We start from the raw sequence: 72,089 nt of genomic DNA, 5'->3' as shown, positions 1-72,089 counted from the left end.
ATATTATCCTCTTATTATAATAATATACAGAATCCAATTATACTTCAGCATGTTCTTGATTTGTGCTATTAGCCAGGGCCCGCTCCCTATGCATATCTTTTATGAATAGATTCACTAATCTGTCCCCCTTTGAATTATCAGCTGTTTACGTGAAGATGGCATCCCGGTTACTATGACAACCGGAATATGAACAACAGGAAGGAGACCTGCGAGCGCCAAAGTGCCAGGCGGGGAACAGATCTGGTGTTACGGCCGGAAGAGGATGGGAGCTGGAGATAGCCTGAAGTACCTGCCGAGATGAGCCGAATTGTACTAAGACTACAGCCGCGTATAGACTTCTACAAAATGGCGGACGCTACATCACGAATGAAGACATACCTATAGAAAGGATGTGACATCAGCAACTGGGCGGAAGTAGGAACGGAGACTGGCAGACCTCTTTGCACGATCGGGGGCATTGAGTCACGTAACAATATACAAGATCATCTATTAGATTTATGGACAGTCCACCAAGGTTGTTTCACGATATATCCATGGGTTATTAAATGTTTTAATCGCCTCATGCTAAGAGCGCATTTCCGGAAGTAACCAACCGGAAGTGATGCAAAAATCTGGCCCTAATGAGACAATTAGAATCCTGTCTCAAAGAGTATAAAAAGTGGCAAACCCTGTTCACTAGCACCCCTTGATGAAGTCCCCAAGTGGATGAAACGTGTTGGATTAAGCCACCATTGCCTGAAATGAACCTTTACAGATAAGCTTTGCACTTTTACTCTGAACTTCCTTTTTTAAGAAACGAGTCTGAAACTTTTTAACTTGTTTTTTATAATTGTTTTTACTCTTTATTAATTCCTCTGTGATACTGGTTTAAAATGTTTTAAATATTCAAGTATATATATTCTGCTCGCTTTTTATATTGAATTGTACTTTTAGAATATTTATTAGCACTTTTTGCACATTGTGGATACGTTAATAGTACACTTTGTGCTTATCTAAGCAGTATCTCTATATATGTCTATTTTTGTGTGTATATTTTAGTATTATTAAATTGTGATATATATTTTTTTCATACATATATACTGTGTGTATCATGTTTTGTTGGTTGAATTGCACATTTTATTAATTATTGCACAGATATACGTCAGTCGCTCATCACCTATACACTTATAACATATATATATATATATATATATATATGTTATTATATATATATATATATATATATATATATATACACACACATATACATACACACATACAACTGTCATATTTATCAATATAGGGGACAAACTAAAAGCAAAAGGGAGCAATAAAGGGTAACTAAAAGGTGGGACTATCATTCCACAAGGATATACAGTATATTACATGGCTATACAGTTAAAGGTAAATGTACAAACATTGTAGGGCTAAGGAAAAAATAGATAGTGGGATAAATAGTCCACAAAGACCTATAGTTTAAAGTTATAAAGAAAAGTAAAATAGAGGGGTGGGATGAGCAAACAAACAAGAAACACCGTAACACTAGAATAATAGGCTAATGGGAATAAGCAAACAACCCAATAGAGAATGTGGAATAGGGTGTAGATACACAACACATCAAATAAAGAATAGTATTAGGCTTCATATTCATAACCAAAATGGCATATACATAAAGAAATAACACAATATTCAAGCAACGGAGCCTCGAAGGCCGTGACACAGAAATAAAACATACAGAGTGGGGGGTAAACTGAGTCGCTAGGCGTGCAATGGCAGCATTTCAAAGTCATAGGAAACGAAAGGACAGGCACTTTTTTTTTTTTTTAACCTTATACACACCCACATTTGCATAAACATGGTTTGATGGCAGATAAGAACCACTTGGCCAGTCTAGTCTGTACTTTTTTTTTAAACTTATGGTAACCTCAAACACTATTTGATCTTTAATTCTTTGTAAGGCTATCCTTTATCTATCCCAAGCATGTTTAAATTGGTCTACTATTTTAGCCTCTACCACTGCTAAGCGCAGATTCCTGATAATCGTGATTGTACGCAGTGGCGCAGCACTGTCAGTGATTGCAGTCTGCTGCCGTTTGGGGGCGGTGACTGCCTGAGGTTCCCAAAAAGGAGGCGTGTGCTACAAATCAGTAGCAGGAGTCTATTGACAAGTGGAGTAAGTATACAGTAGCCCTCAACCTTCCATTAACTATGTGCTTTTAATCATGTAACTGGAAATATCAAACAAACCAAGTGATACGCTTTATAGTATGTGAATCAGCTAAATTACCTTATACTGGTAGTTGGGTGGAGCAGTTCATGCACCAACAGACAATATAAGAAATCTGTTGTCATCCCTGGTGTAGTAAGTAACTGTACAAGTCTGGTAATGCAAGTTCTAGGATAAAATTCCTGTTTCCAGAAAAAGTGCCGGGACTCAGTATTATTATACAGAAAGCAGTCATTTGTATTCAGCAACTTCTGTAATCTGCCATAGTCACAATGCAAGACTCAAGTAGGAGTGACTTTATGATACTGGCCAGTGGCAAGTGTGAGAAGAGGTGGAAAGGGCTCTGTGTAGTACAGATCACCAAGGTCCTAATTGTAGGATAGAATAGAACTTTATACAGTCTTTTGCCATGAGTGTAGAAGGACATTGGGTAAACGGGTTATATATAAAATGGGGACAGACAGGGTAGATAAAATAAATGCATACATGGGAAGCATAGTAGGAAGCTAACAGCTTCAGGTGGCTACACATATAATATAATTCCAGCAATAATAGGAAATAGACAAAAAGTACATTTCAAATCAACTTTAATTTTTATTATTACAATTAGTGTTTGTATAAAAGAATAACTCAATAAATTATTTTCACCATCATCCTTTTTTTCAGATGTTTTTTATTGCAAAACATTGAAATTATCACACACACACACACAAGAGTTAATGACTATACATATTAATCCCTCATAGCACTGGGGTCACTCATGGTTTAACTTCCAACCAGGGCCCTATCTGTGTGGAGCTTCTATGCTGTACCTGTGTGTGGGTTTCCTCCCACATACCAAAGACAAGCTGATTGTGTGTGTTAGGGAATATAGATCGTAAGCTCACTGAGGCAGGGAATGATTTAAATTTAGACATTCTCTGTAAAGTGCTTTGGAATATGTAGGCACTATATAAATAAATGGACATAACAAATGCTATTTTAAAAATGCAACCTCACATGGACTCGTGGTGGCGGTTGCCATGGTAATTGCATGACACTTATTAAACTAAATCATCAATATAAGATGGAACGAAAATTTTGCAAAAAAAAAAAAAGATCAACTTCACGGGCACAATTAGCCATGAACCTCCGTAGTGCCCGTGTGCAGTGCGTTTCTGCGGAAATCACTCATTTGTTGTGTGAAAGAGCAATCATTAGCGTCTAAAAATTATGCCAAACCAAAGCCATGTGATGCCACATCCAGGACCTCGCACCATCTGAATCGGCCACCATATGCCTTCTTACACGTAACCAATTATTGAATTTGGAAAAAATATCACACCTCTCATTTCAGGGGATTACAGCTTGAATATAAAGAGAAGAGAAAAAACCTTCTCCATATGGTAATGTCATGCAAATAAACCACGCATTCAGTGAAACTGCTGATCTCCCACATATATATGTCTATGTGATGAATCATTATTGCTGCTTATGACAAATCACTCAGCTAGATGAAGATTTATTGGAAGCTGTATTATTTTGTCTGAGGCGGCAGTTCTCATTTTCAGATAAAAGTCTGGATGACATGAGAAATATAGAGCATAATGTCTGTAAACACAATTTACTGTAAACACTACATTTTTCAAAAATATGACTGATTTACTTGTTTGGAAATGTATCCCAAAGATCTGATTACATTGACATCAATAAGGTAGAAAATTATAGGCAAGGAGGTTATACACAACTAATAAAAGGAAGAAACCAGGTGGATCTACACATTGAAAACAATGGCACCAGGAGGCTTAAACAATGACCTGGGATTACAAGGACTCCTCTAATGACATATTAGCATCGCCTTGCATAGTTTGATTTTAGTATTAGGTCGTCTCTGGATTAATCATTAAGGTTTATTTATGCACTTATCTCCCTAACCCCCTCCCCGATCTATGCTTACCATTACCGGTTTAAGGTAGATTCAATTATAGTACACAAAGGAATAGGTTCGGACGATTAAGAAGTGGACTAAAGCTTACTCAGAAAGCGGGGAACAGATTGGATTGTCTGAACACTCCTAAATTGATTCATGAAGTAGCATTAAAGCGCAGCACTGTGATGTTACACAGTTACTACATGGAGTGTCATAGAAATGTATCTAATTCCTGCACAATGGGACCGAGATTGTCAGTGTGTGGGCAACAGCTATGGACCACGGTTCTGGGACATTCAGGCGATGGATGGACTGGTGAGATCTTTGCTTTACTCATTTACTTGAGATTATGTTTTCCTAACAGAATCCTGAATCTAACCATTTAGGCTACAATTATGTTCTATGCCCAGTACTGAACTCAATACTGAAGTTACTGTATTAATAAAATAATTGTAAATTGATTAATATGTTGGAGTTTATTAGACTTAGTACTGAGGTGTATCTTTTTTTGTTTCTTTTTATTACAGAACTAGCATTGCTACTCACTATAATCAATACTTAAATGGATTTATAAGCTTTCTGGTGGTTGGGAGTGGCAATCAAAAGACAGCCATATTTTTTAAAATGTATAAAACTAGTTTATCATATAGAAAGCTACTTCTTAAATGACATCATTCAATTACCAAACAGGTGGTTTAGGACACTCAGGGGAGTCAGTCTGTAAAATAACACAAATGATGCAAATAACACTGGGTACATCTGCATAATCAACTAGTGGATTTAGAAAACCTGTACCTTCTTGTACTGAACATACTGTTTGTCCATTTAAGTCACCAAGTATATGTTTAATGTCCCAAATATGCTTAGTGGCCATTGTAGTACTGAGAAGGAACCCCCAATGCCCCCAGAACAACCGGAATTATTAATGGCACGGATTCAATAGGGTGCTGGATACATTCCTTATAGATTCAGGAAGCACATGATTAGAAACAATACTCAGGTAGGCTGTAAGCATTTAAACAATTCTCAATTGGTATTAACCATCCTTACGGGTGCCAAGAATTATTCCCCACACCATTATACACCACCTGCAGCATGATGTTGTTTTTTATGCCAAATTCTGTCCATTTTGCAGCAGAAATCGAGATCCATCAGCCTATACAAAAATGTTCCAACCTCTAACTGTCCAGTGCTGTGCATGCAGAGGTGCCCTTAGGCATACCTGTTGCATGGTCATTTAAATGGGATGCAGTTAATATCCCGACCGCGGGGATTCTGAAGGTAAGTAGCGGTGTTGAGGGAAGGGTTAGTAACTAGGGGGAGGGTTACGTTTAGGGTGTGGGGAGGGAAAGGTTAGGTTTAGGCACTAGGGGGGGTTAGGGTCAGGTGCCTGGGAGGGAGGGTTAGTGTAGAAAGAGGCGGAGGGTTAGAATACTGACCGACACATCAGTATTCTAACCCTGTTGCCAGCTCAGGATTCTGACCGCCGGGATCCCGAGAGCCAGCATCCCGTACCCATCCCCATTTAAATTACTGTTGCCTTTCTGTTATCTTGAACCATCCTGGCCATTCTCTACTATCCACTAACATTAACAAACTGCTGATTTTCTGTATTTTTTCACAAAGTCTACTGAGATGCACAATTTTCTAATAATAAACAATTATTCCACCATTAAAACAAGAGATATGGTAAGAACTTACCTTTGTTATCTCTGTTTCTACGAAGTCCATAGGGTCCACAGGGTGACCTTGGGGTATAGCTGGATCCTGGATCCTCGGGCACCACAGAGTTAAAGCTTTCAGCTGCTCCCAGGATGCACTTGGGTCCAACCTCCCCTATACCCCGCCCCCGAGCCACAGGCACCTCAGTTGGTAAGCAGCCCAGGCCGGAGGAGGAGACGAAACAGAGAGAAGGAAGACTGGAACACACAAGAACCATACTCACAGAAATGGGAGACGGAAAACCGGTGACCAGTCACAGAGCCCATATGAAGCCAGGTGCGTCAGGGCGGGTGCCCTGTGGACCCTATGGACTTCGTAGAAACAGAGATAACAAAGGTAAGTTCTTACCATATCTCTTGTTTTCTACTTCAGGGTCCATAGGGGTCCACAGGGTGACCTTGGGGATGTCCCAAAGCAGTCCAACTAAGGGCGGGGACGCTCCTGTGCTGATAGGAGAACCCGGCGCCCAAAGGATGCATCCTGAGAGGCAAAGGTGTCAAACGCATAGAACCTCAAAAAGGTCTGAATGCAAGACCAGGTGGCCACCTTACAGAGCTGAACAGCAGAGGCGCCACGGCTAGCAGCCCAAGAAGGGCCCACAGACCGAGTGGAATGAGCCTTAACAGAGGCTTGAACAGGTAAACCCTCCTGCATATAAGCCTCAATAATAACAGAATGAAGCCAACGGGCTAGAGTCTGTTTGTTGGCAGGCCAACCCCTCTTGTGAAAACCAAAGAGGATAAACAAAGAATCCGACTTCCTCACAGAACTAGTCCGGTCCACATAAACCTGGAGTGCACGGACAACGTCTAAGGAAGCCTCCCCAGCCGAAAGATCAGGCGACTGAAAGGCTGGTACAACAATTTCCTGATTAATGTGGAACCTGGAAACCACCTTAGGCAGGAACTCAGGACGAGTGCGAAGCACCGCTCTGTCCTGATGAAAAATCAGAAAAGGGGGACGACAAGAAAGCGCCCCCAAATCTGAAACCCTCCTGGCAGAAGCAATTGCCAAGAGGAAAACAGTTTTAAAAGTTAGCCACTTGAGCTCCACTGACTCCAAGGGCTCAAAAGGCGGACCCTGTAAGGCCCGAAGAACCACCGCCAAATCCCACGGGGCCACAGGTGGCACAAAGGGAGGCTGGATTCTCAAAACTCCCTGGAAAAAGGTGTGTACGTCCGGCATAGCAGCGATCCTGCGCTGGAACCACACCGACAAGACACGTGCACCTTCAGCGAAGAAAGACGTAATCCTAAATCCAAACCCGACTGAAGGAAAGCCAGAATACGCGAAACCCGGAACACCTGGGGATCATAGTTTCTGGCCTCGCACCACTGAAAGAAAGTGTGCCACACTCTGTGATAGATCCTCGCGGAAGCAGGCTTGCGCGCCCTCAACATGGTGGTAATACGGAGCTAGAAAAGCCCCGAGACCTCAGGACGGCTGTCTCAAGAGCCACGCCGTCAAAGATAGTCGACCCAGATCCGGGTGAAGACAGGGCCCCTGAGACAACAGGTCCCGCCGTTGAGGTAGGAGGTACGGAGCGCCGATGGACAGGCTCCGCAGATCGGAGTACCATGGCATTCTGGGCCACCAGGATCAGTGTGCCTCCGTCCTGTTTGAACTTGCGCAGGACCCGAGGCAGCAGAGACATCGGAGGGAACAAGTAAGCCAGTTGAAACAGCCATTTCACCGACAGCGCGTCTATCAGACTTGCGCCTGCGTCCCTTGTCCTTGACCCGTACACAGGCAGCTTGTGATTGTGACGGGACGCCATCAGGTCCAGCTCTGGCAGCCCCCACTTGTCCACGAGTAGTTGGAATACCTCTGGATGAAGCGACCATTCCCCGGGATGCACGTCATAACGGCTGAGGAAGTCTGCCTCCCAATTGAGGACTCCTGGGATGAAAACTGCCGAGAGAGCTGGAAGATAGCGCTCCGCCCAAGCCAGGACGCGGGACACCTCCGACATCGCAGCTCGACTGCGAGTCCCTCCCTGGTGATTGATGTACGCCACCGTGGTGGCGTTGTCTGACTGCACCTGAACGGCCCTTCCGTGAAGAGCGGTGCCGGACAACTGCAGGGCTCTGTGTACTGCCCGCAGTTCCAGGATGTTGATGGGAAGAAGAGCTTCCTCCGCCGACCAACGACCCTGAAGTGACAAGGAGCCTGTCACCACCCCCCAACCCCGGAGACTGGCATCTGTCGTGAGCAGAACCCATTCCGGGATCCAAAAGGGGCGCCCCTCTAGGAGATGAGCCGTCTGCAGCCACCAGGCTAGGGACAGACGCACCTCCGAGGACAACACCAGCATCTGAGAGCGGATCCTGTGTGGCAATCCATTCCATTCCGAAAGAATCAGCCCCTGCAGGGGCCTGGAATGGAACTGGGCAAACTCCACCATGTCGAATGCCGACACCATGGACCCCAAAACTCTCATCGCTGAGTGCACCGACACTCTGCCACTGCTCAGACAACTGTGAATCCGCAGCTGTAAGGAGGAGACCTTCTCTGGAGTCAGAAAAATCCGTTGCTGACGAGAGTCCAGCAGGGCCCCCAAATGAACCATCCGCTGTGATGGGATGAGGGAGGACTTCTTCCAGTTGATCAACCAGCCGTGCGCCTGTAGACAAGCGACCGTCAGGTGGAGATGCTGGATCAGTACCTCCGGGGAGCTTGCCAGCAAGAGGAGGTCGTCTAGATACGGTAGCAACCGTATTCCCTGGCTCCGAAGATGAGCCGCCATGACCGCCATCACCTTGGTAAATACCCTTGGTGCCGTGGAGAGACCAAAGGGTAGAGCCCTGAATTTGTAGTGGTTGTGGAGAATAGCAAACCGCAGAAACCGTTGGTGCGATGTTGCTATAGGCACATGGAGGTAGGCGTCCTGGATATCCAGGGAGACCATATAGTCCCCCGGTTCCATCACCAGAATGATGGAACGCAAAGTTTCCATCCTGAATTTGGGAACCCTGAGAAACCTGTTCAGGGACTTCAAATTGAGGATGGGGCGATGAGAGCCATTGGGTTTCTGCACCAGAAACAGCGTAGAGTAATACCCCATCCCACGTTGAGACTGTGGCACGGGTATAATGACCCCCGCCGTCAGCAAGGCCTCTATGGCTTCCTGAACCTGCAAGGCCTTGGTTTTGTCCTGAGAAGGACTTGTGCAAAAAAACTGGCCAGGCGGCCTGTGCCGAAAAGACAGGGCGTACCCCTGGGAGACCACTTCTCGCACCCAGGCATCCGTGGTGGTATTGTGCCAGCACTGGGCAAATTGAAGAAGTCGGCCTCCCACTCTGGGGTCCCCCAGAGGGAGGCCCGTCCCATCACGCAGAAGGCTTATCTTCTTGCTTGGAAGAAGGGCGCCTAGCACTCCAGGCTTGCTTCTTTGGCTTTGAGGCGGTCTTGGGTGCGGACTGCCTCGGGAAGGACTGACCCTTTGCCTTGCCCTGAACCCGAAAGGAACGAAAACCCGAGCTCCGGACCTTAGCAGGTGTAGTAGCTGAAGGGAGGAAGGCTGACTTGGATTTTGCCAGGGTATCTACTATTTTGTCCAGGTCCGGACCAAATAGTAATTCTCCATTAAAAGGTAAGGCCTCCAAGCCTTTCTTTGAATCCGCGTCTGCTCTCCAAGACCGCAATCACAAGGATCTACGAGCAGACACTGCTGCCGCCGAAACCCTAGAGGTCAACAGGCTAGCATCCAACGATGCTTCTCCGATGTAGGAGGCGGCATCTCTCATCTGTCCTAACAACGCCCTCTGGACGGCCGGAGCTTCATCCGTAAACGTGTCCTCCAAGGCGTTGGCCCACCCCTCAATGGCCTTGGCCACCCAGGAGATGGCCATGGACGGCCGGGCTACAGCCCCTGAGAGAGAATAAATAGACTTTAGACAAGTCTCCACCTTCCTGTCCGTAGGATCCTTCAGCGAGGATATAGACGGCAATGGCAAAGTAGCACTCCTGATGAGGCGTGTTACATGGGAATCGACTGCAGGCGGAGTTTCCCATTTCTTACAATGCGCTTCCGGGAATGGATAATTGGACGCCAAGCGTTTCTGTGGCAGGAAACGCTTACTGGGTGTCTGCCAGGCCACCGCCATGTGATCAGTCAACTGATCAGACAAGGGGAACGCTGCAGAAGTAACCTTAGCTTTTTTAAAACTAGGATACCTCGACTTGGAAGCGGGTGCCTCATCCTCAATCAGAAGAATGGCCCGCACCGCCTTAACCAGAGCCCGCACATTGATGGAAGACTTAGTGTCTACCTCCTGGACTGAGGCATCTGAGGCTGAGTCATCCTGCACCTCACCATCATCCGAGGACCCCTCAGAATCCGAAAGATGCGCAGCCTGCGCCATGACTGAGCGTTTAGACGCCATGGAGGGCACGTCACTGCGCAACATCGACTGAAAAGCCGAAGATGCTGCCGCCAAATCTTGGACAGTGTGGGAAAGCGCATCCACCCAGGGTGGAGGAGCTGCCACAGGACCCTGAAACGGCACCACAGCCTGCTGTGCCACAGGGGTGGACTGAATATACATTGGCAACCCCGCATAGGGACCAACAGGCTGAGACCCCGGGGGAGTCTGCAATAATTGTGGGACACCCGGGGAATGGGGGATGGCAGGCAGAGGCAACGCCCTAGTAGGGGCGGCAGTCGGGACCGACAGACGGTCCGCGATGGACACCAGCACCTGGGAAAACATCGCCCAAGGTGGCTCCTGCGACATGGGAGGTTTAGACATACCAGGGAGCGCCTGGCACCGTCCGCACAGGCCGTCCTGTGACAATTCTTCCCTATCCACTCCTGCAGAACGCCTGCAGGAGAACAATACCGGAGCCCCGGAGTGCTCGATCTCCTCCTCAGACATGACTTAGGAAGAAAACGTGCGCACTCACCAGTGTGCTGAACAACAGCCCACAATATGGTACTGTGTAGCACACAACTGTATGTGACGGACCTCACAAATACGTGATCTATATAGGTGAGGTCAGTAGAAACACCCTTCCCCCGCACACCTGTAGGGCTTGTAGGAGAAGGAAAGGGATAGGTATAAGCTGACAGTAAGTAGAAAAAAGACACAGACAGGCAGCACTAGCAAAAGTCACATACCATGCAGAGAAGATATACTCACTGCACCTTTCCACTACAATCAACCTCCCAGATTCAGTGTCTGGGAGGGCTATAGTGCTGTGTACACTGTCCTTTGCAGGGGAGAGGTACACAGGGGGACCGGTCCGCGTGCTCCCTGAAGATCTGCGCTGCCAGTAAGAAAATGGCCGCTGGAGACCTCAGAGGAGGAGTGGCCGAGTAACTGCAGCTCAGCGACGCCAGACTCCGTGCTGAAAGGCGCGCTGAGCTGAGGGGAGGAGCCGCTAGACAGGGAAGGCTTCCTCCCCTGGCTAGCAAATTTAACCCCCGAGTTGCCGGCATCCCGCTTGCCGCATAATTTACCCTGGTGGTCTAGTGGTCTGGCGGGGTATGCCTCCGCTGGAGGGGGGGCCCGCCGCCACCGCTAGCGCCCCCGATCTGTCCCCTAGACCGGGGGCATGGGACTGCATTTACAAGGAACCCGCGCACCGCTGATTAGCTTACCTTAATCTCCCCGGCGTCTTCCGGCAGCAGTCTTGGGGGAAACCAGAGTCCGGCTAGTACAGACTCTGGCTTCCCCTGCCGCGATCCCCAGTTCAGTGCTGGCGTCGCGGCGCCAGCAGGGAGGAGCGGCAGCGTGGGCGTCTGTACAGACAGCCCAGCGCTGCCGCTCTGGAGAAAAAAACTATAGTCAAAAAAATAAATAAATTTAACTAAGTTAAAAAAGCTTTAGGGGGCTGCTCCTGCAGCCCCCCCCCCGCAGGGTAACCCGACTCCGGCCGGGCACCATCTTAAACTGAGGTGCCTGTGGCTCGGGGGCGGGGTATAGGGGAGGTTGGACCCAAGTGCATCCTGGGAGCAGCTGAAAGCTTTAACTCCGTGGTGCCCGAGGATCCAGCTATACCCCAAGGTCACCCTGTGGACCCCTATGGACCCTGAAGTAGAAAGTCACTTAGATCATATCTTCCTCAATCTGGATCTCTTGTTTTTGTCTACATGCTTTTGTACATTGAGTGCTGCTACATGATGTATTTATAGAGGATTATGGGCCTAATTCAGACCCGCTTGCGAGCACTGAGCGCTCGCAAGCGGGTCGATGGTGCCCTAATGTGCATGCACACGACGGAGGGAGCTCCGTCGTGCGCATGCGCGAGACTCGCATAGCGACAGCCAAGTGGTCGCTATGGGTCTCGCACCAAAGGGGGCGTGCTGTTGATGGTGAGTGACAGCATGCCCCCTTTGGTGGGCGTGCTGGGGGCGTTGCTGCCCAGACGGAGGCGTTCCCATGGGAACGCCTACCATCTGGGGCCGACCCCACTGACATCACTAGTGATGTCAGTGTGAGTGCTTTTGGCTCTGATAGAGCCAAAAGCACTCCTGGGCTTGCGGCAGAGAGACCCTACCGCAGGGTCTCGTCGCAAGCCCGATGGTTACGATGGTCTTGACCAACGCGACCATCTTTTTGGCCGCTCGCATAAGCTGTGGGTGGTCACCCACAGCTATGCGAGCGGCCAGGAGGCCGCTCCATTTTTAGGTAGGAGGGCCCTGATTCAGAGCGAGCACTCTGGTTAGAGCGTCCGGCTCTGAATCAGGCCCTATATTCCTAAACATTTACTGATGTTCTCCTGACAGCCAGCAAAAAGATATTCAACAATTAAAGATTTTCTAAAATCACATGGAAAAAAGAAGCTTTGGTTGGTTAGAAAAGAACTACGCATTAACAAGTTTACAGTAATTGCTTTATTAATATGTACAATTGTGAAAAGGTACACACAAAATAGAAACCATTCATATGCTGCACATATCACTTTTGTAGAGAGACACTGTATCTAGGTAAGGCTGCTGAAACACAATAGGGCAATATACATTTATCAAATGACCAGTCTCAGAAAGCTTTTTAAAAATATTTTCTATAATAGAATAAAATTCATATTTGCATAAAAAAAAAAAAAATTACTAAACACTCATAGTTATTGACCTAAATGACAATTACATGATCGAAGCATGGTAAAAGGAGAGGCTCACTTTTATTCATTTATTTTGTGTGGGATGAGTGCAGTTTTCTTAAATTCAAATCTCCAATTAATAAACGTGTAAGCTTTGTGATGCTCTTCTTTGTGGTTTTACGCTTGAAAAACAATTAATTGATAACTTCACTTACCAGACAAAGAAACAACTATACAAGCATATACAAGTAGATTCAGTAAGCTTATACGTCTTATTTTAAATTTTTAGGCCTTGCCATCAGTGGCGTGGCAAGCTAATTTTTTATCTATTCTTATATTGAATGAATGTAAAATAATCAGATTTTACAGAAGTGAGATTGAAAAATGTAATCAACTTAATTATGGTCATTTCAATAAATATGATTTTGACATACATGACTTCACAAAAGTTGGGTGGCCTATCCACATAATTCCTACATATTTTAGGACTGTGCAAACTAGCAAAGTTAATCATAATTTGCCTTATAAAGTTGAAAGTGCTGATTTTATTAGGAAAACGTGTCTGTGTAATCCTGACTATGCCGTTTTGGATAAGCAAATTGATACCTAACCTGTAACCACAAAGTGCTGGTGGATCTCAGCAAGAAAACAAATAAGCACACACATATTTACAATTCACTTTCTGGCAGTTGTTTTGCCCATTTTGGGTAGATCTGGCTTGTTAGTATCTCAAAATATTCCAAAACAGACACAGCTCTGGAGTGATAAAGTGCCCAAAGAAGCAAGGGTTAAACATGCCAGCTTCTATATGTAACAAACTTGATTCAACACAGTAAAATATGAAAAAAGTAGTTTTTCTGCCTGCTCATATTGTAAGGAATAGGGAAAGTAGAGCAAGAGATATGTCAGAGGTCAGACTGTACAGTTTCCAAAAAGTTAAATTCAACGCAAATTGAATAGCGCCGGGAAGGGGCTCCCGGAGCTATTAAATTCAGGACTCTTATGTCGGAGAATGACCATTCTCGCGTCTTTAAACATGATGTTCAATCGCGAGAACCGGCATTCTCTGACTTAAGTGCCTGCCGCGATGCTGTTTACACCGCGCTAAGGGCAGAAAACCGCATCGTACCAGTAGTTTTGTCGGATTTCTGCTCGCATGCACCCCAGGAGGGGTGCGGGAAGAACTCCTTCAGTTGCGCGTAACAGCGCGCTAAATTGAATAGCTCTGGGAGCTCCTTCCTGGCGATATTCAATTTGCGTTGCATTGAATTGAGCCCAAAGTGTCAAATTTGGACTAAATCTCCATCAAATAAAAGGAAAAAACTAAGATATTCTGATTTTGTTTTTCTACCGAAAACCAACAGAAATTATAAGTAAATCATAATATCACTTGAGGACTTGTGAATGAAACAATGGGTGGAGTTATTTTTAAGTAAAATGTACCTCAAAAGACACTAACCTGTGCATTTTATTTAGCTTAAGTACAAGTTTATATAAAAACAAAAACATACACAACGTGCAAAGTGTAATTAGAATGGACGGCATGCCACAATGTGTGAAATCTGTTGTAGATTTTGTGGCAGATCCCTATCTATATTGATATATATGTGCCTGGCAAATATGCAAAACTTGTTTTTAGATATTATGAAGTTCAATGCATCAGAAAGAGTGGAGTAGGGCAACTATACATATTACAATCACTATTCTCACAAGGCTTTGTTTCCTGTGCAAACACGTTTCCAAAGAATATGAGAGATATTCAGGAAAAACGTGTAGGATGTTAGGACATAAAATCAGCTTGGAAAACGTTGGGTAGAAAAAATTTTTACTTGGTGGATACAAATATGTGACAAATAATAGTGTCCCCAAGCTGATACAACAAGTGCCAACACAACTCACCACCTGCCAAGAACACCACAGTACTCACAATGTCTTGGGTACCAATCACATAGATATGCTATATTATAATAAACTATGTGTGTACGTGTATGTAATTATATATATATATATATATATATATATATATATATATATATTACATTACACATACATACAAATGTTTCACAATGCAAAGGAAACGCTACATTTTGTTAACTGTTTTCTTAACAGATAAATATATAACTCGTGCTAAAATAACTGTCCCTTCACTTCTTCCAGTAATTTGAACTATAAAGTGCCTGTTAACAATATTCCAGAAGCCAAACAAACAAAGGATTCAGGATATTTGAGGACATCTCTGAGTTTTCACAGTACTGAAGAACAGCTTGCAAGAGGTCACCGATTTTCCAACCTCTTTCTCTAACTCGCCTGAAAACCTAAAAGAAGAAAAGTGGTTAAGATTCTGTAAGGATAACAACCATAGAAACGCACATTCGGCTCATTAAGCTAATCTGGGTCTCTCCGTTAACAGAAATATTTTGAAATAGGAACCCATACAGTCTAGTGGGTTGTGGGTTTTATCAAAAGCAGGGTAGAAACAGGAAATTTGGAACGAGAAGGTAATAGATTTGCCACCACACCCTAATACCACACAGAGGAACACAAGCTTAAATTATTCATGTGGATTTTCCTACTGTGGCAGAGAGTGGTTTTTATGGGTTTGGCTACACCTTAAACCAAAACAGATCTTTTATTTAGGTATCAGGCTTTCATACGATGTGCATTTTCCTAAATCTCACATAAAAAAAAATCGGTCTGTTGCATTTAGCATATTTATACAGGTTTAAATGCACCATCTCCAAATCTGGTTCATGCAGGTTAAATGGAAGGTCTCTCATACAGCCCATATCCATCTTAATTCTCGTATCCATATACAAACTGTAAAATACAATATTGCACAAGCACAAACCAAAACTAAGTGCTAACTGTACAGTGCAAACTAAATTATACTGTATTTATAAAGCATCAGCATTTATTACACTACATCCGTTTTCAAAATGATCAGACTTTTATTTTTACACTGATAATGGTTTGTTTGTTGCCATCACTAATAATTGCATTATATTTAAAACAGGATGTAGTTAGGTATCGGCGGTCGAAATCCCGGCGCCGGAATCCCGACCAGCAGCCAGACCTCCAGCCCCGGAATCCCAATATCAGTTGAGATGCTGATGCCGGAATCCCAACAGCCGGCATCCCTAACATAAGTATAACGGGGCAGCAGAATAAGACACATTTGAAGATAGTTTCTCGGAAACTATCTTCAAATTGGCGCTACAGTGTCATGGCATGGTGTGGCAAGAAGGGCTGTTTAACAAGCAAGGAAGTAAGAAGTCTGTGGACACATTTGTAAGTAGCAAGAATACGTATATTGAGGTATAAAATAGCTTACATGGTGAATAAATAAAAACAATATTATTTAGATTAGCTAATTTTGCCCCGATCTAGAACATACAGCACTTAGCTGTCATGGTAAAGACAGACACTCAAATTTTCTTCTCCTATTTATCCTTGAGTGCCCAAACACCAGTACACATTTTTCTTCTTTATTGTGTAGTTAAGAACAACTATTATTAGCATATAAATATTAGTATTCATTCTAGCACCCTGCACCTGTCACAACCAGTGCAGTTCCTCTTTCCTGCCTGGGGTGTTGCTATCTGCTCTGGTGCTTCTAGCACACTCAGCTGATGAAACAAACTACTGACATACAGACCAGAGTGTGCTAGAAGGACCAGAGCAGAGAGCAACACCCCAGGCAGGAAAGAGGAACTGCACGGATTGTGACAGGTGCATGGTGTTAGAATGAAGACTATATAAATGTATTGGGACTGATGGTTATAATTGATTTTCCTGTGCAGATTTTCCACAACCTTCCAATAATTCCAGCTATTTATAGGCTCAGTGCTAGAGCGCATACAGGCACATTATGGGCAAACAACCTGCTAAGTGTATTTTATATTGGTGTTTACATTTTATCTGTACATAAAATGAAACATGTTTTATATTGTAGAAAAATATCAGCTTACAGGCATCAGCTCTTTCTTGGCATTCTCTGGAAAGTATAGCTCGGAAACACCAGACTCTGATGCAGCGACCCACTGTAACATCATCCGCAGCTGGGACTCAACCGTACTTGGTCCCACATCAACGTTTCTGATCAGTAAAATCTTACAGTGCTGCTCTACAACTGAAAAAAATAATGTGGCTTGTGAAATTCCCTTAAGAATACAGGCCATATGGTAACAAATGGTCACAATTATAAAATTGGCTACTGAGATTTGTCATAGCTGTTCTTTATTTAGGACACTTTACTTATTCCAGTTATTTTGTAGCTTCCTCATCCTGAAATTAAGAGTTATGATAAAACATACCCTTGTTAACTCTATTTCCATAGGGTCCACAGGGATACCATGGGGTATAGTTGGTTGTAGTGAGCCGTGCACCAAACAGTTAAAGCTTAGCTGCCAGGGTGCACCGACCCTCCTCCACATATATCCCGCCCCCAGCCACAGGCAGCCAGTTTTGTAAGCAAGCCCAAGGCAAGAGAAGGAGAGAGGAGAAGAAAGAACAATATACACTCTCACAAAAGATGAGGAAATCAGTGACCAAGAGAAAAATACTCAATGAAGCCAGGTGCGTCAGGGTGGGCGTTGAAAGTTGGTGGGAGATGAAAGACATCCGGTGAAGAGCCCAGAGGATGGTACATCTGGGTGCACTTCTGGATTCTCAAGTACAAAGGATCTTTCTACATAGAAAACAGATGCACCATACAACCATTAATAATTATGCATAAATTTGGACAAAGTTATGAGCTTACCCACCATCGTCAAGGTAACCTCATCAAGTAAGTCCCTAACACTATGGCGGTTCATGTCTGGGGCGTGGGGCACCCCCAAACCACCCCAGGACACCACACAAAATAAAATAAAAAATAGCAGTGAAGTGTGACGTGTTAGGTAAGTGAAAGTGGCTGCTTAGTGTTAGAAAAAATGAAAAATAAATTTGTGAAAATGTAAAACAAAAAACAAACACAGAGTGATATAAAGTGTTAAAAATAAGTGTTAAGTGGTGATGCCCCAAAGAAGTCCAGCCAGAGCAGTTCAATCGGACCCACTCCAGAAAATTCACCCCATAAAGTCCAGACCCCCTTTCCCCAAAATAGTTTTATATTATATACTCAAGCAACACTAGGCTGGTAGGATTTGAATGCAGTATAACCTGGCTCCGTGGAGAGGTATTCAGGGAGACAGGACTGGATCTCCTGAGACCTACAGCTTCAGAAAAGCCCTGATTAAAGGCACCTGAGCATCTCATTAGGGAGGAGGGTAGGATTAGCAGCTCAGATGTGGGAAGACACCTGAGAAATCACACTCTGAGCTGGGGGAAGGGCTGTCAGGGGAGAGCTTACCCCCCCATTGCTTACCCCCCCCATTGCGGGGTCTACTGGCTTAACAAAGGCCCCAGACGGCAGATTTTACTGTCCTGGTGGTGTAGAGGGGATACAAGTGAACCAGATGCCCCACAACAGCGACCTCTGGAGGGAAGGACTGCATTCAGATGCAAGCGGGGAATCACCTTACCTGACATCCCCGTTATCTGGCTGCAGCACTGGGTCTCCCAGTGGAGAGGCAAGCCAAGCTCTGCTGGTGCCCACTATAAATCACAGGACCGCTCACCAATGTTGCGGCTCCGGCGGAGGTAGAAGGAGCAGTCGCGCAGGTGTCCATTAGGACACTCAGTGCGACCTGCTCAGAAACAAAGTAAAAACTTTAAAACATAAAATAAAAGCGGGTGCGACTGTTTCTGCCAGCACCAAACTAAAAACTGGCTGCCTGTGGCTTTGAGCGGGGTATATGTGGAGGAGGGCCAGTGAATTATGGGAGCTAAAAGCTTTAACTGTTTGGTGTATGGCTGACTCCAACCAACTATACCCCAGGGTGATCCCTATGGACCCTGAAGAAGAAATAGGTGATTTGAAAAAACATGCGAGTCAACTATGGGGACCAACTCTTAAAAGTAACAATTTAAGCACTACCTGCATAGTATGAATAGCACATAACTTGACGTTGTTGCTTTACAAACAAGAAAACAAAAAGTACAGTAAAATAAGGAGACATCATGGTCCCTAAACAATAACTGATGCCATTAATAGGACAGATCTTAGCGCATTACTAGCTAATTGCAGGCCAGCTGCAGGGACCGTGGACTAAAGGACAGCATATATAACAAGCTCACAGTGGTGGCAGAATGAGAGTATTGGGAGTGGTGGGACGTCAGAGCTTCTTACAAGATGACCTGTGTTTTTTTGCGTTGCCTAGAGATGCCAGAGATCAGTTGCTGTACTGTAGTTTAATGGGAAGCCAGAGAGGAAAGTACAATTGCAAATATCAATATAAATTAGCACATTGATACAGGAAATGTTAATTTTCTTTTTTTAAAACATAAAAGAGGGTGTTGTGTAGGAGACCAGAAATATGTAGAAACCGGCTGGAATTTATGAAGGGGTGATAGCAGACAGGACATTTAATTACAGTGTTTACATTCTCAAAAACGTACATTTCCATTTTGTAGACTTGCAGATGGTCATGTAGAGAATTTCCAGGGCGTACATTCCACACTGGGTGGTAGTCATGCCCCTGTGTATGTACACTGCAGACAATTTAGCACATTTACACAATACGAGGTGTGGTCTGTCCAAAAATAAATGACCCTTATTGTGTGTTTAATACAGAGTCCCTAATGTACTGTACAATGTCCCCCGTGTTTGTTGACAACACAATATATAGCCAGCTCCCTCCAGTGTCTTCTCCATGGATTTCATAGCATCAGTATTAATCAACAGACATAGATCAACCCAACCAGCATAGTGACCTCCCAATCCCTGTGACCATGAGTCCAAGCTATATAAGAGAATGTGTGATTTAATACATACTGTACCTTCTGCAGTTACTTTGGGGTCTTCATCTTTATCTTCTGCACAGTCACTAAATTTTAATAAGCAAAACTGGTTTAGTTGATAACAAATATGAATCTGAAATTTGATTCCTGACTTGTAAATTGGTTATTTATGCAAATTTTCATGCAGAAATAAAAGTGAACAAGAAAATAAAAGGTTAACTGGATCAGGTCACGGCACCGAAACGTGATCATGCTAAATACTGCACACAAGGAGAAGAGGGTTTGGTACTAGAGCTGCTGATCTCCCAGAATGCTCTCTGAGTCAGTAGAGCATGCCACAACAGATGGATAGCCAATGATGTCCTATGCATGCTGGAAACATTCACATATAACCTGTGACAAAGGGCTTATTGTCTATCGTACTGTAGCGATTGCAAATAACTGATTCTTTGATTAACTTATAGAAAAACATACTAGATGTAGCTGAGGATTAGTAATGCACGGGGATCCAGCAGCAACAGAAAGCCAGACAAGTGCTGGTGTTGCTGGTAGGTGAAAGTGGTGGAACGTGGATCAACAGGTGCGGGACCTGCTCCTACATTTTCCTCTCCTGAAAATAAAACCTTCCCAGTGATAAGTTTCAAGCTACAATATTAGTGATAAACAAATTCACTAATCACATGTAAGCACATGTCTGCCCACTACTAAAACACATTATATATAGCAATGTCTCTGAGCTTATGGAAACAATATGTCCGAGGTTGTACACAGGCACACACCAGCTGCTTAGGAGAGAAGGGATTCACTAGCTTCTATCACTTTGGAAAAGGTGATGTCTGGTGATGACACCTGAACCTCAATTATCCTTGAAACATGTATATTTCCAGATGTGTTCAAACTAGATCGTATGTTTAGTGGTGCTTTGTTGGGAAATGTTCTAATGAAACTATATTTCTATTCCAAAAAATGAACTAGTAATAAACAGAAGAACAGATAGCAAATAAGTTGTAGAAAGATCATCAGAAAATAAATAATGTTAGAAATTAAAAATGAATGTTCGGACAGACAGGTCCAACATGCAAGCTCATAAAAGGTGCTCAAGTATCTTAGAAGAGGTCATGCACATAATAACGGACTAACCTACTTGCATGCAATACCTATAACTAAACCAACCTGTCTGAAGGCGGGAAGGATACATTTTCTTCACACATGTCTCCCTCCAATCCCAGACTGCTCCAGCTACTGCTGTTACCATTACTACCAGAAGAAGACAATATTGAACAGCCTCAGATAGAAAGATCATGGCTAAAGAATGAATCATTTATTACACTGCAAAAGCTGGCTTCCATAAACTAATCTAGCGTTCCAAATATTCACAGGCAGAAATATTGGAGCCTCATATATATCTTGCTAATATAAAGGAGTGATTAAAAGGTCACAGGAAAAAAAACCAATTGCTTGCATAGCAAGGCGTGGTATGCCAATGGTTTAATTGGATCTTATTATGGTTTCATATACAGATAGAATAAGTTTATATGGCACATAGTGTGATCGGGCAACCAGTGAAAGTTAAGTATGTGTCCAAGTGTACCATATGCTGCATTCCAGCTGTATTAACCTCATTCGCTCCTGTTAAACAAAGGAGTGAAACAGAATTATTGGTGCGACACTCGGCCACCCCAATTGTAATAGTTATGGATGTAAGCTGTGAGTGGCCTATCTTACCTGTTTGGCTGTCTACCAATACCCATACCTGTTTTATTCCCAACTGTAAAGTGCTGCTCTGTATGCTGGCACTATATAAACGTTAATAAATATTGAAAAAATGCTCACGGTAAAACGGCTTAGCCACATATAGCCTCTCAGTGTAACTGGATTACATATATTTTATAACAGACATTCATTAACTTGCTAGTAAGGGAGGTTACTCCTAGAATGGAATTTCCCTGACTGCTCACAAATGCCTGAGACTTTATATAAACACCTATTGTACAGGAAATGGAGGACATTTGGGGAAAGCCTCTAATCTCTTACTACACTCAGCTACTGTGGCTCTAACAGCTTCTGCTGAATAAGAGCAGATAGACCTCAAATGGTACAATGGTATGAGGCAGAAACAGGGCAAAATAAGGATTAGGTGATTATATTATTTACATATATATATATATATATTCAAAGAATACCATTATCTTGCACTACAATACAAATGCTGCACCATACCAGTAGATTCCCTGTTAGTAAGAATCAAAAACAAAGCATACAAAAAAATTCTTCAAGGGGGCAATTTTAATATGAAACCCTCTAAAGGTCAATGTTGAAGGAAACCTTATCAGTCCGGGCAATTTACGCCAATGTTCAAAGCCAATAGAGCCAATAGCACAAGCATGTGACAATATGACAATAGCACAAAAATGTGAACCACCAGCATCCAAGTCTGAAGCTTCAGACTGGGATGCTGGTGGTTCACATGTTTATGCTATTGTCATAATCGATTACATTACACCTTACCTAGTTTGGATTTATTACAACATAATTCTGAATTTGTACCCCTGATGAAGTCCATAAGGACGAAACGAGTTGGGTATAAGATTTTGGTTAAAGGATCCATGTGTTAACGGGTAGGCACCTGCTGAACAACTTGTATACCCTGAAGGGTGAACAACAGGGTACAGCCATCTTGCCCCCAATGGCATGTGGTATAAAATTGCTGTAAGAAATTTTTTTTATCTTGTAAAAATTATGTGCTAATTAGCATTTATATATATTTTTTTATAAAAAATAAATTTTCTAAAGAAAATATATCTAATGATTGGCCTTTGGGCCCATTTTGGGTGTTTTCTTTGGTGAGAGGGTCTTTTTTAGTATTATTTGGAACAATCCAGTATTAACATACGAACAAAAGATCGGAGAGAAAAATATCAAGTTCGCTACAGGAGTTGTAATAAGGACTCTGGCTCTATTGGCTTTGAACATTGGCGCAAATTGCCCGGACTGAAAAGGTTTCCTTCAACAATGACCCTTATAGGGTTTCATACTAAATTGCGCCATTGAAGTATATGTGTGTGCATATATATATATATATATATATATATATATATATATATTTGTTATATCAGAAATGTAATTACCCACGCACAAAAATATAACAAGTCACATAATTGGAAAGCTCAGTAAATACCAATTTCTCTATTGTGAAACTTTAAGGGCATATTAGAATTAAAGAGGAAATGTAGACTTGAACACTATCACAACCAACATTAATATTGGGGTACATAATACATTGTCCCGTAGCTTGGAAGCTAGCAGGAAGGGTCCTCTTTCTCTGTCTGTTAATACCTAGCCTTGTTTTATCTCCATGTTTGTTCCAAACTGTAAAAGTGCTGTGGAATGTGCTGTCACTATACACATAAATATTACTAATAAGAATACTGCTCTCAGTATACCTGTCACTGAGGTGAAGAAAACTGCTGCTTTCATCTTGGTGTTCATCTTCAAAACTGAGATTGGACCAGCTGCCGGTGCTGTCATCACCCACACTGACACTGGTCTGTTGGCTGGTCACAGAGTCCACTGACTGAAAGCCATCTTTATCAATAGAACTGAAGAAAACCGAAACAATGTTGAGTCTTTTATGTGATTATAAGGGTAATTCACCCTTAAAAAGTACAATATAATTATGTAACATATACTACAATTTTAAGATTGCTCTTTTTTACAGGCTGCAATTGCAGTCCATGATAATGTTTGGTGCCTTTGTCATAGAAAACATTTACACAAGCAGCTACAAAAGTAAATTACACTGCACTATATTAAAGGTCAATCTGAAAGCAAAATAAAGGTGCCCATCCACCCTAATATTAAACACTATCCTGATCCGCTCATACAACTGCACGACAGGGATTCAATGTGCAAAGCTCCTCTCATATGGGCAACACTAACCTCCCCCCCCATTCCCACCTTCAGTACTGTATGTCTGACATTAAGGCTTAAAGTGTGTTAGGAGCACTGACTAGATAACAGCAGTTGTCCTTTCAGCCTTCACAACAAATGATGTTTAATTGGCCTGGACTGAGCCAAGAAACTACATTCCACTCCATACTGTATGTCCCTGACACTGGGCTCTGTACTTAGGAGGCCTTCCATGTCCGGGGGCAGTGGGAGCGATTCATGGGGCCATAAGACTGCATATGGTCACATGTTTTGAAAAGGCTACTCCAGAGGTTCTCAAACTCAGTCCTCAGGACCCCAAACAGTGCATGTTTTCCAGGTCTCCTCACTGAATCACAAGTCAAATAATCCCCACCTGTGGCTTTTTTTAAAAATGTGTCAGTGAGTGAGTAATGACTACACCTGTGCACCTGCTAGGTGACCTGGAAAATGTGAACTGTGTGGGGTCCTCAGGACAGAGTTTGAGAACCACTGAGCACTCCAACTGAATAGTGCTACCTCAACAGCAGGAAAATTAGGCAGCACTATCACCAAAGAAAAGGAGTGAGACACACTGATGAGCTATTGTAATACTGTAGTTAACAAATCTTAAACTTTCAGGACGTTTTCAAGTAACCGGTTTAACATACATAAGTAAATAATTACTGATAAAAATATTTATACAGATGTTGAACATCAGCATTACAACTTACCTGATGTTAAAAACATGTCCGATGTTCTTCATAGCAGACATCATGATTTCTGTGGTAAGGCTTTCTGCAAAGCTGACCCCATCGTGTCCAATGCCACTATCTGCTGCCAAACTTGTATTACTTAGCTCGCGCTCAGCTTTTTCAATAGCCGCACTCACAATTTTATCGGCAATCGCTGCTCGCTTATCAAAGTCAATGTGGATTTTAGGGATTTTAAGATGAAAAAGTCTGGATTTTTGGCAAGCATTTTGCTTGGATTTAGAACATTGCTTAGTTTTTCTGGAAACATCTTGTCCCAGCAAGAAGTGACACGAGGACACAGGGTTACCATTCGGCTCTTTCGCACTACATAGCCTGCAAGCAGTTCCATAAGAATGTATACGTTTTCCAGCATATGGGACTTTATCTGTTTTTTTTCTATTTTCCGCAGCTTGTAGCCTGGCCGCCTCCATGCTGAATTCCAAGGTGCCTTCTACGACCTTGCAGGCATACTGTTCGATAGTTTGCATAATCCCCTCACTATAACCGTGCTCATTTAAACTGCCTGTGCTGTGATATAACTTCTGCTTAGGAGTTAAAGGAAGCAATGTCTTGGGATAGGATGTTTTAACGACCTCACCGGTAAAATAATCATTTTTAGATTTTGTATAGAGACAAGAATCGGTCAGTGATTTGGGAAGAGAAGCAGTTGACATTTTTACCTTTCTCCTTACGTCACATGTTATGGTATGTGCTAGAGATTCAGCAAAAGAGAGCAGGCCACTATATTCAGATTTCTGTACAGAGTCCTCAGTAAAAGAACGAAGGGTAAAGTTACTTGGTCTGCATTTGTCTTTGTCTGAATGACGGGTTCTACTCAACAGTCTACGTAGCTCTTTGTTACCGCTTGCTTCAGACTTCACTCTATGGATAACCTTCCTATTACATTTAACCTTAATTGTTTTAGAGGCCTGTTGGAGGCCAGACTTTATAGCGCTATAAGCTAACCTGCCAGCGTATTGATCCAAAATTAGCTCACTGTTCCCTCCTTCCATCTTTAGCACCCGTATAAGGTGGTCTGCATATTCTTCAGTCACACTTTCACAGCTTGGGTATTTTGAGGTCAAACCAGAACCACCATAAAAATGAGGCAAAGAAAGAGTGACAGGATCAGTCGATTTAAAATTCATAGTTGCAAACTTATAACCGCTTTCTTTGGGCCTACAATCTTTATCATATAGTCGGGAATTGCCATAGTCTACATCACACAACGAGTTTTTCCTGCTGCCGATCACTTCCTTTGCATCGTTAATGACTTCCCCGGCAATAGAGTTTGCGTATCTACACATGGTCTCTAACAGATCTTCAGTAATATTTCTCATGTAGGCAGGGTAACCCCATTTGTCACTCAACATACTTAACTGTGACCGGTTCCTAATCCCTCCCTGGACAGATTCATCATCTAATGAACAAGCAGCCAGGTCAGTGGCCACAGATATGATGCTACTAGATAAATAGTCTGCATATCGACAGGTTTCCTTGGATACTTCAAACTCTTCAGAACTATCATCACTGCTTGAGCTTTCAACCTCTTCAGAAAGTGATCTCATGAGTTTAAGCATAAAATCATCTCTCTTTGTATTATCATGTTCAATCACAGACAGGTGGGGAGTAGAAGGTGGCGTAGCGGGATAGAAGTCTTTGGCCAGTTGTCCTTTAAGTCTCTTGCCAAGCTTTCGCATGCTTCTTTCAGGACTTCTGTCATAGGACGTTACAGGTGTTGGAGGCGGTGTACCAGGCAATGCTTTCCCATTTAAATCTTTCTGCTGAATCTTATCTTCAATAAAGAATTCATTGCCACAATTACACATTACTGAGAAGTTGTTGATGTGAGGGAGACAGCTATTAAGGCTGAACAATGAAGGATCTGAAACATCATTCTTCAGAACCGTTCTCTTTGCAGCCCAACCTTCCATATTTGCTTTACTATACACAGTATTTGTATTCATCGCACAACTGCCGGAGGAATGTTTATCTGAGGCTTCCCACTTGTAATCCTGTGCCGACTGGGTCACGATAAAGCATGGACTTAGGGAACTACGCTCACCCACTTGAGAAGACCTAAAAATCTTTTTCTGCTGCTCTGAAGATTTGGGGGAATAAGTCAACATATCAGCATCTTGTGACATAACTTTATACTGTTCAACCAAATTAATAGGCAATTCCCTATTCAGTTTCATTACTTCTAATTTATTTGAAAACATGTCTGCAGTCCTACCTATTGAATGTTTAAAACTACCCTTGCCAAAATCATCAGCACAGTGATGCTGTGATGCGTCTCCATCTAATGAAAGGCACAGAGAAGGCCTCTCTATTAACTTTTTAGACATCATCTCAGCATAATCTTCTACCGTTTTGGCAGATTGTATAACATCATATGCTTCATTGACAATCATATCCACCATAGTTACAGAGAAGGCCTTTACTCCATCTGCATCTTGTTGCCCCTGTTGGCTATTGGATGCACCATCCTTAGAAGAAGATATAATAGTTGTCTCAGATATTTCAGCAATGCTTTTTGTTGACAAGTTATACTTATTTACATTATCTACATAAACGTATGTATCTTTGGATATCGGTTGCTGGCTCAGGACTTTGGCAGCTACAGGGACGGGAACAGAGCTCATAAGCCCAGAAGTAAAGAACAGAGCATACTGAACAGTGTAATCTCTTTTAGACTTTGCAGGTGATGCTTCTTGAACTCCAGGAGAAGTGAATGTGGGTGATGGCTGTGCTGACTTCGCTTCAGCGCTTACGTATGGGAGATTGTCCATAGAAACACTTATAGCGGCTTCTGTTGTAAAAGACACATTCACTTGAGATAATTCGATAAAGGCTTCCTGAATTACAGATTCTGATAAATCTTTAGCATAGGAACTTACAGCTACATCTTCATAGACAAAAGATTGGCAATAAGATACAGTTGGAGTCGGTGGGTGGGAAAACTGACAAACCTCCATGATCCCTTCAAAAACAAGCTCTTCGGCAAGGTCAGCAGCAAAACGCGTGACGGCATTAGTAACCATCTGCTTCTTTATATGACGGAGTTCCTGCAGGGCGCTTGTAATGACTTCACTAACCATGAGGTTTGCCAAGCTACTGATGGCTCGTTTCTTAATTGAAAAAGCCTGCCTCCTCCCAATTTCATAGAAAGCCATTTGGAATACATAGGAAGTTAGTCTTGCAGCTAGGTGGCATAGTGCACTAGTGCAAGATGAAACACCCCTTTGCAAGTCTTTAAATGCACCGCCTAAACTGTTTTCTACCAGATCTGCAGCAAATTTCTGAATGCCTCCCTTAATTGATTTGTGCTTCGACTTCAATTTACGGTCTGACTCTTTGCTATGAGATTTGCGTTTATGCTTCATATTTTTCTCCTGCTCTTTCTTGACAAGACTGGAAGATGGATTTGTATTAAAAACTGAGTCAAACACATTAATGCATACATGGTTAGCGTAATCACCAAATTTACTGTAAGATTTGTCTTTACACGAAGCATTGTCCTTCTGACTAACCCTATGAGAAGAACAATCTATTGTTGTTGGAACTCCAGGAGGACTAAAGGCAGATGATCTAATTGGACTAAACAAGGTGCCATTATCCTCGGCACAGGTCTTTGCCGGACGAGGGGAGTCTGGTACATCAGAAGCACTATTAAAAGGAGATTCTGCCTTACGAGGGGTGGGTTTTTTTACACTGGCCGAGACTGTAGGGAGATCAAATTGAAACTTTTGTGGATTCATACAAACTGTGCTCACGTGTCCTTTGGCACATTTCCTCTTTTTAGGTGGGCTGGCTAGAATGCTTTTCTGAGTAGTTTGGACATGATCTTCCAATGGTGACTCCGGTTCATCAAATCGATCAAAACTATCAAAAAATTCACTTAGTTCTGAATCAGAGTCTTCAATGCCATCTTTCCCAACAGGTAGCTTTGGCAGGTTCAGTTTTGCTCTTAAGCTTTTCTGATAGCCCACTTCATCTAGGAAAATAATTGGACTTGGGCTGGAGCTCTCAGACTCTGATGAATCTACTGGAGAAGGAGACAAAACGATTTTGTCTTGGGAAGAAACCGTCCTTTGCTTCCAAGTATTACACATTGAGGTTGTGACAGTATTTTTACCAGAAGATGACGTTTCTGGAAGTTCTATGTAACTCATTAGCATTGTAGACTTGATAGATGACCTACGGCGCACAGAGCTAAATATGATTTTCGATCCACCGACATCTAGACAATGAGCAGGTTGGGTTTGGGAGGCAGCATCACGCTGATTTCTAACGTTATCCCACCTTACTCCTGGAAGAAAATAACATTTTATTTTATTCCTTGTAAATATTCTAGCAGTGTACTCAGAACCATCATAAAACATATATGCATTATAGTGAGGCTAACTTCAATTTCAAAAGAAAAAATGTATCTCTTTGATTGGAAACCCTATTCAGGCCAAATTCAATAAGCCACATGCACCACAGTTACACGGGACAAGTCTCAGAGGCTGATTTCTGCTCGCATCCAATGGAAGTGTGAGCAGGCACCAGCCTATCGTAATTTGCAGTTATTGATCATAGTACAAGAACGCTTTTCTCTTAGCTTGATAGAATTTAAAGCATAGAATTTGAAGGCTGATAAGAACCATTTGGCCCCCCTAGTTTGCTCCTATTCCATCTAGTCTGATGATAGGAGATGGGTATTTTATACCAGAAATTCCCTGCAATGCAACTGGTTTGCCATAGAGGTCATTTGTAAACTAAAGTTGAACTGATTGGGGAAGAGATAAACACCAATAGTAAGAGTATCTAAACTACTATCGTCAGATGTCACTGTTCTATATAAAAGGACCATTAATGTGCAAACATTTTGTTAAATATATAAAATGTGACTAGTTGCGCTGAGAAAAAAATAAAGCAATATGATAAAAGATGCATTACAGATGTGTCCTAGTCTTTCCTGCAGTAACGTCAAACAGCCTCTCTTGGCATGCCTGGTCCTGTGAGACTCTGCTAGTGCCGGGTGTCTTTTTTGCATTTTATTTTGCCAAAAATTGCAATGTGATGCGACAAGAATGCACCAGAAGACTGTACTGATTAATTTCATATCTGACACTTGTATATATGTGTGCGACTTAGTCAATCAGCATGCAAAGTGCAACGATGCACCGGCTGCAGCTTTTTTCCACGCCAAGTTCTGTTCACAATCTCAGTTGCACACAGATATACAAGTGTCTCATATCAAATTAATCAGCATCTATTTTCGGGCAAAAAAAATAATGGCCAAAACTAGCAGATTTGCACGAGACCTGGAGGCTCACTCACACCAGGCAAGTCACGCTGCATGAAGTATTGAGGCTAGATGAGCAAGAACACATATGTATAATATACAGTAGTGTGGTCACTGGGAAGTAAAAACCAGTATATATATATATATATATATATATATATATATTTATTTTATTTATTTATTTATTTTTTCAACATATAGCAAAGTATGCGAGCTTCAAAAACTGTTCACATTGCCGCACTACGTATTTGTACGTGCACAGCTTCCCTATTCTGCCTGAGATAGACATCTAAGAGAAGTGGCACCGTACCTTGGTTGTCATTTGCATTTATAGGCTCCTCTTCATCCAAATGCTCAAATGCAGTTACAAAGTCATCCTCGATTGAAGAGACAGACTGATTCGTGTCATCATCCTCATGGTGATCTGTCTTCCTATTCATTCTAGTTACATCTTCCTGCTCCATTGCATACTTAACACCAGCTGTGTATTTGCTCAGCAGGACAAAGAAAGAGTCACTCTTAAAGAACGGAAATGATATGGAGGTCATCATGCACACTGCTCCTGAAAATAAACGCTAAAAAGAGAAAAAATGCACATGACATCCACTAGAAAAATAATGCAGAAAGCCAAAGTATTAACAGTTTCATTTAACAAAATAAAAATAAAAATCCAGGATAAATAAACTTGACAAACATTCTGCTATATAATAAAGTGCAGGCAGGCGGCAGCCATTCTATGCGCTAAAAAAATAAACATCAGCGTGTCTGAGTGATGTCACTACTTCCTAGTAATATGACTGGCTTCACAATTATTAGCTCAACCCTCAAAATGGTTGCTTACAAAATGAGTAAGTGATGGGAATCAGCACTTCCCAATGGTTTTTTTCATCATTTCAGAGTACAATGCTTCTATACAAACGTAGCTTCAAATAATCTCCTATTGCTATTCTTTACCCAAATACAGTCCACTTCACACACTGCGACTGACGTTACGCACTTACCTGTGACGCACATGCTTGTGTAGCTTCTTTTGCATCTTTTAACAAAATGACTTCATTCACATTTAGGTTGCACAGACGGAGCGATGTAATGAGCTCAGGAATGTCCAGGTGAAAAGCTGCTACACCCTACACAGACATGGAAATGTGTCAGATTGCACAAGTTATAAATAGAAGAGTGTGTGTACATAAATATACACCTAATATACAGGGCCATTGAGAGGAAACAAAACAAAATGAAAGTTCTACTAACAGTAAGTTCCTACTGCATAGATTAAGAGGAAAAAAAAAAAATCTATTTAACCCAGTGGTCCCAAACCCTGAGATGCCACGGGGCTGCCACGGACTGGTGTTCCAGTACCAATTCAATTTATTTATGGTGGATGTGATAGGCAAACCCAGTGCTGGTGGTCGCCAATCATTAAATATGTGGATAAAGACTAGAGAAACCCTGTCCGCACCCACATAACAGACCCTAAGGATGGCAGATAACCACAGTTTACTTCATTTTATACATTTGTGCTGAATTTCTCAGTACATAACTTTTGACCTAGGGGTGCCATAGAATAAAATGCCGATAAGCTGGGTGTCACAATACAAAATAGTTTGGGAACCACCAATTTAACCTCTGCATTCATGACCCTATAAATGCCATTTGGGTTATTTATATTCATTCACTGAGGCCTATGTATTTTGAACTTGGACAGAAACCAAATAAATGCATTAAAATTATAAAAAGTCTATGAGGGTAACTGGCAGAATAAAGGAAACACTTAAATACATAAGGGCTACAATATATAGTGGTGAAAAGCAGATACTTAAAGCACAGACATGTATGATTCTCAGTAACTTAAGCAATTAGTTTACATCACATCATGCACAAGATCATGTACACATTCTATATTTGGCAGTTATCAAATCTTTTTATCTATTATGGTTCAAGATAAAGACATGAGTGACTTGTTGACACACAGGTAACTAACTGTACAGTATTACAAAAACAGTAGTTACCTTGGGGGCAGATTATCGCAAATATGAATACATAAATTAATTTATAAATTGCATTTCTTCTGCGGAAAGGGTCAGTGACAATTACATTTTTATCCAATTACTCAAATGCATCGTTTACAACTTGGAACTAGTCTTCATACAGAGATATGATGGCAGCCGGCAACATGACAGCAACTAAAGCAGTTATTAGAGCCAATCATAAATGACCGCTGAACTGAGACGGTAACAGTGCGCAAGGATGTCACTTGTGATTAAAGCTATTGCCCTGGAAGAGCTCAGGTGAAAGATGTAACATTGCATGGTCTCTGCAATACACCTGAAAAACGCGCCTGCTGGGTTCCATAAGACTATTATTCATTACAACGTATTCCTCTATGGTTATATTTCAATACAATATTATGACCATACTTCAATTTACAGGAAGGTCTGTACCTATTTACAGGAGATTTCATAATTCGCTCAGTCACAACTGACTAAGAAACAATGTTTGCTGTTGATTCATATATAATAAATAAGACTCTTTGATGTCTGTTTCCAGTGTGTTCTAGTTTGTAATATGTAAACAGAGGTTATTATTGTAGTTGTAAATGTAAATATTTTTTTAATTTTGTAAAATATGAATTTATTTGTATTTCTGCAATATTTATTTTGAATTTGTAAATAATAAAATATTGACCTAGACTGAACTATTCTGGATAGGAGCTAGATAACAGTTTGGCCTTTGTGTCATCTGCTACTGTATAGCCCACTACATACAAAAGATGCATGACCAAGTTGTACAATATTAGAGAGAGACTGACAGTAACTGTAAGAAGGCATTACTTATCACCTTGAGCTGAAGCCTATGAGGGAGAAAAAAAATAAAAAATATACAGCCTGAATCTTTAGCACCTTACTTCAGATCCAAAATGGGCTGCCGCATTACACCCGAATAAGCTGGTCAGAATCATCCTCTTGATTTCAGATACTGTACATGATTCTCTGCGGAACTCTTGCCTTGGTACGGAATCACATGTAAAATTGCTGCCTACTTTCCAGCTAGGCCAACAGACAAAACACTCGATAATGTCATTATAAGCAGCATTTACAGATGTGTCCTCTTACATCCTTGCCGATCGCGGTACAAAGGTGCGCACCTGTAGAGTCATGTGATTACCCACAGCAGCGTACGCTACAGTACGCTATGGCACGCACTACAATCGCACCATGCAATCCAATGGAGTCGGTGCAAATGCAGTGCGCGTATCGCCTCACAGGCACACTCCTCCATGGCGCAATTTGACGCGTACGCAGCAAAGATGCAAGAGGACATATCTGTACCAGTCAACAAGACTTCTGACCCATGCCGAGACTCACCAGCAGCACATTTGCCATCAGCTGCGCTCGTGCTCTGATTCCATAATTCAGAGACACAAAGCTTGCAATCTGGGACTTAGCAGCATGTGGCCCCGTCTCTGCTACACAGCAGGTGGCCTCCCACTCTTCACAGGAGTGCTCGCCTGCGAGACCAGGTCCTACCCTCTGTGATAGCAGGGAGGACACAGAAACCAGTTTCAGCAGCGAGATGCCAGCCCCAGCGTAGGTCCATAGCATAAAGGGCGCCATATGTTTGCCTAATACAGGTAAACAATAATCGGACTGTCTCTTCCTGCAATCAGATTTGCTCAGAGTACAAATAGACATACAGGCATCAAGGCGTCTTGGATCCTCCATTACACCCCACATCCTACCAATGATGAGAGCATCCTCTGTTGTAGGTCCACTCCGATTTTCTCTAGTAGGGGTGGTTTGTATAAATTTGTTTACTTCCAGTAGGGCACACTGCTAAAACTTTGAAAAAATCATTTTAATGTCTCCAAATTTAAAGAAGTCATGGAGAAGGCAAACTTCCATATTGAAGAGCTTATTTCAGATCACAGCTTTGGGGTATCACTTATTCCAACATAAATTGAGACTAAACAACCTGTTAGACTTGTGCGAGCTACTGTACAGGTTGAATTACCATCATATTGTGACTACCTTGTGGGCATCTGCCAACGCTTAGTCCAAGTATTAGCAATGCTGTTAGTGCAACATTTATGGTGTTGCCTTAATTAGTCATTTTGTAATCCCTTTAACAAGAAAACAAGTAATGCCCTGAATACCACATCATATTATTACTTATACCATTTTGCTGCTGATATACCCAGCCCAGGCCTCTGTCTGTTGATAAACAATGGAAGGAATCTTGAAGAAACTGAGGCTACTATCCTTGAAATATTCTGTACTACCTTATATCTGCTGACTGTGGCTCTCTAGCATTGGTGATATTCATTTGCTTGTATGTTTCCTCCATCTCTTCCGCAGAAAAAAAGATGGTAATACATTTGATGTTCGGAAAAAATCCCAAAGTGAGTCATAGTCCATGGACAACCCTTGAATCATGAAGATGTCATCATCTCTAAAAGTACACCATTTTATTCAAGTGTATTTCAGCCTTCTTGAATGGAACATTGAATGTTCCACGGGTAGGTCTGTGCATTTGATGCCATGATGGACCTGTAATTTCAGGTTTAACGAATTGTGCAGATAAAAATGGAGCCCTGATACATTATGTGGGAACCAGCCACTTCCATTGGTTGTTATCTGAAACTATTAATATGTTGCAATCTCCTACTGCATCAGCATTAGTCCCTTCACTTCGGTTTGGTTTACTTTCAGTGTCTTCTTCCTTACAAAGAATTTGGTTATGTTAGTTTTAGTTAAGTGGTCAGGCCGCAGGTGTTGCAGTCCTGTATATAATATTACCTGACCATGGGGTAGAGCCTAACCTCCCCTCACATGGTTCACATTGCTCTCTAATACTACACTGATTACCGTGTCCCTTTCTTTGTCTCCTTGCCCCTTCCCTCTATTCACCACCACTTCCACAGGTCTCTAGATTCTGGAAACTGTCTGGCTAACACAATGTGACTACACAATACCTTCTCATTCTAATCCTTCCTCACCATGACTCCAAGGCAAGATATATTAAGGATCTCTTCTATAAATTGCGAATGGGCCTCAACATTGCGCTCTATATTTTTTTATACAGATAGGACAGCTGTGGCTTTTTAGTCACGAACAGATAATGTCTCAATTTAAACGTACACTTTGTAATTGAGTCAGTTAGCCTTTAGATCCTATGATGAATGGTCAGGGCCGGATTGGCCATCTGGCACTTCTGGCAAATGCCAGAAGGGCCAATGGCCTCAGGGCCGGCTCGAGGAGGGCAGAAGTGCCCACTCCCTCCACCCCACGCCGCCAGATACACGATATTAGATCAGGGGGAGGGAAGGGGTGGCGGCTGTGATGGGCCGATGCACACTGCTCAGCCGGGAAGAGACGGGGCAGACCCCCGTGACTCGCGGCACGCCCCCTTCGTAAACGCCCATGCCTAAGGCGTGCGCACAGGGCGGACTGCCAGGGCTGATCTACAGCCCCAGTCCGTCCCTGTGAATGGTACATGGCACAACAGCAGTCTAGAGCAGAGAGCAGTGAAGTTGGCAGGAGAATGTTTTTATGGGATACACTCCAACTAACTGTATTATTTCCTCCTTGACCTTTAAGACTCAACTGTGGAGATACTGAGGACCCTAATACCATTCCCCTAGTACTGCCATCCTACATTTACCCATGTGTTAGGTCTCATTCCAACTATTGGATTTTATGCGGTTTTCAGGAAAGTATGAAAAATATTATAACAATACTTCTATAGTTCTTTACTACTTGCATTCATTTTTCAATAAAGAAGAGCGAGAAAAAAAAAAAGGCCCAATGAATGGTACAATACCTGAATATTTGCTGCTCCTGATTCCCCTGAAAGGCCGAGGAAAGTGATCTACAACAGAATAAAACTTGTTAGAAAAAAAGCAGAACTCTCCCAGGTAAGCAGTAGTCTTGTCACAGCAGCTGGATTATGTGTTTTAGGAAGATTAATGTCACTTTTAGATTTATAAAGTGAGCAGCAGCTTTACATGATCTCTGGAGGCCACATAATAAAGCATTTCAATGCCTAACTGAACAACCCAAGCGAGCATTCACGGGCTTGCTTCTCATAATAAATACTTCATGTCATTTATGTGCTGCTTTTCAGCTTTACATATTGGAAGTAGTAGGCAGACTGACAGCCAAGCCCAGTGCCAAAGGCCAGAACCAATAAGCAAACATTATGGGTGATAAATAAGGAGGAAAAGAAAATACTTGTTTTCAATTAAATGTTTTGTTTCTGCACATTAAACATGCCAAGCATCTTACCGGTTGCATATAATTCATCCTACACTTTAGTCTGATCACTATCTTAGCAAATTTGAAGTAACCCATAAACATTTTTTCAGCATTTTCATTATAAAATCAACACATTTGGAAATAGATCGAGAGCACCACCAAGAGGTACATATACAGCGCTGTAGGAAAGTGTATTCAGCAGTTTGAATGTCACTTGAAAGGCTCATACAAGCTACAGAAGATACACATGGTCTGCCAGCAGTATAGAGCATGCTCCGCATAAAACAAAGAGATTCAAGTTGTGTGGGAGCCAGTTTGTTTTCAACTGTGACTTAACCAGGGTCAGAGAACATTTTCTTTATTCCACATTTCCTGCATATCTGTACAGCCCCGATGATTTGTTCCCTGAGTGGGGATAGAAGAACCGTAGCAACAAAACGCTCACATAAGCAAAGAGTATTTCTGGAAGAGTGCTGCTCATATCGGAGTCAGTGACCTGTCGTTTGCTGTGTAACAAAGGACAGGGCTGCATTTGACAGGGGTAGTATCATGCCGAGAGAGGAAGCATGGAGGCCAGAGAGAGCTGAATATGAGAGTAACAAGTACATGAATTGTGGTATGAATGCTTTGTGCAACAGTTGGAAACAGACATTAACCCTACTATCGCTATATATACACTATGCAATATGGCACTTACCCTGCATCAGCCACAAAATGTCCAACAATAAATATATGTATTTCTCGATAACACATGAGAATGTAAACCGGAGCATTATAGTGCTGGGTAGTTTGCTATCCCCAGTGATCGGGCATTGGAGTTAGTTTAAGCAGAATATATACATTTCTCTTGGAGACCAGGTGTATAGACAGCTCCTGCAGTAGATGGCCAGCACGAGAACATTCCTCCCCTGGTCATGGAGTAAAATGTTAAAGAACATTTTACTCTGTGATAGAGTTCCAGTTTATTCCCTTGATAGATGTTATAAGGGATCAGGCCTGGTAAAAAGGCATAAAGGCCTGGATTATCTCTATTCTTAGAGCAAACAGAGGTGGTAGCTATAGATTGCTGTCACATCATGATGCACAAAACAAAAGCAATAAATGGTGAGTACATCTGCACGACATATAGTAAGTGTTCATTGTAGCCATTCATTTCCTCCAAAACAAAGATACAGTATTTTTTGTTGCAGTTTATTAGCTATTAACATTTGTTATCAATCCTCATTATAGGGAGGGGACAGTCAGATCGCTTTGATCACCGGTCATTTAATAACGTGAGAAAGGTATCCAAACTTATCTTGTAGTTTTGTACCTGATATGGACCCAAAGTACACAGTCCATTAATATACAGGAGGTGGTATTGTGTTAAACATTCAAATAATCTTTTATTTTGTTGGTGACGATAAAACCTACATATACACTGTGTTATAGAAAATGGGAATACATTTCTGTTGCAGATAGCTAACTTGAAGTGTCAATAGGGCATATAATAACAAAAGTGTGCAAAGTTTCTATTTAGTATAGTGCATTACCTAATTCCAAGTCAGATACTGTGGCTCTCAAGTTAGCAGTTTGCATAGTTAATTACATTGTGACAAGCTTGCTAATGACATACAGTACTGCTGTGTTGAATGAGGTGAGGCAGTCCTTTCATCACAGGGGATTACAAAGTGCCAAGCTGAATAGTCTCACTGCGATTGTATGATATCAATTGTGATAATAAAAGATGAACACCATACCACCTCCTGAATATTAATGAACTGTGTACTTAGGGTCAAACTCCAGCATAAAAATTACAACATAAAAGTTTGGATACCCCTTTACACTTTATTAAATGACTGGAAATTATCTGTGAGTACCTATTCCTATGATGAGGATTGATAACAATTACTAATATACTGCATCTTTGGTTTGGAGGAAGTGAATGGTTACAAGAACGCTTAAATTGGGTACACACTATTGATGTTGGGCCAATTTGCCGTTTTGGAGCAACAAATCGCCAACATCGCTTAGTATGCGGGGGTGCCCGTGGTTGCTAGCGACGTTGTCAGGTTTGACGTTCTGTACATCAAACCTGATAACGCCAGCCTAGGGTGTATGACCAAACGACCAAGCGATATGGCTTTCCGATTTGGCCTCTGAAGATGGCACCTCTTGCCACTCCTAGCCAGTGATCTAAAGATAGTTGTTCTAGCGTGTAGAGGAGTAACAATAAATCACATATGAAGAAACAATGCTATATATCGATCAGTCGTTGGGGTGTACGCTCAATATCGCTTGTTCTGAGCACAAGGGAAATCATTGCCAGTTGCTCCACTGTATACCCAGCTTTACTATAGTACAGATGCACTCACTATTTGGAGAATATAAGACTACTTAAGGAGTGTTGACCTATATCTGAACTTTGAAGCGCTCATATTGTGACAAACGCCATAAAAAAGTGCTTAAATTAATTAACCTAAGCTCTAGCAAGATAAGCAACCATTTGAGTTGTGGCTATTTATACCTCCACTGAATATTTATAAAGGGAATACACAGGTATATTTATTTTCTGCTTACCACAACTAATTGAATATAATATAGATAGAGGTACAACCAGTGTTATAGTCTTATTTTAACAACCACATTTTTTTTCAACTTTTTCATTCAAATATTTTTGTTTTATATTTAATGTATATATCGATCTTGAATATTTTACCTGTGTTGTTTCAACGAAAATTTTAATATTCTTTAATAAAAGTAAAATTTTATGTATTGCTTATGTTTTGTGCATCATGATATAAAGGAATTTTTTGTATCCTACCACTGTTTGCTCTATGACTAACAAAGCTGTTAATGATAGTACCCCGGTGACATTTACACCAATTCCAGATATGGGCTCATATTATAACGGGGCCAATTTATTTTCACAATAAAGCTCATTTCCTGGCCGGTGCAGCCAATACCATTCCATGTTTTCTCCATTATCTCTAGTTTGTAAGCGCTTACAAGCAGGGCTCTTTCCTATGGTCCCATTCCGAGATGGAACGTAGTAGCGCGGTAGCACAGTAGTTACGTCTTTAGAAAAACACGGTAATGCTGCAGGCGGCATCTTGTGTTACTCAGGATAGTCAGTGTTTTCACTCAGCTGAAGCTGCGTACAGGGACGCAGCTATGGCTTCAGCCTGCCAAAGAACGGGGCTGACACATCCATATTTTCTGGGATGCTGCCTGCCTCCGCCCTTGCTCTACTCCCAAACGACCGCAGCCTGTCAATCAGGCTGCAGTGTCCGGGCACTATGAGCAGACTTGGAGGAGGAGATCTGTATGTGCGCAGTACAGATCCTGCGGATGTCTTCAAACATCAGAGCTGTACGCAAACCATCGGGTTTGCGCAGAACACTGAACCAGGTCCTATGTTTCATGACTGCAAATATGTCAAATTCTGCAACCTTTAAGTGGTTGTTACGTGTAACATCTCTTTTAGGGCAGTTTCTGAGCAAATTAACATCACTACTAGTAATGATCCTGCATTGATCCTGTGAGAGACCAACAGGTATGTAGTCTTGTTACCTACAGACAAGAGCTAATACACCATCCTTTCTATGGTGAGGTGATACTGTACTTTACTGAACTCAGCTTCCTGATCTAACACTCCTTCCACCACCAAGCAGTACTGACCACAGTAATGAAGGCATACATTATACAATCTGCCCGATATGCCACATAATTGAACAGTGTATTTGCGTGACCGATCATTAATTATCTGTTTATCATCCAGCTAGTCCTAACGATACAATAATTGGTCGGCTGCATCAGGCAGTGTATGTACTTCCGCGGGTCACTGACCGCTATTTTCCCTGTTCCTTCACAGAGGAGGAATGTGCACATCTCCTCCCCAGGGGAGGAACTAAAACATCGATATCTGGCTGTCTGACATGCATTTTATCTGACTGTGTATGCCCAGCATTATATTTCAGGAGGATCCAGCAAGTGTAGCCAGCAGAAAACCACCTCAGCAGTTACACACCACCCTGAAGCACGCGTTCCAGGTGCAAGTGAAGGAGCCAGCTGGTGAAAGAGACTATTCTCCCACAATTGGGAGCCCAGTATTCATCAACAGTAGATACTGACCGTTGTTTCTGATGATAAATTAAACCTAAAACTATATGTAAAAAGCACTTCCCCTCATGGATGTCATAGTAAGCCCACACCATCCCATTAACATATCAAAGAAGAATGAATACATCTGTCTTTAAAAAACAGTGACAGTCAGACTCCACAAGCGGGTCTGTCCCTTCCGTCAGCACTTTTGGCTACAACTTAGGAAATTTGCTTTTGATAATCTAATCAACTACTTACTACTAACCAGTGAATGGGCTATCTTTGGCAATCTACCTATTGGTCAAAGAGGGACTGGAGGTTGTAAAAAACTACTTTTATTTATTAGTGCTGCAGCATGGAAAGCCATATTGCATACTTGAATCAGCACTGTGCCTCCTACACTAAAAACTTATTTAAAGAGAAACTGTTCCATATATTCAGTATGGCTTGAAACCAATTTGGATAATGAGAACTGGGCCTCTAGGTCCTTTGATATGTGGGAGAGTTACGTGAGTAGGCTCCAACTAGACTTTAAACGGAGAATACGTGACTCACTTAAACAAAACCAGCGGTACGGTCACCGCCAACTATCTCACATTCTACTCCTTATCTACTCAGTTACTTTTTTCTCCTCTTGGGCATATGGTCCCACCACTCAACTCTCAATTGTCTATGCTCTTCTCTTTGTTTCTATTAATGTGTGTTTACAGCCGATTTACAGTATCTCCGTCCGTTCTTTCATATCCTATACATTCATATATTGGTTGTGTTAGTCCTTTTTTGCTAGTTTTTATGCTCAAGGTTTCATTATTGGGTGTACTACTGTGATTCAAACCAACTCTTATTTCAATTGCTGTTTCATCTGACACTACTGTATCACTTGTAATGCGGTAATGGTGTTTCAATAAAAATATTTAAAAAAAAACCAAAAAACCAGTAAGCGATTCTAAACGGGCAAAGGAAAACATTTAAATGAAAAGAGGTTTTCCAAATCAAAATAAAGCTCTCTCCCCCTAAAGGAGGACTATAAGAAGAATAAAGAAAAAATAAAATACGTTGTTAAATCCTGTAAAAATAATACATCATAAAATCGGCCTTGGATTTAATGGTGTTATACAATGGTATACATATTGCTAATGTGTTAAAAGGATAAAAAGGATATCCTTTTCTGGTCTTTCAGGGAAGGAGGCTAAATACCAGTTATTGTACAGAATGCAGTCCTGTGTCTATTCCAGCCCCTAGTGGTGCACATTCAGGTTTTCACCTATTAGCACAAGTAGCTTTTAGATCTAATCAATTCACACCACTGATGTCAGTCTGATACCTTGGTGATGGAAACTGGCGCAGCAGAGGATGGCATCACCCGGCTCCTGAAGATTGAGAGTCAGCTCAATCAGGTATTAAATACACAGCTACCATTAGGAAGCTGACTGGGCGCTGACCCCTGGAGGGCGCCACTGAATTCACCAAACAAAAAAGATGAAGAGACATCCTGCTTTTATACTGCGCTGTCCGTGGCTGCGGATCTAATTAGCTGCAGCCACCGCTATCTGGCCCAACCGCTGTTACCCATCAACACATACTGTAGCTGTACAAGTAAGCATTTATGTACATCTCTCAATGCAATGAGGTCTGGGCTGTTAACACCTTTTATTCTGATTTGTCCTGGACAGTATTTAACTTCTTTTCCATGAATTATAGCCCAGTATGTATGTAGACCAACAGCAAACTGTTAGCAACTATTAACTTGATCATGAGCAACCACTATTTTGTATTGCCGTTAGTAAATTAATCATACATATAGATAGCCACTGCAGTCAAGACATTTTACCCATAAATACAGTAATGGAATAATTATCCAGCCAAACTAATGAACATCTAATAACCTAATATGTTGGTTGATAACGTGTCATGTTACCAATTTGCAAAATACTGCAAAACAAAAATGTAAAAAAGTTAATTTACATGTGGTCACAGACATCTCTGATCCCTATCCTAAGTGGATATAGTATACCAAACCCCAGAGTGACCATGACCACTACTTACTGTACTGTCCTGTGTTCAAAGTATTTTAAAGCATTCGCTGATTCAATTACAAGCGCGGTGCCGTCAGAATGGTTGTATCACGTCTGTGCGACATGAGTCTGTCATTCACTTCTGTTCATGGCCCAATAAGATGTGTTCAGAAATAAAGGTACATTTTCTTACCATAATTGCTGCTGTGTGCGCTGGGGCATGTCACTAAGCTTCAGCGGCACCTTGCATATAAATGATTCAGCCTCATACGTACTGTGGTTGCATTCTGCATACCGATGAATAATCTCTTTTCTAAATGACATATTTACTGCATTCACCATGCAGATGAATGCAGCTTAGACTTCACATGCCATGGGAACTCTGTCCAAAGCCGCTAAAGAAATGCAAGAGAATAATTCCTTCTCATGGCCAGACATTGCTACCCTCAGGGGCATATTACGTGACGAGGGGTCCCCTGTGCAGTCTCTGTCCAGGCTCCCTCCTCTCTAGCCAGCGGTACCAATGAGTAGGGGCCAGTACTTCACATACACAGATCGCCAGCAAAATGGCGGCAACTCTGCAGCTGCAGGACTATGGAGCGGTACTTATTTAAGAACCTGGGTTCAGGATGTGCAGTGTGGGCCACCCCGCACCCATTATACACCACTGCCTACTTTGCTCAAAGAAGGCTCTCAAAACTATTTTCTAATCAAAAGCAAGGGAATTATCTCTTGCGCTGGAAAGAAGACCCATAATGATTTATTCTGATCATTTCCTTGCTTATATACTATTATTAAAACTATTTGGGTGGTTCAATGTCTCCTAGGCGGCAGGTTATAAGCCCCCATTCTTTTTCCAGTGGTTATTATTCTAGTGGTGTCATTCAGAATCTCTCCTCTGACTTTTATTTTATCAAGACCTAGCGGCGGTCCTCCTAACCCACCCCTCTTGTTCCCGCACACTGACTCACCACTCTGTGTCACCCATGCCTGTTCTCATGAGCATGGCCCTATCCCCTCACCTATCCCCTCACCTGCACACTTTATTCCTGTTTACAGTCAGTGGCATTGAACCTTACATTCCTACTCTTTGGGAACATACGGGAAATTTCCCAATTTTTGGAAGTCTCCATGGCTCCAGGGTGAAATGGGCAGGACTGGGTGGTGCGAGGGAAATAGTGTCATAGAGGCTCTGCCTCAATCAATTCACCCCAGCACACATAGCTGCCACCTGCATCTCCCCTCCGGTGGGGAATGGAGGGGGGCGCGGTGCTAGGCTGTAGCTCTGTGTAGGGCGCAGAGAGACCTTGCACCGGCCCTGCACAGCAGACTGTTTGGATCTATTGAAAACCCCATTGTACTGCTAATTGTGGGTTGATAAAGAAATGATCTAGTGATGTAGAGCAGCTGGGCTGTTTTTAATACATACTGTAGGTATAAGAAGGTACAGAACAACCAGAGCATCAAAACTTTTAGTTCTTATTAAACATGTTCAGGCATTTACTAACTTGGGGTATATTCCGCCCAGATGTAATACACATGGATTCTATATCAATGCTATAAAGATACATACAGAAATGTCAATGCTTAAAAACATTCAAATCATCCTCAATAGGAGTTTTGTACACAGACTCAGTAAGCATGGATAAGACAATAAGTTCATGGCTTACATCCAAGGCGGACACCTCTGGATACATTGTGCTGTCATTTTCAGTGCAGAAAACGAATATGTGAAACAGACAACTGTAAGCAATACACAGGTACATTATCTAAATAAAACTAAACACAAAGGCAGGAAATCAATGTTTCTTTCATTTCTAAAGGTTTTCTACTTTTTTGGAGCAGTGCAATAACATGATGACGTACACAGTGGTAGAGAGTGTACTGACCTCAATAAAATCCCCTTTCCTGCCGGTCTTTGGGCTGTCTGTGATAGTGCACAGCTCCTTCCTGCTTTGTAGCAATGACTTCACAGCGCTCAGCAGCCCCTCGCTGATATTCTGTAGACAAAAAGCTGAAGTGAAAGGAGCTGCAACATGTCTAGTAATACAATACATGTATGTCAGCAACTGAAGAACTTATGGTTAGTAATATACCACATACATACACACACATACATACTTACGTGGTTGTATGTGCTCTTCCCTTTTCTATACATTTTCTTTTACTTACACGGAATGTTAAAGGTTTATTTTGTGTATTATTTGTAAATATAGCAATAAAATGGAATATTGGAAAGGAAGAAGAATAAGGAAAAGACAGCAGGTATAATGACAACTTGTCTTTACAGAATGCGTGAAACTATGATCCCATTTATTAGACATGAGAACAGAACTTACCCTCCCTGCAGTTCATACCAGTAAGTGTCACCATGTAGACATGAGCACGCTTTATATTCTGGGGCATATGTAATAGGGTGCGATCTGGTGCTGCTGCGGGAACGCCTGCGAGCCTTCCCGTATTTATAAAGCAGCAATCATTTTAAAAGGCAAAACCAGCGGGAGAATCCCCAGAGGTGCATCTTTTCACACAATGTACAGTACAATGTAGGAAAGCACAATGCTATTTAGTGTATCCAACAATCAGACAGCTGTAACTTACTTCTTTTTTCAGTGACAATTTAGGCTTCATTTGGCAACCCTGGTTTCTTGTACAAGCGTCCATGACTGAAGGATTAAAGATATTCAGACGATCTGCATATCTGTAGGGAAAGGGAACATTTTCAGGAATATGCTCAACTCAGAATAATCAATTACTGTCTAATAAACTGGATAAATAATAAATAGCATAGGGTTTATTCAGCAATAAAAGTAAAAACTTTAAAATGTTGCATCACAATTTCTAGCAACATGTAATTGCACCCCAATGATTAATCATATTAGACACTACGCCCACTGAAGTCCTAGTGAATATTATCATAGTGTCACAATACTGCAAAGTTGCAGAAAAACAATGGAGCTCTCAGGAAACCACTTACATATAGAAATATTCCTCCTATTTCACACTAGTTAGCAAGTTACATTCTCATCTATAAATATAATCTGACGCAGCTTTTAACATTACCACACCCGTTGGCATTGTTGTGATCGGCTTTTCGCTGGCTGCTCTCGTGGTTTTGCCTGTTAAAGATTTTAGGATATTTTTTTGGATAATGAGCCTACTAGAGTCATTGTTCAATTAATGGACAATATTTCTATGCTACAACAACTTTTGATAAGCTTATTAGTATGTTAGCAATATGTACTGGGTCTCCTATAATGTCCGTAACAATATGTTTGTAGCCACACCACACCTGAATATATATATATATATATATATATATATATATACATACATACATACATATATACATATATACACACACATATATATATATATATTTTATCTCAAAAGAATCCCGGCACTCACCAGTCCTTTAGTTTGTAATTGCCCGTGCCTTCCAATTGCTCCCCACAAATAGTCCACAACTGCAAAAGGCGGCACTCAGAGACTCCAATAAATGGTGCAGAAAGACACTCTCCGGGGTAACTTTATTGTGTCATACAAAGGCAACGTTTCGGGGAACATGTCCCCTTTCTCAAGGCAACATAAACAAAAGCATTACAAACATAACAAATAAATAGATGAAGCACTCACCCCATACCCCTAGTCAGGTGTGTCAGGCTCCGACCGCCGTCAGACCCGCTTGTCACAACCCAGAAGTGCTGACTGCATATGCATATATATATATATATATATATATATATATATATATATATATATATATATATATATATATATATATATACACATACATATACACACACACATACACATATATACTTCGTGTTCACTCTAGCCCCGGCGGCAGACAGGGCGCCGGAGCTAGAGGGCAACCGCGCGCCGAAAAAGGGGGCGTGGTCATGGAAAGGGGGCTTGTCTATAAGACGCGTCCCCTTTTCGTCATACTTGGGGGCGTGCCCGACGCTTACGGACATGCCGGGCAGCCCCCAAGTGCTGCAGAAAGGGAGAATAGATGCCGAGCGCATGCGCCTGGCGTCTATTCTCTGGCGGTGACCGGGTCACCGCATGTTTCTACACCCACGGGACACTGCGTCCCGCGGGTGAGAACGGCACCCGCAGGCTGTGAGGGCAGGGTGCTTTTTGCCCTCCTCCTGGAGGGCAGGGTGTTTTTTGCCCTCCTCCTGGAGGGCAAGGTGCCGCGCCCCGCTAAAACAGCCTAGCGGTAAAGCTATATACTTACATACCAGAATATATACTATAGTGGGATCATTATCCAAATTCCTAACAAAATATTACACAATCTGTAACAGCCAAACCATGAGATCATCCAGCCAATGGCTGATGATCACAACAATGCCAGTGGGTGTGGTATAAAATGTTGACACTTATATGTGAACATGTCAAACCATGTCGACCATGCAATTTTGGAGAGATATGAGTAACCCTAAGCCTAACCCTAACCACAGCCTAACACTAGAATAGTTTAAAAAAAAAAAAATCACCGGTCGACATCCATAACATTCAGACTATTTTGTCATTCTGAACGGATACTACACCAACACATACATTATTAGTATTACAGATAAGAGAACTCTAGCAGAACTAATAGCGGTATATTGATATGTTGTATATTTGCGTGACACAAGTCAAACTTAGTCTAGATAAAGTATGAAGGAATTATGTAATGCTAACTTTTATAGCGGTGTTATTCCCTAGGCTCTAAGGTTAGATGAAATCATAGTAAAATGAGGGAATGATTGGTGCTTTGCATGTTCAGGAAGACACTGTACATCTGATCACTGGAAAGGAAAAAAGGTTTACATGTGTAAAGGAAGCTTCAATAACCACAGTTTCCTTGCAGTTCAGTACTAATAAAAATGATTTACTTGTGTGTACAGTAACGCGACACAGCCTTCTGACGTCTTCTCGCATTTTACACAGCTGGAGGGAATTCAGGTTTTTTCCATAGAGAGTACAACTTTTCACTTCAGTCAGTACACATTTATTACCAACATAGAATGGGGCCTATTGAAAGGACTGCTGGCACTTGTGAGTTGGGAGTCACTTCTATTGCACTAAGCGGACATACATCTTCCGTGGTTTCTTAAAAGATCATGCTGGCTCTAAAGCTGGGTAGACATTGTATGACGGTGCAACCCAGCGATGCGATGTAACAGTACATCGGGTCACCATATACATTACAAACAGCACGGAATTAGCCGTGGAAGAGTGCCATCAGATATATAGCACAGCAGATGGGACGAGTCAATGAACGACGGCAGTGAATGACGGATTAGAGCAGAGTTTCCCAAACTCCGCCATTACATTCCACATTTTAAGGCTATCCATGCTTGAGCACATGTGACTTAAATTAGCGCCTCAATCACATTGATTTAACCATTACTTACAAATGGAGACAGAATATCTGATGTAAAAGTGGGTGAAAACCTGGGATCCAGTGATCATCAAGCAGTATGTTTCAGAATAAAGACAGATACTGACTCACCCCATACAAAAACAAAGGTGTTAGATTTTAGGAAGCTGATTTTGCAGGGATGGGAAGATGTGTAAGCGAATCTTTGGCAGAGTGGAGGAACGTGAAAGGAGTGCAGGTGAGGTGGGAACATTTTAAAAATGCATTATTAAAGGCAACAGACCTTTGTATCAAAAGGGTTAGGAAAACCACAAGGAAAAGGAAGCCAGTGTGGTTTGGGAAAGAGGTAGCAAGTATTCTGAAAGCAAAAAAAGATGGCCTTTAGGAAATACAAGCAGACGCAAAATAATGAAGACAAAGAGCTGTATCTTGTAAAGCAGAAGGAGGCTAAGAAAGTAAATCAGATGTGCAAAGGCAAAAGCTGAGGAGAAGATGGCACAGTCAGTGGGTAAAGGGGGCAAAAATTTTTTTTTAAGTATATAAGCGAAAGGAGAAAAACAAAAGGTGGAATAAAAAGACTAAAGACAGAAATAGGGAGTCTTGTTGAGGGAGACAATGTAATAGCTGATCATTTTAATAATTTTTTTTTTTCAGTATTCACTACAGAGAGAGAGGGAAAGGGGCCACAGTTAAGTTGCAGGTGTAATCAGAAAAATGAGGTAGGAACAAGCACATTTACAGAGGAGAAGATCAGAACTCTCCAAACTGAAAGTGGATAAATCAATGGAGCCAGATGGGATACATTCAAGGATACTAAAAGAGCTTAAAGGGGTGCTGGCAACACCATTAACAGAATTATTCAACCAGTCACTAGCTACTGGAGTAATTCCAGAGGACTGGAAAAGAGCAAACGTTGTCCCACTGCACAAAAGTGTAAGCAAGGAAGAGGGAAGCAAGGAAGAGGCAAGCAACTACCGACCAGTGAGCCTTACATCAGTAGTAGGGAAATTGATGGAAACACTCTTAAAAGAAAGAGTCGTAGATTATCTCAAATCCAAGAATTTGCAGGATCCCAAACAGCATGGATTCACAGGGGGGAGATCATGTCAAACAAATCTTATTGACTTTTTTGACTGGGTGACTAAGGAAATAGATAAAGGGGGGGGCCATAGATACAGCTTATCTAGACTTTAGTAAGGCTTTTGACACTGTTCCACATCGCAGACTGTTAAATAAACTGGAAAGCATGGGATTAGATACAAAGATAGTTGAATGGATAAGATCATGGCTGCAGGATAGGAAACATAGAGTTGTAGTAAACGGAGTGCAGTCTCAAGAGGGAAATGTTACCAGTGGAGTACCTCAGGGATCTGTACTTGGACCAGTGCTTTTTAATATCTGTATTTGTGACATTGCAAAATGTATTGAAGGGAAACTATGCCATTTTGCAGATGACCCAAAAGGTATGCAACAGGGTAGACACGCCAGGAGGGGTAAAAAAAAACGATTGATGATCTAGGTAGACTAGAGGAATGGTCAAGAATGTGGCAACTACAGTTTAATGCCAAAAAATGCAAAATCATGGACTTGGGTCTCAAAAATCCAAAGGCTAAATATAGTATTAATGGCACTATACTGGAAAGTACTGAAGAGGAAAGGGATCTAGGAGTCACTATTTCAGGTGACTTAAAGGCAAGCAAACATTGTAACAAAGCAATGAGGGAGACAAGTCAGATGCTTGGTTGCATAGGGAGAGGAATCAGTAGCAGAAAGAAAGAAGTGATAATACCACCGTGTAGGTCATTGGTACGTCCTCCTCTCGAATACTGTGTTCAATTCTGGAGGCCATATCTCCAGAAGGATATTAATACATTAGAGACTGTACAAAGAAGGGCAACTAAAATGGTGCAAGGTCTACACCACAAAACATACCAGGAAAAACTAAAAGATCTTAATATTTATTGTTTGGAGCAGAGAAGGGAAAGGGGGGACATGATAGAAACATTCAAATATATAAAGGGTTTTAACAAGGTAAAGGAAGGAGACATTCTTTCAAAGAAAGAGAAGTATTAGAACAAGAGGACATGTTCTAAAACTGGAGGGTGGTAGGTTCAGAGGAAATTCGAGGAAAAATTACTTCACAGAAACGGTAGTGGACAAGTGGAATAGCCTCCCATCAGAGGTGGTAGAGGCTAAGACAGTAGAGCAATTTAAACACCCATGGGATAGACATAAGGATAGCCTTCAGAAGAAGTAAGGATCAATAAGGGTTGATGTAATAATATGTTTAAAAATGGGCAGACTAGATGAGCCAAGTGGTTCTTATCTGCCGTCAAATTCTATGTTTCTATGTTAACCATCAGGACTCAAGCATGGATATCCCTAAAACCTGGACAATAAAGGCAGAGTTTGGGAATCTCTGTGTTAGAGGATTCTGGGTTTTTTTCCCGAAGAATTTTAAATGCTGTATAGGAAATTATGAACTGCTAAATAATGATACAACTTTTTTTTTTAGGCTCCTTTAATTAACTTTAGGAATTAAAACATTGTTATTATACTTTCAACTAAAATGATTGGGAAACTCCTTATTTATTTTCTTACACAATTTAAAAAAAAAAAAAGTACATATAGGAATGCTATTTCCATAAGTTTTATCATCTATAATTGTATATTGATTCATTATTATCTTTCACCCCGTCAAATTTAAACTGTAAATGAGAAACCAATCAGTTTGAGAAAGTCTCCTTGAAGGGAGACGAAACGCGCCTGACACTTCTCTGTAGCACAAACCAATTGTTTCCTTCAATGTCATTACTTTTTCACAATCCAGGAAATAGCAGCACTTTACCCTGTTCATGTAACAAGTGGACTAAGCTTTCAGCTGCAGTCTAACTGATGAACCAAGTGGAGGTTAACTACAGAAGAGGATTGCTTAATCTACAAGCTGGGGAAGGGTGGCTACTAAACAGTAATATCACACTATCTGCCTCATTATGTGCACATTATCAAATTAACTTATTGGTCATTCTTGGCTTATTAACAAAGGGGCATTGTGCATTATCTAGCACTGAGAAAGTTGATTTAGGTGTTGCACATTGTCTGATTTACTCCATCAGACCCAATGTGGGGGACTCCTATTGAGACTTTGATCAGTTTTTTGAGGGTACACGTCCCTGTAATCAGTACAAACACCATGAGCATGCTGCAGCTGCACTAATAATAATATATGGTCTATTGTTGGAACTTTTTAAATCATTAGCATTTGTACACTTTGCTTTATGTGATTGAACATTATTAGAAGGCAAGAGGTGTTCAGCTGATTACAGTATACAGTCAGGTGCATAAATATGGCCCCCAAAAAAGTGGGAGGCACCTATAGAAACCGTTGTAATTCCTACACCGTTCACCTGATTTGGATGTAATTACCCTCAAATTAAAACTGAAAGTCTGCAGTTAAAGCACATCTTGTTTGTTTCATTTCAAAGCCATTGTGGTGGTGAATAGAGGCCAAAATATGAAAATTCTGTCAATGTCCCAATATTTATGCACCTGACTGTACATGCAAGGCTCATAACATCGGTATGACTGGAGCATTCACACACACAACTTACAGCATCAGTGTAATATTATTCTGTGCTTGGATACTTTTATTAATACCTCTTGGATGTCATTGTATTGGATGTTTTATATATGTGGAAAGTATTGGTTATATCAATTTTAGTTCAATATTTTTTATGCTCTTCTGACTTATAATAATTTTTTATTCACTCACCACACATTCAGATATTTTCTGTCTCTTTACCCAGTGCAGCTGCATTTTCCACGATATAAAAAAAGCACTACTATTTATATTTTGACTGAAAATGGAGAAGTAGATTGGTGTTGAGGGTGTCAATAGAGGAACGGACTAAGAGAGTGGCCAGGAGTCACTTTATTACCCAGACACTAAAAACTGAAGTATAAGATGAAAGGTAGAGAAACTGCCTGAAACATTCTGTGTGAGCACTTCCTAAAAACAGAAATGCAAAGCAGCAACAAAGCTAAAGACATGGATAATTATTCATGAGCATGCAGCACAATATGCATGAGCACCCACTCTTAGATTATATGTTATATACACTGAAGTGCCAAAAGTCATGGGATAGCAGAATGTAAAAGTAATGGTAGGTGGCTTCACCGTACTGTGACATCTTGGGAATGACCAGACCTGCATCAGTTTTAATCTGACATCTCGTGAGTCAGTTTGAACAATTGCTCATGGCAAGTCGACATGAATTATTGGAGTTTGAATGGGGCATGATAGTGGGTGCTCAATGGGTGGGACATTCCATTTACAAAGTTGTGCGGACATTCAACATTCCTTGATGTACAGTGTCACGTGTGTACCGGGAATACCTCATGGAAGGCATTACGACACCATGGGTGCATAATGATCATGACCAGCGGCGTTTGGAGAGAACTGTTGGTGGTAACAGACAAGCGACACTGGCTCAAATCACATCCAATGCAGGAGGAACCAGAAGCATATCCAGCATGGTCAGTGCAGCGTTCTTTAGCTTCCATGGGATATGGGAGCAGAAAACCCAACAGAGTACCCCCTGTTAACACTACACAGACATATCGCCTCATCTGGGCTCATGACGCTGCTAATTCGACCTTGGAGGACTGGCAACATGTGGCATGGTTAAAGGATTCAAGGCTCCAGTTGTTTCAGACTGATGGTAGGATTTGGTAGTGGCGCAAAACCCATGAGGCCATGGACCTCAGTTGTCAACAAGGCACTGTGTGTCACAACCAGGGTTTCTCGGCATGCGGTTGGCGGGTGATACCTGTGAGGACGCTATGACGAGGAGCGTCTGTCGGTGGTACTGGTGCCTGGCGGGGAGCATTGGCTGTGCATGGTCCTATGCGGGCATAGTTATCATTCTGGGCTGGTTGGGCCTGGTGGTGCTTCCGTTCCGCTTCGGCATGGGTGCTGCCATCTTGCCTCTGGCCATGTGACCTAATCGCCCTATACTGGTGTGTCACGTGCTCTCTCTCTGACCTGTCATGGCAGAGCACTCGGTATTTAAAGGGAGTTCAGAGCTTCTCTTCATTGTCAGTGTAACGTGTTTCTCAGCGGAAGCTGAGAGAGAGTTTCTGTACTCGTACACCTATCGTTGGAATCCCTGCCTAAGCCTGCTTCACCCTGCCTGCTCCAATCCCGCTGGATTCCCCTGCCTCCTCCATTTACCTCTCCCTTGACTGAGTACCTGAGTCTCCTGTACCCTGCACCTTGCCTCCACTTGCTTCTCCACGGGATATTAATTTTATTCAGCCTGCACTTCACTTCAGCCTCACAAAACCTGGAATACTGGACTGTCTCCTGCCTGTCACTACCTGGACTTTCGCCCATTGCCTCACTACAGTTCCAAGAGCACCTTAGTACTATCTGGACTTTTGTGTTGCCATATTCATGTCTACTAAACCACTCATTAAAAGTTCCACATTTTCCTTTAAGTCTGCTTCAGTGTCTGCTCCTAATACCACCCCGGGTCCACAACAAAACCAGACCCTCACACTGTGCAGGCTGGAGTTGGTTCCATAATGGTGTGGAGCGTGTTCAAGTGGCATGAGTTGGGTCTGATTGAACAAGTCATCGCATGGTAACCACTACGTTGCATTGCTTGATGACCATTTGCCCCAAACCCATGGACATCATGTACACCCAGAACAATCGAATATTACAACAGGATAATGCACTGTGTAATCTGTCCCAAGTTGTCCAGAATTGGTTTGAGGAGCATTCTTGAGAGTTTCATTAAATAGTGTTCACCCGACACGAACCCAATCGAGCATTTATGGGACATTGTGGAGAGGTCCATTTGCATCAAAGATCAAATAACCTACAAATATCAGGGAGCTGTGGGAAGCTATCCAGACGTCATGGATCAACATCTCTCCAGAGGTCTTTCATCCAGTTATGGAATCGTTGCCACATCAAGTTGCTGCACTTCAATAGGCTAAAGGGGGATCTACACAGTACTAGGCATCTATCCCATGACTTTTGGCACTTCAGTTTAAAACATTGCTTATTGCCCCACATTGGTGCAAGCAATGTTTCTTACCTGTAATATCACACAAAGTCTCAATGTGGAAGGTTCCTTTAATCACTTACATAGAGAGATGCATACATATCTAATTACGATAGTATTAACAATTACTTGCATTTAATTACACACAAAGGGGACAATCCAATTAGGTGCGAGTTAGCTTGTGCGAGCAGTTCCAATTGCGTGAGTGTATATGAGTGTGGTGTGTGCATGTAAGACATGGGTTTGGTATGGATTGCCGGCAGTCAGGATGCTGCTGGTCAGAATACCGACAGTCGCATCCAGACAGTCAGAATCCAGACACCCATCAGGAAATAAGGTAAGGCTAACCCTAACCCCTACCCTCCCTCCTTGGTGCCTAAATCTAACCTCCCCCTCCCCGCACCCTAATCCTAACCCTCCCCCTAGAATCACGCACACAAGGATGCCGACTACATCCCGTATGACAAGTATGTGTGTGTATGAGTGTGACATGAGAGCAGCATGACAGCCCTGGCAATTAAAATGCCAGGGCAGACACGACTTACAGTATATGTCTGAAAGTGGTCGACCCGGGAATTTCCCGGGCCTTAAGTGTAGTGTGAAAGAGGGGCTCTAGCAAAAACCCGGGTTTTTACTCAGGTGAAAAACCTGGGTCTGAACAGGGAAATTCCTGGGTCATATGTCTGAAAGTGGTAAAAGTTTTTAATTAGCCTAATTGGCCCGTTGCTTTTGTCGTTTAATATTAAACAAAAACAAGTTTGCTTTTTAACTTTTTTTTTTCCATAAAAAAAATTTGACACAGGTTAAAACCCTCCAGTACTTTCCTTATGCCCACTAACAGCCTTCTGTATGATTCTGCTAACAAAGTTCTCTTTTTGGAGTCCAGGATGGTGTCCCCACTATTTCATGCACTTCTCCAAGTCACATGTTCTAGAAAATCAGCACACCCTCACCACAAGTACCACGAAAAGGTGTTTCTAATTGGATCTCACATTTCTTGTGCGTGTGCATTCGTGCTATGTTTGCGAGTTTCAAAGAAACAAACTCGCTTTTGCACACTCGCACCTAATTGGATTGACCCCAAAATGTTTAGCTGAATAGTTAAACAAATATAGCAATGTATAAACAAACATTTATCCTGCATTAATATGGCCCTACAGATATGTCCTCATACATTTAGCCGCCTTGCGTTAAACAGCACTTCTAGTCATCTAGTCGTGCCATGCCGTGGCATGACTCGGTAGCGCATATCGTCTTTTCGTGTGACCTTTTACCTTAAAATGCGCCTTATTCGCACAGCAGCTTCTGCTGATTAAAATGATATGTGGCATGCCTATATTCTGTGTGCAACTGCGGCTGTATCTGCATGTAACAGATTAAGTTAGTGACACAGCCGCTGACACTAATGTAGCAATTCGCATGCAGATACACCCGCAATCACACACAGAATATAGGCATGCTGTATATTATTTTAATCAGCAGAAGCTGCTTGTGCATCGCACAAAAAGACGCTCAGCACTACTGAGTCACACAGAGCTCGTTATGTATAGCGCGACTTTTAGCGTATGGAGGATGGAGGATAGATGTATATGGACACATCTGTAACCATCTTCCTTCTTCTTTTCATCCCTTAGGTATTTTATATCATCCTGCACTATATCCTCTACCTATGAACGCTCTGTAATCAATCTCTGATTTTAAAAGCATGCAATATCATGACTGGCTTGTAATTGTTATTACCGGTGTTTGAGAAGTTGTTCAGCAAGGCAGTTTACGATTCCATACTGGCCTGGTGTTTACCTGCGGCCATCGGGGAATCAAGATTTTTCAACATGTTGAATATCCCCGTCCCGACATCGGTAGAACTGGGAATTGAGCCAAACCATAGCAGATGTATGGGTTTCTTAACAGTGCAAAAAATCTCCTTTGATCAGCTGACCCATTTGGCTCAGATCTAGCTTGTGTCTTATGCTGAGTACACACTGGAGCGATGTCAGGCCTATTTGCCGTTTTGGAACGACAAATTGCCTACATCGCTCAGTGTGTACCGGCAATTACGCGCTCCCGCACATCAAACCTAGCGATATCGCTAGTGCATTGTTAATTAATGACGTAACAGTGATCGTTCAGTCGTTCATTAAAGTCGTCCAGGGTGGACGCACAATCACTGTTCATGGGAATTTGTTCCGATGTCCCTTTGTCCCAGTGTGTACCCAGCCTTAAATCAGGCATACTATATCTTCACATTCAGTCAAGGGACAGCTGTGCTTAAGTCAGCTGTGCATATAGATACACAAAGTGTTAAACACTGAACAACAAAAACTGGCAGTTGCTTATGTTGTCCCAAAATATATTGTCTTTTATTGGTAAATCAGCATGTACCACTAATTGCTTTTACTCATATCACTCCATGGTATTATCTCTAAGGATGTACAGTAGATCATACATTCCCTGCAGCTCACCCTTCTGTGCACATTGCTGCCTCAATGATGCAAGGGGGTCGCAGAGGGGGAAGGAGGGTAAGAAGCACTGCTCACCTGCGCTGGAGAGCCTGGTCAGTGCTGAGAGCCCAGCTGCGGTTGTGAACGGTGCTGACCCGGGCATAGCCCAGGTCGGCACCGCAATGTAAAAGGGGGTCTGTCCCGGGTCTGATCCAGGTTGGAAACATGTTCCACATCCTTTACTTCAAGCTCAGTGTCACTACAGTCTACCAAGCCCCCTCAAACCTGTAGAAATTAATGCTAACAACTTTCCACTAGAGATTAGTGGCTTGGTTTTGGCTTGCATCTTGCCACAAAGTACCAATCTTAATTAATTTTAGAAAGAAGAGAGGGTAAAGGGGAGTGTAGAAGGAAAGGAGTACACCGCAAGGTCAGATAGGTTCAGTCAATGTGGGGGTTGCCACAAAATTTCACCACAACAAATGAGTTACTTATATATGATTGACTCAATATGCAAATGTTTGCAGTGGGCATGATAGTCGTAACAAGGGTGCACCCTAGGAGCAAATAAACAGTAATCAACAAAAACATGCAGACCAGAACTACTGGTAAATGGAGCACACTTTGTTATGACCCTAAAACATATATTTTAAATAATTTAATTAAAAGCTAAAGATCACAATAAACAATGCACTGTAGTGAGTCCTTAGGTGGTTTGGTATTTAAGCAAGTTTTGTTTAATGTCACTTGTGTGTTTCCTGAGGAAGGGGCTTGGACCCCGAAATGTTGAATAAAGCACCCATTTATTATTTCACCGATGGAGACAACACTTGGAGTGCCACCTCTATTTACTACATTGCATTAGAGGTGGATTAGCCTCAGGTGAGCACCCAAGCAAGTTATTGACAGGTTCCAGCTACCTGCAGAGTGCCGGCTCGTTGGATTCTATATTTTTTTTTTATATATATATATATATATATATACACACATACACACACACACACACACACACACACACACACAAACACACAAACACACATACATCTCTATCTTCTACTGAATGCAGGGCGTAAGGTATGCAGGTCAAAATAACAAGATAGGTAAATGAACATATACAAAACATGTGCAGAAATGGTGTATGTATAGCAGTAAATAATAATAAATATTCACGTTACGGGTGAATATTGGAAAAAATTATGAAGAAAATACAGAAATACATAGTGAAAATACACACAGATTAAAACTGCACCAAGAGAAACAGACCGATGACCAGTAACTCATATGTATAAAAAAATGTGTATATATCAATGAGGCATCCCTCAATGCACTGGGAATTAAATTACAAAATTTCAATGGAAAGGTGAATATAGACCAGTGTCTCTAAAGAAGATGAATCAAAGACTATGCATTTACATGCACTGGGATCTGCTTTCGCCAGTCATGCTAGGCATCAGACTGGGGATGAGAGTCCCGTGCAAATGGAATAGTAAAAGATACAAAAGAGCTGCTACTGCTGCCAGTACTGAAAATGGGACACGAATCCTGTTGCTGAGCAGTGCAGGATTGGAGCGCACCGCATCGACTGGTGAGAGAGCAGCGAGGAGAGTAAAAAATACCTGTCAGTTGATAGTAAGTAATTCCCAGTGGTACAAGGTGTGTTGGTGCTGGGGTCCCCTGTGCGCACAGAGGTACCCCGTGAGCGGGCCTGGCGCGTGTATCGCCTGGGCTTTCTCAAAGGAAGCTCGTCACATGGCTAGTGAGCCGGGTATAAATACTTCCGGCTGCGTCCTGATTGGATGAGTGCTCGTGATTGATGGAAACAACTACCAGTCCTGTGTTGTTGTCCGGGACATGCTGGTTAGGCAATGTGTATCTACTATTGTAATCGTGCAGTCGTTCCTCATCCCCTGTAGTGCCTTGAAGTCAACATTTTAATGCCCGATTTGTGAACGATTAATGAGCGATTGAATGATAACGATGTCGTTATCGTTCATTTTAATCGCCTAGTGGATACGCGGCATTAGAGGTATCTGAAGCTGAAGGAGTCTGACAGCATATAAGTGGTACATAGGGAGGTTTGAGGAGCATTTAAGGGGCATATAAACAGTTAAATTATGATGGGACCCAGAAAAAAAGTGAGGTTGGATACACATACATGTGAGCTGGTATAAAAAGTAATTCTTCAAAAGTCTTGTTTTCTTCCTTTCAGATTCAAGAGCATTATCTACCCTGTCAAGGAAAGAACGTAGTTTTGCGTTCTCTGCTACCCACCCACATATGGCTCCTTCTGGAAGTCCCAGTTAACTCTAATTCTGCAGCTCTAATTAGTCTATCGCAGAATATTTCTGTGATATCTGCTGCATTAGACTGTTAGAATACTTAAAATCGTACAGAATCTGCAGTTTCCACATGATTTAATAAAAAAGGCTTGATACATATGCCCCTAAATCTGTGCATTAGAAGCTGCATATTTCACTTCTTTGATCACAACCAGTTTTTCCTTTAGAGTAAAAGATTTTTGTTTACTTGCATTTGCTATCTGACAGTGGGAGTAGCAAAAATTCACCTGCGTCATGTATCATAATAGAGGGGAGAGGAGCTTGCTTACAGCACTGGACAAGCCAAATACCGTACTGCACAAGAAGAGAAGGGAGACCGGTTATACCCACGTTACATAGAAAACAGTGGTATAATACTGCGCTATAACCAGGATTGTTCTGCATTTGCTGTCTTGCTAATCAAACACTTTTTTTTTTTTTTTTACTGGACAAAAATGATCATTCAGATCTTTGCAAACCATCATTTTTAGTTTATTGTGGGGTTTTGTTGACCTGCTCAAGCTATAAGCAAATGCTGTCTCAACTTTCACACTTCCCTGATATAAGAGGGAACAAAATCATTTCTCAGACAGTCCAGATATCTCAGTTACAGGGAGGGTTTTAGACAACTGCATAATATGGCAGTTAAAGGTGAGTGTTTCCAGGGAAGGATCCCTGTCTTAGTGCTACCTCTGGGTGGGCGGTAATAGAGGGCCTGATTCAGAGATGACGATATTTTATCAGTAGAGCGATTAACGGTACACTGTGCATGCATCCAAGTCGCACTGCGCATGTGTCAAGGTACACTACCGTAGAAGCGACTTTTTACTCGCAGTGTGATTGTCAGGGAGCGTTTATGGCAGATAACAGCAAGTGACGGCAAAGAACGCAGACGTGTCGCACCCATTTTCGGGGGGTGTCACAGCATGCATCTGAGATCTCATATGCAGTGAAAATGTCTCCAGCGTCTTAATTCCTACGGCTATTCTAAGGAGCCATAGGGTTACACAGAAGTGTGATAATAGAATGACCTGCAATCGATGCTGAGACTTCGTGCGGAGCTGCTTGGACTTGCAAAGCTACAGGTGGGCGTCTCAATACAAATCCTGGCGGCTGCGACATTTGCATATTTTGGCCCAGCATCTTGCACACAGATTAAAAAAGAGCATAGCTTGTTTCAGCAGTGGAAAGCATTTGTTTTAGCTTGAATAGTTATTGGGACAATCAATGAAGTTCTCCACGTTCCCCTTCAAAGTTCTGAAAATGAGTGGCTGAGGAATAATCAAACACTGTATGAATACTCAGGCTAAACAGGAAGGAATGGGCCTGTCAGAGAGCTCAGACTACACAATTTCAAACAAAAGGTTAGATGAAATTCCTGCTACATAGAACAGATACTCACAAATGCTAAACTTCACAGATTTACTAAGCCAAAAAAATACATTTGGAAATCATTACATGTAGCAGTCATTCATAAACCTGAAAAAGAAGTGTGTATAATATATATATATATATATATATATATATATATATATATCACACTATTATATATATAATTCTATATATACAAATCACGAGTGAAACAATTGTGCAGTCATTGATCCCGTTACCTCTTCACTAAGCTTCCTCAATACATCAAACTCTTAACATGGCAGCTTAATGCAGACTTCTTGCTTGATTTGCTTGTTACCTAGGTGTGAATCCCTAGTTCACTAAAGTTTACTGATATATTCCACTAATTTGCATTATCTGTGCTTCAGCTCAGCCCTGCAATTTTCTGCTGGGTACGCACTATGCGATATGTCGTTTGTCAACTGTACAAACAACATATCGCATAGTGCATCTGTCTGTTTGTACCAAATATATGTCTGTGGACGACGTCGTTCACAGACATATTATGGCACGTACACACGGTACGACAAAAATGAACGATAACTTTCAGAACCTTCATTTTTTTGTGCCTTCCAACCGTCAAACGACCAGCAATGCGCGGGCACGTATGGACGATAACGATATCAATCATCGGCCGTGCATGCAGGCCAACTTGGACGATATCGGCCAGGTTACATAGGGACCCGTGATCGTTGATGAGTTGGTGGTGTGCTGGATGAGCGATATCGATCATCCAGCACCCCGGGAAGGTGCAGGGAGGTCAGTGATATCGTTATCGCTGACTGATCATACCGTGTGTACGCACCATTAAGTTGGCCCTGCAGCATGGCAGAGGTCAAAATGTCTTGCAGATATATTGGTACATCTGCCTGTGTGTACGTGCAGCCACACGTCCACCTGTTCACTGGCTGCAGGAACCACAACCAGACCAGCAAATTTAAATGTCCACCCAGTTGTGATGTTTGGCCAGATACAGTCAGGTGCATAAATATTGGGACATTGACAGAATTTTCATATTTTGGCCTCTATTCACCACCACAATGGCTTTGAAATGAAAAACAAGATGTGCTTTAACTGCAGACTTTCAGATTTAATTTGAGGGCAATTACATCCAAATCAGGTGAACGGTGTAGGAATTACAACGGTTTCTATATGTGCCTCCCACGTTTTAAGGGGCCAAAAGTAATGGGACTATCAACTCAAAAGCTATTTCATGGACAGGTGTGGGCTATTCACTCATTATTTCATTATCAATTAAGCAGGTAAAAGGTCTGGAGTTGATTCTAGGTGTGACATTTGCATTTGGAATCAGTTGCTGTCGACTCTCAATATGAGATCCAAAGAGCTGTCACTATCAGTGAAGCAAGCCATCATTAGGCTGAAAAATCAAAACAAACCCATCAGAGAAATAGCAAAAACATTATGTGTGGCCAAATCAACTGTTTGGAACATTCTTAAAAAGAAAGAACGCACCAGAGAGCTCAGCAACACCAAAAGACCCGGAAGACCATGGAAAACAACTGTGGAGGATGACAGAAGAATTATTTCCCTGGTGAAGAAAAACCCCTTCACAACAGTTAGCCAAATCAAGAACACTCTCCAGGAGGTAGGTGTATATGTGTAAAAGTCAACAATCAAGAGAAGACTTCACAAGAGTGAATATAGAGGGTTCACCACAAGATGTAAACCATTGGTGAGCCTCAAAAACAGGAAGACCAGATTAGAGTTTGCCAAACAACATCTAAAAAAGCCATTACAGTTCTGGAAGAACATCCTATGGACAGATGAGACAAAGATCAACTTGTACCAGAGTGATGGGAAGAGAAGAGTATGGAGAAGGAAAGGAACTGCTCATGATCCAAAAACATACCACCTCGTCAGTGAAGCATGGTGGTGGTAGTGTCATGGCGTGGGCATGTATGGCTGCCAATTGAACTGGTTCCCTTGTATTTATTGATGATATGACTGCTGACAAAAGCAGCAGAATGAATTCTGAAGTGTTTCGGGCAATATTATATGCTCATATTCAGTCAAATGCTTCAGAACTCATTGGACGGCGCTTCACAGTGCAGATGGACAATGACCCGAAGCATGCTGCAAAAGCAACCAAAGAGTTTTTTAAGGCTAAAAAGTGGAATGTTATGCAATGGCCAAGTCATTTCCCTGACCTGAATCCGATTGAGCATGCATTTCACTTAATGAAGACAAAACTGAAGAGAAAATGCCCCAAGAACAAGCAGGAACTGAAGACATTTGCAGTAGAGGCCTGGCAGAGCATCACCAGGGATGAAACCCAATGTCTGGTGATGTCTATGCGTTTCAGACTTCAGGCTGTAATTGCCTGCAAAGGATTTGCAACAAAGTATTAAAAAGTGAAAGTTAGATTTAGGATTGTTTAGTTTGTCCCATTACTTTTGGTCCCTTAAAAAGAGGGAGGCACATATAGAAACCGTTGTAATTCCTACACCGTTCACCTGATTTGGATGTAATTACCCTCAAATTAAATCTGAAAGTCTGCAGTTAAATCACATCTTGTTTGTTTCATTTCAAAGCCATTGTGGTGGTGAATAGAGGCCAAAATATGAAAATTCTGTCACTGTCCCAATATTTATGCACCTGACTGATATATAAAAATATATATATATATATATATATATATATATATATATATATATATATATATTAGGGATGTGCAGGCTCGGTTCTACTCGGTTCCGTTCGGTTCTTTTTACCGGATCTTATTGGGTTTCAACTGTCACGAGTTTTGGATAGCCAATAAGATTCGGTAAAAAGAACCGAACGGAACCGAGTAGAACCGAGCCTGCACATCCCTAATATATATATATATATATTTTACATTTATTGATAGGGGCCCCAACACATTTGTTGACCAGGGGCCCCCACAGACCTTAATCCGGCCCTGTGGGGAGCTCTAAAGCATAAATTATAATGGGACCCAGAAATGGGAGGGTCACTGGGTCACATTTTGTCACTCTGCACAATCACTGCAATTAGCCATGAAAAAGCCGCGGTTTTGCGAAAAAAGTGTTCGCAGGTGCGAATATTTCATACAAAAATGCCTATTGTGCAATCCTATTGCTGAAGTTTTCGCAAGTGCAAATTCTCCATAGACAAAAACCGACAAACTGTTTTCACCATCTCAGAGTAAATGAACAATTTTTTGGTTAAAAATGTGGGGACTTAGCTCAGAACCCGTTGGACACCCCCCGCCTCATTTTTTTTATTAGCCTAATTTGGCTAATAATTACATGTCATTTTTGGGTTGAAAAGATGTAAAGTGTTGAAAAATGGATTTAAAGTAGTGGGTCAGATATTTTGGGGGGCTGTATGCATGGACATTGATTTAAACATTGCAGGTGTCTGCACCTGGTGTATTTTTAACTAAAAGTGCACTTTTCTTACTCAAACATATACTTGCACCCATCTTAATGTACCCCAATTTAACTGCAGCATTTATTTTGGCAAAATAAAACTGCTTATTAAAAGTTTTCCATTGTTGTACAAATATGCATAGACAGTAACAGCCATCTGACACAATTTAAGAACCCCAAATACTTTTATTAGGGTCACTAATACACTTTTATATTGATTTCCTATGTCAGTTAGCCTTTTTATGGAGTACAGACAGATTCCCTCAAATTCAGCTCTGCTTTCTGCAGGTTACTCCACGAACAGTTTTCGTGCGAATGCCGCATCACGTCTTTTGTAATTGGATAGTGCGAAAAACGGGCGTGAGCATAGATAAAAGATGCGAAAATATCGCACCTGAAGTGTGCGAAAAAAAACGTTACATATTCGCTTTATCGCATCCAATTGAATACCCTCCTAAATGTAAATAGAAGTACACAAAACTATCAAGATATGTTGTATCAAATATGATTGCACTTTGGTCCAATCACAACCCAAAATCAAGAAATGATGCCTTGTGATTGGACCTCACATTCACACACCTCACCACTGCTATTTTCCAGTTCTGCACCAAAGAACCAGAGGAAATAAGGCTGCATGGAACAGCCCAATGACCCCAGCGTGGGAAACAGCTATAGAGTAGGAAGGAACAGCAATCACCAGCAAAACTGTATATGTTTATTTTGTAGAATGCAAAACACTTTAAACAAAAACTTATATAAATTACAATCAGGGATTGATGTTCATTTTACTTTCCCAGGTGTGTTCCATTATTACTGTGTGCAGAGGTTATGTGCACAGACACCTTATATCATAGTGATTTTAAAAATCATCCGTCTCTGTAGTTGTTTCCCCTGAACTCTCTCAACTTCACAAACAAAGTCCTTTATAAACCATGTATTCTCTGGACAGTTTATTTATGGTTTTAGTACATGAATTAATTAGAATGATGTCAGTTTTTCTTATACACGTATCTGACCCCATGTTTAGCATGATTACATCTAAATCATTGCAATCCAAGTCCTTCATGGGAATCGTTGGATCACAGAGAATTATGTTAGGAGTACATTGAACTCTGAGCATAAAAACTTGGTGAGATACACAAAGACTTGGCAAGCCACAGCAAAACAAACATGCAGGGGTTTGTGAAAAATGGGTGCCTAGACAGAGTAAAATCTAAGACGTGTGACTATACAGGAGTACGTCACTAATCCAGTATTGATGCTGGATTGTCCTACTTTTCTGTGCTGAACAGGACTGATCGCAACACAGGGAGAACAACTGTATGTATTCATTTCACAGATGTAACGCTGCAAGCAACAACACACTCCAAGTCATATGCAGAACATTATTCCAGTTGCTGAACAACAAATTACACACAGCTAAAGATATTCTATATTCATGAAAACGCATCAATTCGTTGGATGCACAGTGGATTTGCACACCATCTGAAAGTAAGCCCCCTAATAGAATATATTAATATAATTGAACAATCCAAAACCTATTAATGCAATATCTGTACATTGTTTTTTGTTTCACCAATTAACACTTGTTGCATTTACATTATAACATCCTTATTTAGCTCAATCGTATGGTGCGTACACATGTAGATATCAGCCAGCGATACGATATCGCTGGCTGATTGTTATGCACCCTCCCTGGTGCGCTGGATGATCGATATCGAGCATCCAGCACACCACCTACTTATCGACGACTATAGCAACCCGCTAACAATGATTGCGGGTCCCTATAGTAACCTGCTCGATATAGAGCAAGTTGACCGGCATGCACGGCCGATGGACGATATCGCTATTGTCCATACGTGGCCGCGCATCGCTGGTCGACAGTAAGTTGGTAGGGACCATTTAAATGAGCGATTTGAATGATAACGGTAACTATATTGTTCAAATCGTTCTTTTAAATCGCTACGTGTGTACGCTTCTATATCAACACTCATACATATAAAGAATAGAGACAGAAAGATACAAAGATTAGAGCAAACAAACAGAAAATGTCAATTTTACTTTCATGTCTGTCACAGCAGAGTAGGAGGCGGGTTTCATAAATACAGCATTCTGCACTAGAGGCCTGGAGAAAAACAGCATTCTGCCTTAGTGAGGGCCTGGAGAAAAACACAACCTTGAGCAACGACTCAGTGGCAGCGTGTAAGTACGGTTCAAAAAAGGCTACAGCAAAAAGATAAAATCAAAATTGATAACATCAAACAAACTGATTGATTTACCCAATAAATGAGATTATATGCCTATTCACCCACACTACACTGCACCCCGACTGCTGGCATTCATCCACAAACAGAGCAGAATGACACCTTTACCCAGTTATTGTCTGATGTTCCATTAAAGTTAAATGAGGAAGGAACGTATCAGACTGAGTCACCTTTAACAGAAAGATCTATAATTCATGTTATATAAACTGTTTGTTGTAATCAAAAAGGCACATTAACCCCTGAGCACACAGCATTTGGTCTGATCTGCACTGGGCTAGGAAAACATCATAGATAATATATTATAGGAAATAAATCACCATCCTTATTGCTGCACAGTACATGCACAGAGACTACACAATACATGCACACACTATACATCAGTCACATACAGAAGCTGCACATTACATTATCATTTATTTATATGGTGCCACAAATGTTCCGCAGCACCTTACAAAGTACAGGACCAGGACTGGATGCACATACTGCACACTCGGGAGCTGCACAGTACATCAGTCATACTGCACAGTACAAGCTCATTCTGCACATCAGTCACACACTGTACATCATTCACACTCAGGGGCTGCACAGTACAAGCTACACTGTACATCAGTCTCACTCAGGGGTTGCACAATACATGCTATACTATACATCAGTCTCACTCAGGGGCTGCACAGTACATGCACACACTGTACATCAGTCTCACTCAGGGGCTGCACAGTACATGCTACACTGTACATCAGTCTCACTCAGGGCTGCACCATGCACACACTGTACATCATTCACACTCAGGGGCTGCACAGTACATGGTACACCGTACATCAGTCTCACTCAGGGGTTGCACAGTACATGCTATACATCAGTCTCACTCAGGGCTGCACCATGCACACACTGTACATCATTCACACTCAGGGGCTGCACAGTACATGCTACACTGTACATCATTCACACTCAGGGGCTGCACAGTACATGCTACACTGTACATCAGTCTCACTCAGGGGCTGCACTGTACATCAGTCTCACTCAGGGGCTGCACAGTACATGCTACACTGTACATCAGTCTCACTCAGGGGATGCACAGTACATGCTACACTGTACATCAGTCTCACTCAGGGCTGCACCATGCACACACTGTACATCATTCACACTCAGGGGCTGCACAGTACATGCTACACTGTACATCATTCACACTCAGGGGCTGCACAGTACATCAGTCTCACTCAGGGGCTGCACAGTACATGCTACACTGTACATCAGTCTCACTCAGGGGCTGCACAGTACATGCTACACTGTACATCAGTCTCACTCAGGGGATGCACAGTACATGCTACACTGTACATCAGTCTCACTCAGGGGATGCACAGTACATGCTACACTGTACATCAGTCTCACTCAGGGGATGCACCATGCACACACTGTACATCATTCACACTCAGGGGCTGCACAGTACATGCTACACTGTACATCATTCACACTCAGGGGCTGCACAGTACATGCACACACTGCACATCAGTCACACTCAGGGGCTGCACAATACATGCACACACTGTACATCAGTCACACTCAGCGGCTGCACAGTACCAGCTCATTCTGTACATTAGTCACACTCAGGGGCTGCACCATGCACACACTGTACATCAGTCACACAGCGAGAGAGTACAGAAGACGGATCACATGGGATGCTGGGTGTGTATAGGTGGTGGGAAGGGGATTCATAATTACCTGGGGATCAACCGGTCAGGGTCAGGCCCACAGAAACCCGGCCGCTGCTCGGTGACAGCTGCTTCCCAACCGATGCCCGGGTCTCTGGCCTGCTATCCCCGTCCAGGGCTGGGGCAGCTCAGGATCTCCGGTCACGTACAGGCTGTAGCATTATCAGCAGAGCCCGGACACTGTGCAGCAGGCTCCACTGCGTAGAGAGGTGTTGTGGTGGTTCCAGCAGCACTGACGTCTCACACGTCATCAGCCGGCGCGCAGTCTCTGGCGCGTTGGTTGGCAGAGGAGTGGCGACCGAATGGATGGCAAAGTAAAGAAATCATTAGATCGTCTTCATCATCTGCTGAGACTGAGACAACTCGGAATATATGTTAGGCAGACCCGTATCCCCGGTCCATATTTTTTCGTAACGGTGTGTGACTAGCGAGATAAAACTGCAGACACTGATACGACATGGGAGCCCATATAGCAAAGTGTATTTGAGGTATTATCCCCGAAAATTTCCAGGAATTTCGGTATAAAAGCGGTATCACTGACACATTTAGAAAAATCAATAGGTGGAGCTAATTATTTCACTTGTGATTCAGTGAGGAGACCGGGAAAACATTCACCGTTTGGCGTCATGAGGACCGAGTTTGAGAACCTGTGGCTTAGGGCAAAAGTTACTAAGTGGTGGACTTGGTTTGGTGTAATGTGAAAGTCGTTTCATGTCACATTGGTAGCATTTACTAAGGTAGCATTGATAGAATTTACTAAGTGGCGGTTTTGGTGTCAACTGAAAACCGCCATCGATCCTGTTAAATGAGAACCTGACGTGGACTGTACTATTTGGTGGTGATTCCCATTGAAACCACTGTGGAAGAGAGGCTAGAGGTTCCCTCAAGGCACCACAACAGTTCAGGTTTTAGAGTAGGGATAGGCAATAAGCAGCCCCTCAGCTGTTGTACACAACTACATATCCCAGCATGCCTTGCCACAGTTCTGCTATTTCTACTTCAGGGTCCATAGGGTATCCACAGGATACCTTGGGGTATAGGTGTGACGTCAGTCGCAGGGCACCAAAGAGTTAAGCTTTCAGCCTCCCAGGATGCACTGGGTCCCCCTCCTATACCCCGCCCCCGAGCCAAGGCACCTCAGTTTAGTTTGGTGCCCGGCCGGAGTCGGGTGCACCTGTTGGAGTGGGGGCTAGAAGAGCCCCTGAAGCTTTTTCTTCATGCAGCTGTGGCTGCACATCTGGATGAACAGCATGGACAGTCAGTCCTGACGTCCATGCTGTCTTCCCTACACCCCGCCGGTACCAGAACGCCGGTACTGATCCGGGGATGCTGGTGGGCATCTGGGGTCACAGCTAGCGGTGACCCCAGATGTTCCGGACCATGGCCGGATTCAAGGGGGACAGAGGTAAGCAGCGGGGTCCCGCGGTGGGTCCCCGCTGATCACATGGTCCTAAGTCCCCAGGCAGGGGGCTCCCTGGGGACTGGCTGCAGCGTGGAGCCAGGCGACCAACCTGCGCTTCCACTACCCCCTGGGACAGCGGACCGCAGCAGAGCGGTAGCGCTGTGGCGTCCCAGGGGTTAAATGCATGCCAGGGGAGCGCGCCTTCCCTGTCTCACAGCCGGCGCCTCCCCCGCTGCACACAGCCCTCTGCACTGTGCTGACTGGCCCTGTGTCAGCGCTCCTCCCCCAGGCCAGCCTCCTCTCTGCTCCTCGGCGGCCATCTTCTCCAACGCATGGTGAACGCTGCTGGAAGCACTGGACGGAAGCATCGTGGTCTGGGTCCCCCCGCATATCTCTCCTCCGCTGTGGTCAGGTCTGTGTATGCAGCGCTGTGTCCTACCAGGCCCTGTGTCTGTGTAGTTGAGTGATCAGCGCTGTTAGTGCAGGAATTGATTTTCTTTGCATTGTATGTGACTGTGCTAGCGCTGCCTGTAACTTTTCTTCTCTAAACTGTCAGCTTTATTACTGTCCCTGTTCTTTCTGCTAAGCCCTTGCGATGCGGTGCTGCAGGGTGGTCTCTCGCCTATTTAATATATAATTCGTGAGAGGGGTCACATACTTGGTGCCATCATGTCTGAAAGTGATTTTCCCCTCCGGCTACAGTGTACCACGTGTAAAGTACCGTTAGCGGAGGGGGAGGGTAGCGCGGCGGGCCTTTGCCGGCAGTGTTTGTCCATGGAGCGGCCTCTTACGGTTACAGCACCGGTACAGGAGCCGCCCTGGGCTTGTTTCGCTCAGGCGCTAACAGCTTTAGTGGGCCAGTTAGCTCCGCAGCCCGCGTTTACTCCGATGGGTTTGTCCCAGCAGTCTGTGGTGTCGTCACCCATGCAGGGTTTCCCACGACAATTGGTGGTACCCCACAGTCTCCCTATTTCCCCGCTCCCGGTTTCTCAGGAGCCAGCGTGGGTTAACTCCCTGACGAGTTCTGTACAGCACTTGTCGGATGTATTGCAAGGGGAGTCTGTGATGCGGCCTCATAAACGGCCGGTGGCGTCTCTGTCCGCTCCTTATGAGGATGACGAAGGGACGTCTGATGATGGGGAGATTCTGGATCCTTACGATCAGGAACCTCTCCATACTAAGGACGCTGATGCTAAGTCCAAAGTATATATTCCTGGACTTATTCGGGCGGTCCGCACAGCCTTGGTGATTGAGGACGAAGTTCCCCCAGCGGCTAAGTCTAAATATGCCTTTTTCAAAGATGTGAAGGGCGATGCCACAGTTTTTCCTCTTTCGGGTCAGTTGGTGGACCATTTAGAGGAGGCGTGGAAACAGCCTGGCAAAAGATACCAGCCGCAGAGATGCCTGGCGGTGGCTTATCCGTTCGCGGATAATTATTTTGCTAAGTGGGAATCCCCTCCACAGGTGGATTCTCACGTGACCCGTCTTGTCCGTAGTGCCACACTGCCGATGCCATCCATGTCCTCCCTTAAGGATGCTACGGACCGCAAGGTGGAAATCTGCCTGAAGTCCGCTTATTCCCTTGCGGGGGGGGCAGCACGGCCGGCTATGGCCATTTGCTGGGTTGCCAGAGCGATGGAGCGCCTGGCGGATTCATTAGAGGCTTCTTTTGATTCCGACTGTCCGGCCGAACAGGCGGAGTTGATTGGCAATCTCCGTGATTCGGCCACTTACATCAACGAGGCGGCTCTAGACATTAGTACTCTGGTGTCTAGAATTTCTTCAGCAGCGGTAGCTGCTCGTCGCACCTTGTGGCTGCGATCCTGGAAGGCGGACGCAGATTCCAAGAAGGGTTTGGAAGCCTTGCCGTTTACCGGAGAAGTTCTCTTCGGTCCGGATCTGGATAAGATTGTGGCCACGCTGGCGGCAGCCAAATCGGCTTGTCTCCCGTCGGCCGCTGCTCCTTCTGGTTCTGGACCATCGTCCTTTCGGTCATCTAGGGCCCAGGGCAGGCCCAAACCACAGTTGTTTCCTCGTCAGGCTGGCCCTAGGAAATCGGTCAAGCCCCGGAAGCAGGCATGGAGTACCAGACGTCCGACCCCCAAGCCAGATGACAAGCCTGCGGCCTGACGGTCCGGCCTCCCTTTGGGGGATCCCAGAGTGGGAGGCCGCCTGCTGCAGTTCGCCCAGTGTTGGTCGGTCACTACGACAGACACTTGGGTTCTGGAGGTCTCCCACGGGTACGCCCTCTCCTTCCGGCACAGACCCCCGGCTCGATTCTTCACCACGGGTCTACCATCAGACCGGAACAAGGCTACGGAGCTGCGGAAGGTATTGCACACTATGCTCCAGGCTGGAGTTATAGTGCCTGTTCCATTCTCCCAGAGGGGCCAGGGTTTCTATTCAAATCTTTTTTTGGTACAGAAACCCAATGGGTCGTATCGTCCGATTCTCAACCTCAAAGCACTCAACAAGTCTTTGCGGGTACCGAAGTTTCGGATGGAGACCCTACGGTCCATCATTCTGGCGCTGGAACCGGGGGACTACATGGTGTCATTGGACATACAGGACGCTTACCTGCATGTCCCTATTCTTTTGCGCCATCAACAGTTCCTCAGGTTTGCAATCCGCAGCGACCACTTCCAGTTTCGGGCGTTACCTTTTGGCCTGGCGACAGCACCACGTGTCTTCACCAGGGTGATGGCGGTCATGGCGGCTTCTCTGCGGCTGCAGGGAGTCCGCATGTTGCCATACTTGGACGACCTGTTATTGGTGGCGGGATCTCCAGAGCTCCTGTTACGCCACTTAGACCTGACCATTGCCCTGCTACAACGGCACGGCTGGCTAATCAACTGGCAGAAGTCCACTCTAATTCCGTCTCGGAGGATTCTGCATCTTGGAGCCTTATTGGACTCGGGACAGCAAAAGATCTTCGTGACGGAGGAAAAGATCTCTGCTTTGCAGTCAAGGGTGCGCAGTTGTCTGCACAGCCGCCAGGTGTCTCTACACTCGGCGATGAGGTTACTGGGCTCCATGGTGTCGGTGTTCGACATGGTGGAATATGCCCAGTTTCACTCCAGACCTCTGCAGCACCTGATCCTGTCAAAGTGGAACGGGCTGCCTCAGTCTCTGAAGTCCCAGACGATTGTGTTCACCCCGGAGGTTCGCCTGTCCCTTGCTTGGTGGTTACAGACGACCCACCTCAGCGAGGGACGTCCGTTCTGGATTCCAAATTGGGTCCTGTTGACTACGGACGCCAGTCTTCGGGGCTGGGGAGCAGTTTCGGGTCCACATCTGTTCCAGGGCAGGTGGACTCCGACAGAAGCGGAGCTTCCAATCAATATCTTGGAACTCCGTGCGGTCTTCAATGCTCTCCAGCAGGCACATCGGTTTCTCCAGGGTCACCCGGTACAGGTCCAGTCGGACAACGCTACCACCGTGGCCTACATAAACAGGCAAGGAGGAACCCGAAGCCGGGCGGCTCTCGTAGAGGTGTCTCGGATCCTGGTTTGGGCGGAGCGCAATCTTCCGGCCATATCAGCGGTCTTCATCCCGGGAGTGCTCAATTGGGAGGCGGACTTTCTAAGTCGCCAGGACGTTCATCCTGGGGAATGGTCCCTGCACCCGGACGTTTTTCAACTACTGGTGGACAGATAGGGTCTTCCAGAGATCGACCTCATGGCGTCCCGGCAC

General features: G+C 42.9%; 1 protein-coding gene across 2 annotated transcripts; it reads right to left on the bottom strand.

The window, feature by feature from the left end:
- Positions 1 to 12,657: 12,657 nt before the first annotated feature.
- On the bottom strand, positions 12,658 to 67,208 carry AKAP11 (A-kinase anchoring protein 11). Of its 2 annotated transcripts, XM_088442047.1 has the most exons (12): positions 67,005 to 67,208; positions 44,629 to 44,728; positions 43,917 to 44,027; positions 35,496 to 35,543; positions 30,677 to 30,802; positions 29,986 to 30,250; positions 24,362 to 28,694; positions 23,165 to 23,320; positions 20,895 to 20,978; positions 19,761 to 19,807; positions 16,850 to 17,010; positions 12,658 to 15,196 (listed from the first exon to the last, which is right to left on the bottom strand). In XM_088442047.1, exons 2-12 carry the CDS (start codon positions 44,689 to 44,691, stop codon positions 15,062 to 15,064), a joined length of 5,529 nt encoding a protein of 1,842 aa, XP_088298173.1. In that variant the 5' UTR covers positions 44,692 to 44,728; positions 67,005 to 67,208; the 3' UTR covers positions 12,658 to 15,061. The 2 variants fall into 2 exon arrangements, with proteins under 2 accessions (XP_088298173.1, XP_088298243.1); XM_088442117.1 differs by lacking the exon at positions 20,895 to 20,978.
- Between the last annotated feature and the right edge of the window lie 4,881 nt (positions 67,209 to 72,089).

The sequence above is a fragment of the Taudactylus pleione genome, unplaced genomic scaffold (genome assembly GCF_031769625.1).
Source record: "Taudactylus pleione unplaced genomic scaffold, aTauple2 ptg000005l, whole genome shotgun sequence".
Taxonomy (NCBI): Eukaryota; Metazoa; Chordata; class Amphibia; order Anura; family Myobatrachidae; genus Taudactylus; species Taudactylus pleione.
Note: the sequence above shows the minus strand (reverse complement) of the source record. Positions and strands in the feature narration are given on the sequence as shown.

What these genes read in the sequence shown, in the direction of transcription:
- AKAP11 (XM_088442047.1), bottom strand. Translation starts at nt 44,691, where the DNA reads ATGGACGCTTGTACAAGAAACCAGGGTTGCCAAATGAAGCCTAAATTG. An exon ending in CACAAGCATGTGCGTCACAG is followed by an intron (nt 30,251 to 30,676) that starts GTAAGTGCGTAA and finishes TTCTCTTTTTAG; the next exon opens with CGTTTATTTTCAGGAGCAGT. An exon ending in TCCTTCCCGCCTTCAGACAG is followed by an intron (nt 19,808 to 20,894) that starts GTTGGTTTAGTT and finishes ATTAAAATTTAG; the next exon opens with TGACTGTGCAGAAGATAAAG.